Below are 72,089 nucleotides of genomic sequence, written 5' to 3'. Positions count from 1 at the left end.
TGATCAAATTCGGTCAAGATGACACCTCAATTTTTCCCTTTGACAGCATCCGTCGCGCCAAGAATTGACTAGGTGCAAAACGAAACCCACCAAACGAGAAACAAAAATTCTTCCCCCAAATCCCAATCTAGCAGGGAATATCTTTGCCTTTAATTTACATGTATCTTTACAATCACCATACTTGTTCCAATATTTCTCCTCAGAATGGTTCTCTGTTTTGGAATGGCAAGTGCATCTGTATGAACGATTTGTCAACAATTGGATTGGAATAGGCAAGCCCATCCTGGTAGTTCATTATGAAAACATCAAAGAGGACGCTGTTCGTGAATTACGGCGTGTGGTGAAGTTCCTGAATTTGACAGTCGATAACGAGAGACTGGAATGTGTGCGGGGGAATATAGAGGGGAACTACCATCGCAAATACAGTGACAAATCGCAGCTTTACAGGGATGTTCTTCGCCGCCTATCAAACGTTACGCACAGATGGTCATGGAAAGAGTTTCTGACTTCCTGGTCGAACATGGACAAGATCCAGTACCCTGGCAGAATATACCTACTGGTATTTTACCAAATACCTGAAAGACGTTTTGATATAAAATCACTGAGACAGTTCCATGTTTTGTGGTCTTTCCATTACCCAGGGTTCAAAGTGTTCCTTCAAGAGAATGGTGAATCTTAAACTCACAAATCTATCTTGCCAGTCACGATCCCTTATAATCCGTGTTTATGATTCAATGATGTCATGTTCGTATCATATATTACAGCCAAGACAAGGGACTATGTGCCTAAGGGACGTGACGTTGCTTGACGTCAGGAGGGCAAATGGTCGCTTGCCCCTGAGATACATGGTTCGACGTTTGGGCAATAATGTTTTATTCAATGCCTATCTTACACAGTTTTCACTCCAAATGTTTGGTTTATTTGCAAATGACACTCATATGCTATATTTTCATGTAAGTCGAAAATCCATATAAAATAGATCGATTTTCATCGTCGAATGGCGCATTCATACATGTAAATAAATGTATGCGGTTTATCGGTTTTTCATGCACAGTTTTCTAAAAATTGGATTTCCTATGTAAACTTGTAACTTGATCATTTTTAAATCCCAAGGTTGTCAAGTTGAAAATAGTTCCGGTTCACTTTCAGTCAAACAATGATATGCGGCCTGTGACGTCATCGATGAGTTGCCATAACGTTCGTTATACGAGGCATGTAATAAATTTATTTACAAACGCGCCAAACACTCATTTTATGGCGCTATTCGCCAGAACAACGTACGGATTAATGTAACAGCATAGACACAATGTTGTATTCAAGTTGCCACATCTTTTTTGTGCGGCAAAAGTGGCACCACTGTGGCTGCTTTGGACAACTCGCACATTAAAGCGTATATGAGCATATTGAGCGTTAAAAGTGTTCTTTATTTGGTTATACCATCCACGTTGTCCCTGTAGGCCAAGTTTTCGCCCACAGAGTTAACACAGGGGATGACGGCCATTTTGAATTTCAAATATCGGTGTCTGGTAATTTGTTTCTCTAGTACAAAACTTTGTACGGAGACCCCTGAATTTTTTTTTTTGATATGATAAGGAAAAGCTTAAAGTTTCATTTTAGGAAAGTTTAAACAATATCATTTACGGTAGTTCGCGCCTCGAAAGCAAAACCTTATACTTTCCAACCATTCTCTTGCAAAATAAAAATAAAAATCGGGTGTCACCGTGCAAATTTTGGTAATAGAGAAACAAATAACTCAAGATTAACCGATATTCGAAAGTCAAAATGGCCGCCATTCCTGTGATAACTCTTTGGAGAAAAATAAATTTTCGAATTTCGAAAAACTAAGCCGTGAAAAGTTTTCTTTCACCAAGAGCTTTAAAATGACCCCAAACAAGTGATAGATTAGAAGAGAATTGTAAAAGTTTGAGAGTCCGAATATCTGTCCCCGGGGCGCATTCTACCTTAAAGCGGCGGTCGAGGATCACTGGTTGTCCGATTAGTGACTACTCCGGCTAATCAAACACGGCTATGTTCCAGTGTTTTATTTGCTTTGCCGTTGTCTACACAAATTTATTCCAACTGTGCAGCACCTTTGGTGTACGTGAAGACATCGGACACTGCATACCAAACCTTGGGTATCGAATTTCCGGAATCCGTGAGCGCGGCCCTGGAACGCTTTCAATCTCGAGAAAGTACAAACAGCATGCGTCCTGACAAACATCTATGGGAACCATTGCACAGAGGTTCAAAATAAAAAAATCCCGTACATTACCTTAGCCAACTTGACTAGAGATGTTTTAAACATTCATTTGCTGGTCGTTAGGTAGTATGCGCCTCGAAAGTCAAAGACTTAAACTTTTGCTCAAACTTTCCTCAATACACTTTCAACCGTTCTCTTTCAAAATAAAGAACAAAAAATCGCAGGTCACCGTGCAAATTTGATACTAGAGCAATAAATGACCAAAGATTTGCCGATATTTGAAATTAAAATGACCGCCATCCCTGTGTTAACTCTATGGGAAAAACAGAATTTTCGAAAAACGAAGACCGTGAAAAGTTTCTTACACCAAGAGCTTAAAAATGAACCCAAACAAGTGGTATATCAGAAAGGAATTGGAAAAGTTTAAGAGTCCGAATATCTGTCCCGAGGCGCGTTCTACCTCTACGATAATGAACTATATAAGACACAATTATCAAGTAATAGTTCACCAGAAGTATCTTTAGAAAGACCGCAATCAAATTCAACACTGTCCACTTGAAGACGTTCTGTTATCGGTATTAGCAGCCCGTCTGCTATTCACCAGACAAGACCTGGCGATCATAAATAATATCCAGAGCTAAGTCTCTATGCGCAAAGTTCATAACATTATCAACAAAGCAAGACTAACAAGGTTGCTTTAAAAGCAGGAACCTTGCAACAATTATGCTTACTATTTTGAAATAGGAATCATGAAGAGCTTTGAGGAAGTTCGCTTATTGGAACGTCGCAACTTATTGTGCGTACGAGACATTAAGTAAACCCCATTGCTAAAATTTTACACTTGCCAAGAACATCAGTAAAGTATTTTCACATGCTATCTCGACAAGTAAAGAGACAGCAAATTATTTTCAATTTATGCTGAAATATTTCAGTTTGTAATTGATAGGGTTGTTGTTTTTTATAAATGACCAACTTTTAATGCTGTAATGAGAAACCCCCCGCTCTCTCTCTCTCTCTCTCTCTCTCTCTCTCTCTCTCTCTCTCTCTCTCTCTCTCTCTCTCTCTCTCTCTCTCTCTCTCTCTCTCTCTCTCTCTCTCTCTCTATATATATATATATATATAATATATATATATATATATATATATATATATATATATATATTCGTTCCCCAGTACAAACTTGTTTCGTATAGTTATCAAAGGCTGGCTACACTCGTCGGGTGGTCCAAGGTTATGCATAATTTATGTATCTTCCCTCTTCGTACAACATTAAGGTAGATAACTTTTGGGTGTGGTTGTCGTGTCTGCGCATGTTATCACGACTTACGAGAGAGTCAATCGGAGTATGTCGGAGGAACGCACATGTCGTACTGTTACTTCATTTCAGTGGCGGAACTTTGGTGGTTGAAATTATGTTAAAGCTGAGAGTACACCCTCTTCCCACACCTGAAACTCAACATGCCGGGCGGGGGGGGGGGGGGTGGCAATATGCATGATCAGTTTTTTTAATCAATTGTGTGGCATGCTTACATTATTTTCAGTCTGAATAACGTTTATTCTCCAGTTGCCAAGGTGCATGTCATAGTATGGTATCTGTTAAAACATAATTGGGAAAATCTTGACCCTCGTGTAGCTGTAAGTCCCAAGTGCATTCGCGCAGTTTAAGTTCTGCCCAAGTTATTTTAATTCAATGACTTAAGCTGGATAAATGCTAATATCCTGTCTCCGTAAGTGAACAGATGACTTAGAAATTTGCAAAAGTGCAGTCCCACAATTGCTTGCTCACCCTTAAACTCTGACAGAAGGCGGACAAGATCTTGAAATACTGAACTCAGATGACTAAGACTTCCGTAAACTTTTTTCGGTCACTCACCTACAACTCATTGATTCCCCCGGCGTGCGTCAATCAGTCCGTCAGTCGAACCATCGAGGCAGCCATCCATCGATAGATACACAGACAGACAGACATGCAGAAACTGAGACAGACAGATCGATAGATAGGAGACGCATATAAAGGTGACAGACAACATATAGACATACAGACAGACAAACACATACATAAACAAACACACATACCCACACACATATATTGCAGCGCCCTCAACCTACATCCACACATTAAATCTCTTGCCAGCTAGTTGAGTCTGGCTACACGGCGGGACGCAGGCTGATCTCAAAAGGCTGAAATTCATATTCCGCTGTTGTTAGTCAGCTTTACAGTACAGGAAATATTCGTAATTACAGTCGAGAATCTGACAGATTTACATCATAATGTTCATAGAGCATAATTCACACGATCGACAGTGAGTTTACATTTCTGCTTCAGTGAATACTAAATTATATATTGGCGACATTTAAACTTACATGATTAAGAGTTGAAGTGGACATAAATGATATCAGAAAAAATTTTATAATAGGCACTCGAGTTCGGGGATATACCATTTGACCATAGTTTTCCCACCCAGTATTTAACATTTTCAAGCGGAGGTGGACTTAACAAACTACGCAATATTCAACGGTTTGGGCAGTGAACATTTTTTTTCAAAATTAAAACGTGAATTTCTTTCACATTTTACTAAAACAGTATGTTAATTTAACCACCCTTCAAGGTAATACACGCATCGTAAGTGAAAGACTAAAATATTGCTCACACTATCATCGATGAAGCTTACAACCATTCTCTCATCAAAACAAGAGTAAATAACAAGGGTCACCACGCACAGTTTTATACTAGAAAAACAAATAAGCTAACGTTTATCGATATTTGGAATTCAAAATGGCCGCCGACCCTGTGTTAAGTCGATGGAGAAAAGTAAACTTTTCGATTTTGAAAAAAAACTAAGGCGTTTTGAAGTTTTCTTACTCCAAGAGCTTTAAAAAGGAGCCCCACAAGTGGTATATCAGAAAAGAATTGTAAAAATTTGAGGGTCCAAATATTTGTCCTCCAGGCGCCACCAAGGCCAGTGACACATGTGCAAATGAACGCATGAATGCTTCGTGCAAGATCTGATTAGATAAAATATTGATTAATTATCTTTCATAGCCAGACTACTTATACATGTACACTTTATTAAACCGATGATAAGTTGTCCGGTGATACAAAATATAGTTTTATTGTGATCCATGATACCAAATTTAAATATGCAAATATTGTGGATTTTACCAACTTGAAATTAATAATAACACAAATTAAAATCTTACAAAACTATTTCCAGAGTCCGCTAAAAGTAACCTGTACGATGATTACATTTCATAGTACAATCTGTATGCAGTGTGAGATACGAGGGCTGGCGATCCGTGATCCTTTTGTCGAGATAACGGAAATCCGTAGGTAATGTGTCAAGTTGATCAGACGAAGGCATGTGATAAAGATCCTGACATTATATACATCGCAATGTGCAAAGCTGCCGTTTTCAAGCCCTTGTATAGAGAGATGTACCATGTCAGAAGACGGAGTTAGACATCCAGGCCTTGGGAAGTAATGATCAAAATAACATAAAGCGGAGCTACAGAGTCACATTTTTGTACCTTTCCGCCTTTCAAGAAATAAACTCTATTCATGTGACTTGAAACTGGAAAAAAAAAACGATATATTTTTGAAAATAAGGTATGTGAACTCTTCTTGTTCCATCGAACATATTTAATCTATGGAGAAGGAAAAGAACATATTTTCATCCTGACCACCCTACAATATATCTAACACGTACGGGTTTTACGTCATCAGTTAATGGCCGCACGCTTGTGATTCAGAAGGAAACGCATTCATTTCTACTTGACATGCTCGAAAATATCTACCGAATCCACTTGAAAAAAGAATATTGATGTTGAGATGGAATGTGCTTTACCGCACAATATTTTACCCCGCAATGATTGCAATCCTTCGCTGGCATGCTTCTATTGTGGACTCGGTTTTTAGGATCAAAAAGTCAGTGAATTTTAAACGGACCATGATGTGAAAATTGAATATTGATATTTCCTCAAAGGGTTAAAAATTATCTTTGAAAATTAAATAGTGGGTTTATAGTTTCCGCAAGGAAAGTTGTAACAGACGTTTGAAACTTCCAACTGAGTGACGCATATTCGTTTGGTGAGGAAGCTCTTAGTGGGTTCAGAATCAGGAGCAAAAAGGACCAAGTTTGGGATGAAAGGCATCATTTTACAAGTGGTATAGCCACAAAGTGATGACGTCAAATCGCCGCATGTAACAAAGACGCCTTGTATTTACGGCACTGTGTATTGTGTACGGCGTTTTGACGTCATCAGTTTGTGGCTATACCAATTGTAGAATGGGGCCGGATTAAATTCAAAATGGCCGCTACATTCCTGGGCCGACTTGCAGCGATTTGGAAGCTGTTATCCGATTAGTTGGCAGAATCTTACCATTACAATTAAATAATGCAAATAAACTCCTAAGTTCCCGTGAATAATGACAATCGACCAATCAGATATAACCTTGCAAACACGCTGCAAGTCAGCCGACATTCTTTGCTAAATGTATCAGGCAAGTGCATTTTCTATTGAAAGGAAAGTAAATGGTTAGACCCTCATTCACGCTACAGGCCGCGTAAAGTCAACAACATAGCAGAGACAAAAAAAGGTATTGTAAAACTCCAGACTGAACATAAATACAAACTATCTTTTCAGAAGTGTCGAATTTTAACAAGCGAAAGTAATTTCAGCAGTAAAACGCATGCCAATCGTTGTTTGGATATTGTGGAATGTAGTCGTCATAAAATGAAACGAAATGTTCGCGAAATAACTGCAATTAATTAACCGTTTTAATGAAACGACCGTAACTAATAGTTTGACGGATAACGTCATGGGGTTTGATACATTTTGTAAACTATGGATATGTCAACGAGGCGAATTTCTGTAGAGTAAATACACATTTGAAAGACATAAATAAATGAAAGTGACCAATTTGCGCAGAACGTAACACTTCGCCGAACGAACGCTCCTCCGAAACCTGTAGCGGATTTTGTTGTGAAAGATGGCGTTTCGCACGATTGCAAGATACCAAGTTTTGGGCTTCTTTCTCGGTCTGTGTTTCTCACAACGCGCTGCTTCGCAGAGGAAGGCAACACGGAAAGAGGTAAGCATGCAATGACTTGTCAAACACAAACCTTTCACATTCATCCAGGACTCTCACTTTATAGAAACTACACAATATGTCGTTTATCTTCGGGCATTTTCGCCAGGATGTGTTGTTTTATATTGTAGTTGTGCTGACATTTTGCAACAAACTTTACTTCACCAAGATTTTCGGAGAAATTTGTCTTTTTTGAAAATGCTGTATACTTTCTTTCTGTGGCCTTACCAATACAGGTGTAGTGACTATACAGGCAATAAGTGTTTGATCTGAGTTCACAGAAAGTCAGACATACGATAGAATTATGCACTTGGATCACACCGTCATAATCACTTGTGAGAATGACCGATACTGTTGAATTTTTTCAGGTTCCCAACCGCCCATTTTCATGGCACTCTGAGTTCATCTTCATGTAACACTGACGTACATTCCACCATTCCAGCCGTGACTAGCTTAACCAGTTCCAATCGGTTTGAACCAGTATCAACTGGTTTCATGTGAATCACCCACCCCTTTAGGCGCTGGTACACCGTACGTTAAAAACAACTACAAAAACTGTGTAACGTTAACAGCTGTAAAGGGCTTCCCACCACAGCTACATTTTGATATGAATATTCCATCTGCCGGGAAAATATGACTATTTCCCGTGCCAAGGGTCAACTTAAATACCCAATATTCATGCAGGTGACGGAGCTCATTACCATTATTCACCATTATGAAGAACACCAATGATCAGTCTTTTGAAAACGTTGGATTTCTCTTACTCTATGAAGAAACCAAGATTATTGTAATACAAAATAACACCGCACAGCCTTTGTCCGGGCTTTGCTTTACTGTAACAATGTGATCGTTTGTCTTTCTTAATCTGCACCGCACTAGATGGGTGTAAAAAGCCAAAAATATCGCAGTGTGTTTTAGAAACTTTGATATATTCTTTTCACCAAACAGCACTGCTACCTTTGCACATGTCGTGAAATATATTACATCAAATTTCCTCCTACAGAAGGTCCACCAGTCATATGAATGAGATCCCATTTCTTATTACTGTCAGAGGGGCATAATAGAATGTAAAGTTGGGTTTGTCATAAAGACAGAGGGGCCAACAGCTCCATCAGCGTCCCTTTACACTGCGTTAGTGGCTGCGTAAGGTTCAAGATCGTCATCCGGCACTTTTAGTTCCCTCTCATCAATCTGCATGATGTCAAATGTCAAATCTCTCTCTAGTCCCCGTGCATGAAGTTCGGGGTACTTACAGTATGGTTGCGTGCGTGCGTGCATCTAGGCGTGCGTCCATGCATGCGCTCACAAGGATATTCAATCAATTTCTTTGAAACTTCGTGAAAGGATCATACATCATGGCATACATATGCTTGAGACGCGTTCTACCTTAATATTAAGCACGGTCCCGCTACAAATGTGGAGGGACCGTGCATTAAGCTTTATTCACAGACGAGAAAAACAGATCTAGTATTTACTCACAGGCTATTGTACACTAGATTGAAACTTTTTTCATCATTCCTCGAATTTTTCGCTGCAATGACACCTTTTGGGTTCTTCAAACCACTCAGTCATAGGTTACTTTCGTTCCGCGTATGTAGTGCGCACCAGATGAAGGGATGGGGAATTGTGTGAAACCAATTGGAACCACTTAAACTACTTGGACCCCCAAGAATGTTGTGCAACCTATGTTAGTGTTACACGAAAAATTACGTAAAAATAGGGGGAACCTGGAAATATTACTCATGTTGTTTGGTCTAGTTAGCGGGCGCCGTCAAATGGAACAGTTTTAGAAGAAGGAAAAGTCCGTTCCAGGATAAGGCCATTTTAATCGTCCGTTATCTTCAATTCGGAATGGCTAAAAGTGTCTTTGCTCTTTCTTTCTGTTAGGTTGGTCGCAAGTATCCTATAATTTAACCCCAAGGAAGTTTTTTGTTTTTATATTACCTATAAGTGATTATTTTATAGGTTACATGTCGTTCCTACGAAAGTAAACATACATGGTAAAATATCTATGGTTTCAGTCACGACAAATCGGTCAGTTTTGTTGATTTAGTGACTGACAACGGGGCTACAGTCACATCAACGGTAATTCACATTTGGCAAATTAGTATCTTTATGTTAAATTTTGCTTCAATTTCACAAGATGAACAACTGGAAGGAACGGTCGGTACGAAGAACATTTTGCAGTTTGGAGTCATGATATTGTGCGCAACATTGCGAAACCCATTGGATTACAACAACTATGGCTGTTACTGCGGCAAAGGCGGAAGTGGGAGGGCAGTCGATGGAGTGGACAGGTAATCGCGAAGAAAAGTCAATTTGAGAAGACACATGGTTAAACTTGGTTCAAATCGGTGAATTTTTAAAAAATATAATCGTTTGCAACAGTTTATCTTGTGTATCTTCTAATTCTTACAAACCTTTTTAAAATTTGGCAGCCCAGATCAAGTTTTCCTAGCGATCGAACGCGTTTACCTTTGAGTCTGCGCAGTGGTTTCTGCCAGATTCGGGGTAAAGTCCCCTGTATCGGGTATACCCATTCTTGGCGTTCACCCCACTCTCACGTTTCATATGAAAACAGAACATAAATCATGGCGTTTACCCCACTCGAACAGTAACAAATCTCAGACTTGAACCAAGTCTAACACATGGTCTGCAGTGTTCAGTTAAAAAACAACACACACGCACTCTTCCGAATCAGAGCCCCATCACTGCTCCATAAAAACTACCGTTTTGATTGTCAAGTTGTACTCCTGCCAACGTGTATTGTTGTCGCGCCATTAAGTAACCAATTTAGTTGTTTAGGACGTAATAAAACCAACGGAGGCAACCTCAAAATCTTTCATGGTGTTTCAAAATTTTATGACGGACATGAGAATATGGTCATATGGGAACGGAATCCTCTACATAATCAGTAATCGGCAGTTTAACTCCGAGGGATAGTATACCCCTTTCGTTCCAGAAAATACACCATCTAGTCACTGTTTTTATTAAGGCAGTAAAGTAATAAGATTATTAAAAGTATACTTTGGATTTGGTATTTTGAAACAGAAATGAACGCGTGATGATCGAGAAACACGGGCAAAATCTAAACCTATATAGTAGTCTGTATGTATATATTTTCTGATTCTGTTTTTGAAAAGGTGCTGTGAGGCACATGATGAGTGTTACAGAAATGCCATCAGGAACTCTGGATGTCCGTCGTGGTACCCATACATTGCTACTTACAAAGCCGTGTGTACTGCTTGCCGTAAGTAACGTATTTGCCCAGACCTTTATGTGAACGTGATCGTATTGTTTGACATATTTGTGTTTCGTATGATCCTTGTAGATATAATTCTTTCTTTCTTTCTTACGACCCACAAAAGACAGGGAGGGATGGATCCTCATGTGTGCTTATAACGTTCAATTAATGTTTTGTTTCCTTACGTATCAACAAGTATGCATGGTGTGAAATGACAGCCCAATTTAGAATATGAGATACTGCAATGTGAACATACTATTCTGCTGTTTCAAAAAGGAAGAAAATGCAATATATACGAATCAAATTTACTGTTTGACGGTCCGATGAAGAAAAACATGCATAAACACCACTGAGATGTTTGTAGCGTAAACTATACTATCTATGCTTCAATTCTATACTTCAGTTCTAGAATGTTATTATCATACATATTCACATGATAGTATACTGCAATGCAGGTTCATAGTTTAGCCGTTCGAAGCTAAAATAACGATACACTACAACATTTAAAGTCATATCCATCTATCAGTTGAACCAATAGTCTGATGATCTTTAAAAGAATATATATATATATATATTATATATATATATATATATATATATTATATATATATATATATATATATATATGTATATATATATACACTTAGATATTGATTACAGTTTGTTACCGTTAATACGTCTAATATATATATATATATATATATATATATATATATATTTATATATATACTTAGATATGATTACAGTTTGTTACTGTTAACACGTCCAATATATATATATATATATATGATATATATATATATAATATATATATATACACTTAGATATTGATTACAGTTTGTTACCGTTAATACGTCTAATAAATATATATATATATATATATATATATATATCTATATATATATATCTGTGTATCTATTTATATGTAAACACACACTTAGATATTGATTACAGTTTGTTACCGTTAATACGTCTAGTACTTTTTGACCATTGCATGGAGGTAATCAACGCATTTATTTTTCCACAGAACTTTTTTTGCGACAAAAGGGTCGGTAAATCTCAACAGTAATCTTTTCTGTGCAACGCCTTACCCATTAAATTTCTAATTTAATAAGTTTACGTACAGCAAATACCCAAAAAAGTTAAAATTGCGTCGAGCGCTTGAGATATACCGTCACTACCAATTTCTTACGTTTTCTCTTTGTCTACGATACAGTTCCTCGTTGGAGTTACCTGTTCGATTCTATGGGGAAATGCAAGCACGCCGTCTGCCTGTGTGACTCCGTCGCTGCTAGGTGCTTTGCACGCAACACCTTCTACAGCAGATACAAAGGCTACGATAAGAGCAAATGTTAAAACCCGAAATACAAAACGCCTAGGCTGTTGCTGCATTACGTCGCAGCATTGACTTCCATATTACAGCAACTAATAATACAGAATGCCAGTATGACTATCTGATTTTATTAGGGAAACCTAAATTATTAGTTTTAGTGTTTTATCCATGTAATCATCGACATCATTGTGCTTTATTCTGACGCACGAATAATAAAAATGGATACGCGGTAGCAATAACTACAACGTGTCTGAGCAATTAAAATGTAAAACTTCATCTTTGTGTGTTGAACTCATTTATCATCTTTGCATCGTCCGAAGCTTGAGTCATCAGCGCGTGAAATGTTTAAGTTGTATGTCATGGTATGGTATGACTGTTTGTACTCTTGACTACGGAATAAGGAGAGAGAGAGAGAGAGAGAGAGAGAGAGAGAGAGAGAGAGAGAGGGAGAGAGAGAGATTTTCTGATTGACACTGAATATTATCTGATCAGAAACTTCGCATGCATTCTAACCTACGATGTCGAAAGATTTCCCTCCTATCCCCCTCCTCTCAACTCAACAAAACCTTCCCGCTTTCGTTCAAACTACCTTCTCAACAGTACAAAGCTCTCCTGCTGATTTTTATGTGCCCTAGGAAATGCATGCCCCTTAGAAATCTTTTTTTCCATGCCTTCCCCTGGATGGATGACTTCCATGTTACAAGGAAAACATACAGAAAATGTATGCCCTACAACAATGCCGGACAACAACTAGAAGACGAAACAACATTTTTGCACAAATATACACGATATACACTAAGAGAACCCAACGTGACAAACCCAGCCCCATGTTACACCATGAATAGATCCAGGGCTAGTCCAGCTGAACAAAAGATGGTTCGGTAAACTTTCTTGTCAAGAAAACCCTGTTTTGTAAAATTCTTATACTCGGCTGGTCCTGTTGTAAAACTGGTTTAGCAAGCTTTGTATGAGTTGACAGCGACCTGTCGAGTTAGTTCCTGGTAAGGTTTGAGAGAAGGAGTTCTGTTTGGCTATAATTTTCCAAAAACCTTCAAACAGTAAGGTTTATACAGGGAAAATTCTGTATATTGACCTGCTTACGGTTCCAAGACAAGAAATTGACCTTTTTAAGCTAACAATTCTCTAGTGGTTAATAAGCTCAGAACCCCCATATATTATATATTTTGGGAAAACCTAGATATAGGGAAACTTTTGGCTACCATAGTGTCACCACTGTTTACATAACTATCATGTGACAGGTAATTTGCATAACCTTTCAAAATCTGTTTGGCTCTGGGGCTCATTTTGAAGCTCTTTGTACAGTGAAGGTTCGCTACCAGTAACTGCAAATAAACCGTTTGTATATTCTAATGTTAGCGGTACCAGAAATTCTCAAACCGTGCATTATCAACTTCCCATATACGTAATTAGCAATCATCAGCCCCCTACCTCACACTGCATACAAGATTATGTTAAAATATGGAATCATCATTCATGTTTCATTTTAGCTGACTCTGAAAATAATACAGTAAGATTGTATTTTTGTTTGCTGTGACCTCCAGAGAGCTGTGAATTTGGTGAAATCTACACGGTTTTTTTTTCCAAAGTGCGAAGAAAAGAAGAGTATTGGCGGATTTAAATTTGGTATCATGGATCACAACATAGGCATATTTTGTATCACGAACAAGTCATGATAATTGCATTGTTTGCACCGTCTGCCTACTCCAGATGGGTATGTTTCATACTGGATGAGGGAACATGAAGAGAATCTTCCTCTGACCACACTTCCGAAAGTCAAATTGCTCATCCCTCATTCGAATAGTGTACGACGTACAGTATTATGATATTATATTAGAGAGATTGTTTATATGTAAGATGTACATATAAACAGTCCTTCTAATACAATTTAAGTTAACTGCAATACTCCATATCATAACCGTCGACAATAGCATACAGAATTCATGGGGAGCAGAAATGTAAACTCAATGTCGGCTTATTATTCGAATCATGTGTAAATGTCAGGGTGTAAATCTGTCAGAATCTCACAGCAATTATTGCAAAGAATTGCTGGTACTGCAAAGTTGAGTAAACAACACCGAAAATAAATTTCAGCGTGTCCAGATCAAGCTGAGTTCCCGCCGCGTAGCCAGACTGAACCGGTCGACTAGAGATTACGTGGTGTAGGATGAGGGCTCTGCAATATCTTGTTCTTTGCGTATGTGTGTGCGAGTGTGTGTGTCTGTCCGTCTGTGTACGTGGTCTGAGAGAGAGAGAGAGAGAGAGAGAGAGAGAGAGAGAGAGAGAGAGAGAGAGAGAGAGAGAGAGCAATCTTCTACGATCACCAAGTGTCAAATCGATGGAAGTTGAGAACAGGTATGGCTTATGTGTTTCATATGATAAGGAAGGAAAGGCCAAATAAATGTTACTCTCATGTGTCATAAAAACACTAGTGTAGGCATGAGAAGATGGTCGGTATAAACGGTTCGACTATATAATTATGCCAAACCAACAAGTTGATTTTTGCAATTATGGTTACTGGGAGAATTAATAAATTCAACCATTTTGCTTGCCAACATTACTGGGAAAATTGGTTCTCGAGTCATGGGCATATTTTGGATATTGTTGGTCGTCAAGTTGAGGGCATGTTTTGGATATTTGGGTCAGATTTCATTCTAGAATCGTTGCACGAAAAGAAATGGCCCTCCAAAAATGCTTGCACAAATTGTAGAAGCCCTCCCCTGAACATTTGTATGAACATAGTGACCCTAACCTTAATTGCGCAGCGCCCTCTCACTCTGTTCATTCTGTCCGGGCTATAACGTATCTGCAGAGGCTTCTGATTTTAGCGACCGAGCGCGATCGCAGCTGTGTTACACGCCAATCGCTTTTGGAATAGTCTGAAATGTAATCGTCATCAAATAAAGCGAAATATTAGTGAAATATCTGAAGTTAATTCACCGTGTTAACGAAACAAACGTCATTAATCACTGACGGATATCTCATGGGGTTTCATAAGCTATGGATATGCCGACGTGGCAAATTTCTCGTGAGTAATTCTACACTTTGGATTATATAAATACAGTACATGGAAGTGAAGCTACTTGCGCAGAACCTACCATTTCGTCGAGATATACACTGTCACAAACGAAGCTCTACAGATACCACAGCCTCGTCCACGAGTTTGTTTTGAAAGATGGCGTTTCGCACGGTTGCAAGACACCAAGTTCTGGGTTTTCTATTCGGTCTGTGCTTTCTCACAACGCACTGCTTCGCTGAAGAAGACAACACGGAGCTAGGTAAGCGTGCATGCATGCAATGACTGGTTAAACACAAACATTTCACATCCAGCCTCTTTATTTCATATCTACGCTGTATCCTATTTGTCGTGGAGTACTTTTTGCAGGGACGTGTAACAGTTTTTTAATTATATAGAAGTTGTCTTGAAATTTGACGACTTATGTTACTTGACCAAAATTTTCTGAAAAATCATTATTTTTTAGCACCTTGTAACTTTTTGGACTTGGCTTTACCACACCTAGATGGTGAATATTCAGACAAACTGGTGTATAATCTGTGTCTGCAGCAAGTAAGATATACGATGATTATTTAGTGAATACTAGGATCACATAGTCATACTCATATGTATGCGCCTCGAAAGTGAAAGACTTAAACTTTTGCTCAAACTTTCCTAAATGGAACTTTCAACTATTATCTGACCAAATCAACAATAAAAATCAGGGGTCACTGAGCAAAGTTTGGAACTAGCGAAACAAATTACTCAACATTTTGTGAGATTTGAATCTCAAAATGGCCGCCAACCCTGTGTTAACTCTATGGGATAAAAAGTAACTTTTGGATTTTCGAAAAACTAAGACGGTGAAGCTTTCTCTTACTTTAAAAGCTGTAGAGTGGGCCCCACAAGTGGTAGATCAGAAAAGAATTGTAGAAATTTGAGAGTCCGAATAATGTCACTGAGGCGCGTCCTACCTTAACGGGCGCATAGCATTAGCGTCACGCTGAACAATTTCATGACAGGAAGATCCTGTCAGTTTTAACCAGTCGTCACCGTCGATTCGGAATGAAAACATATCTTCATCTCGAATGAGTCATTTCTACCTATCGAGTTTGTTATTAAATAGTTGTAAGTAACCTGTAATAATATTGCAAGGAGGGTTTTGTTTGTTTTGTGTATTACGTGAAGTCTGCCTATTTCATTAATTTGATTGTCGACATTGGGGCTACGATCAAATCAACTCTAATTTACTTTTCTCACACTTGCATCTTGAATCCTCTTATCTTGCTTTTTATTTCAAAAGATGAAGTGGCGGAAGAAACGGTCGGTGCGCAGAACCTATTGCAGTTCGGAGGCATGATATTGTGCACAACAAGGCGAAACCCGTTGGATTATAACAACTATGGCTGTTACTGCGGCAAGGGCGGAAGCGGGAGAGCAGTCGATGGAGTTGACAGGTAATCGGAGAGAAAAGTCTTCAACCCGTCACATAAATATTACATTTATTTGCAGCCTTCTATTTGGATAAGGCAGGCGGTCTGGATTGCTAAAATAACCCCCCCCCCCAAAAAAAAAACAACAACAAACAAACCCAAAACAAACAAACAAAACAACAACGAACAACAAACAAACAAACAAACAAACAAACAAACCCATAAAACCATCACACGTACTCTGGCGAATCAGAAAAGAACAGTGTCTTGCTGTCGCTGCATTTGAAGGAACTAGTTTGGTGGTCTAAGACGTAATAAAACGAAAGAACGGACCCTAGTTCAAAATCTCTCATGATGTTTCAAATATTGCCTGATAGTTTATAACGAACACGACCGTACGGTACCACGACAGCACAAGCCACTATATCTTAGCTACGAGTCGTCGGCCCATTCGAACATTAATTTCGAGAGATTTGTCCGTTTCATTTCTGGAAAATGGGTACTCTGTTAACAAGTTCATCATGACAGTGAGTAAAGTGAGATTTGATATTTGTTTTTTTCTTCGTAGCTTCTGGCAACTTTTGAATTGTTTTGCAAGAGAGGCATTGTAATCGAGAAACATTTGGGTCAAATAACAGGATGTCTGTACTTTTCTTTTATTTCGCACTCCAAGGTGCTGCGAGACACACGACAGATGCTACAGCAATGCTATCAAGAATCATGGATGTGCATCTTGGTACGTGTACTTCGCTACGTACAGGGCCACTGCCTGTACTAGATGCTGTAAGTAGCGCCTTTCCAATTCCCATATCGTTGCCGTTGGTGATGGGAGAACAGGATTGTGTCAATGACAGTATTTGTTCGACATTTTGTTCAGAGTCACAGACAAGTGCGAATGCAACGTGAAGAATCGAATAATAGTCTATCTGTACGTTTATATTGTGTTATAGTATGCTTATTAAGGAAACGTGGATACATGTGACTGTTTACAGCAAAAACTGTACGGTAATCATATTCCCGTACAATCAGCATTTCAGATCACTCACAGATATGCTTAATTTGTACTTGCAGTAATTTAACGTTGTTTTTAGCAACCAGCAATGTAATTATATATATATATATATATATATATATATATATATATATATATATATATATATATATATATATATATACATACATACATACATACATACCACCGACAGACAGACAGACAGACAGACAGACAGACAGACAGACAGACAGACAGACATACATACATACATACATACATACATACATACATACATACATACATACATACATACATACATACATACATACATACATAGATACAGACAGACAGACAGACAGACAGACAGACAGACAGACAGACAGACAGACATAGTCCAGTTAGTTGTTTTACTTTAAACATGATCAGAACTTTTCTTAGTACATCGTGTTCTTTTATATATGCTGGAAAATTATAAGGAGGTCTTTATATCTTTAAAATAACATTTTTTACTGCTATGTCATTTCTTCACTAACACCAATACAACAACCTAACGCACAGTTTATATCGCGTTTAACTTTTGAAAGACTCAACCTAAACGTTTCCTGTTTGCCAACTTCGCAGCATCCCGCCGGAGCTATGGGTTCTTTGATTTCCTCGCAAAATGCAAGATCGCCGTCTGCGAGTGTGACTCCGCTGCTGCAAAGTGTTTTGCTCGCAACACCTACAACAGGAGTTACAAAGGCTACGATAAGAAGAAAAATTGTTAAAATCCAACATACAAATGCCCTTGCTTTCCTACGCCTTGGCCAAGAATATCACAAGATACCAGCCTGAGATTCTGATTGGTGTCAACCCACTCCACTCCTTAACTTTGATGTCGTTTTTGTGTAACTCTCAACATTACAGTCTTAATTCTCAAGCAAGAATAATAAAATGTTTACATGGGTGATCGCTTACTGCATTATATGGCGAGCAATAAAATGTAACGCGATAAAACGTTTCGTGAGTTGCGTTCATTCTGTAATCGTCAGAGAGGCTATGTGATTAAGGCGTGTTGTGAAGTGTTGTGTCTGAGTACAAAGTGTGTGTGTACATGTGTGTGTATTTGAGAGAGACAGAGAGAGACTGAGAGAGACACAGAGCTTGAGAGCTTTCGATACAGATATTGGTGAAATAGACGCTGTGCATTGTATGATCTTTAAATTGAAAGTCTATCTATTCAGCGGATTAATTTATCTTTTAGGCTCATTTATCGGCCAAGGATATTGTCCCCGGGGCAAACACACATTTTACAGTGAATGGATAGGTTTTATCTCGTTAGTTGCATGGATGCTGTCACGACATACATGTGTTTCAATTATAAAGGAACAGGTTAATTTGCGTCAACCAAAGCTCTGTGCCGCAACACAACAGGTCTACTCAACGGTCATAAAAGTTGTTTACCTCATCTCACTGGCAATAAATGCTGACTGTATTGGAAGGCTGTTTCTATGCTATTCTGAAATGTGCTCTCTAGGATTTCGGTGTGAGTCTGCTTTGAAATTTGTTTAAATAATTTCATGGTACCAGGCTCTGAACCCCTGTAGCTATTTTTAACCAATATCCAAATGCATAACATCCTTGATATAACATTCTGGTGCTGCTATGTTTCCTTTCAGATTTTTATCTGACCTCATTTCTGGAATATTAATTATATCACAGTCTGTTCAGTGAACTGTTTTGCCACCAGTAATTGATGTCGATGTGTATTGTAGTGTGATAGGAACCAGAAATCAAAACGTGTGTACTGCGGCATTTTGTAATACGACGCATTTTGTAACAACTTACGCAAATGTAATAAGGGTATCAGCATTTGTAATAAAATGGTCTACGCATTTTGTAATAAGGGTATCAGCATTTTGTAATAAATTATTGTTTACGCGATTTGTAATAAGGGTATCAGCGTTTTGTAATAAAACGCGTTTTGTAACATTAGTTAACGCATTTTGTAATAATTATAAACATCCGCTGATATTGTATGTATTTTAAAATGCTTTGTGGTTTCTGAATACGTAAAAATGTGATAGCATATAATGATATCGAGATTATATCTCACTACCGGTGCTAGGTTATCATATTAACGCCATATAAGGGGGTCTGAGTTGACATTCAAAATGCAATTGAAGACAGAATGAGATTATGCGATTTATAATTGAGAAAACAAACTGAGAAAGTTTTTGTTGGTTTTACATACAGTACTGTACTTTGAAAAGACAATATACTGCAGACCTTTCTGCATTTTTTTATTCAATATTACTGTTGGTGGATGGAAAGAGGAAGGCTTGAAGATGACATGCAGAGCTCAGAATATGATAAAAGACAGCGACATCATCAACATTGACAGTGTTGTATACTACGACCTAATTTTATTATACTAATGATGTACATGCAACAACACCTCCTTATCCAGAAATGGTTCCCTTGTGACATTTTGAGGGTTTCGGTCTGATTTTAGGGCGTTGCTACATTATTTTTATTTTTTTTACAAAAGAAAAACAATAAATATTGTTTTTGGTTACAATAAAATTGTGTATCTTATGTTTTTGCATGTATATTGGATGAAGTTTGCAAAACTCGAATAATCAAATTCTGAGTTTTGCAAAATGATTGTAATATTAGTGTACACAGTGATTTGAACAAAGCTTTTATTGGGTTCATAAAAATGATGTTACAAACCTCCGTCCCTCCACCCACCAGTCTGGAAACGCGACACGTGCGCTATTGTTTAATTAAAGGTGTTAATTGCTCTACCGTAGGTACGAAGCGCGTTGCGGATGTAAATGCTTGCTTGGGGACGCCATCAGTAGCGTTTGGCAACATCTTGCGGTGCGGAGTATTTTTATTTATTGTCATGTCTTTGCTCCTCAGGTAACTTTGTTACCATAGCCAGGATTTCTGCTACAACTGAGAAACTGTGTTTATTGAGAGTAATTTCTTTTTAGATTTTCGTCTATGATTTTTCCGTCGAATTTTCGCCCACCAATTTGACCTCGCTAGGTAGGAAGAGGCACCTTATAGTACGAAAGTTCCCCCCCCCCCTTTCACTTGTAGAAATAAGAATAAATCGAAACGAATTTGGCGTGATCAATCAGCGATGGGGATTTTAAAATTGGTAGTATGCGTTTTTTTTTGTCGTTTACTCTGTTCTGTTGCAGAAAACGCCCGAGTTTTCGACGATGCATTTGTTGTTAAAAATCAAGATGGCGGCCACCATACGTCGGCCACGCGTTTTTTGAACAACGAAAATTGCCAATCAACCCGTAAAATTCCCCGTGAATTTTGACTTGCGAGGTGTATACCTTCCTAAAAGTTTATTTTCTAGAATCGATTTTCATTCTAACATTACTCGAAATTTATGCTTTCGATGTTTCGGAATGCTGTTGAGTTTGTCGCGACGCCATTTTGAAACTTTGATCGCGCACGTTGGTTCTTCGGTCACGAAGTTTTTTTCTTCCCTTCCATGTTTGAATCTAATTCAACTCGCACATTTCAGTCTTTGAACATTAAATATACGATATTTTACGAATGGTTAGACACTTATTTTGATGTTTTTTCGTCCGAAACGATGATTTTTGGATAGTGATTTTGTTTGTGTCTTTGTTTATCCGTTTTAAGACTTAGAGGTACGGTCGCGTACAGTTGTCTAGCGGCGATTCCGTGCAAGCTCAATCTGTTTTGGAGGCCAAAAGAGTACGCAAAAGCATTGAAAAGAAATGAATTTGTATGAATAAAAATGTGAAAGAACCTTGAGGCTCCCACCTCAATATCGAAACGTTTGTGTTACAATATCGACAAGTTTATTCAGCAAAATCGCTGTAGGGTGGAGGGACGGTGTACAAACATTTTCCTGGAACCATCAGCTGTAGACAACGGAATCTAATATACATTTAGACATAATTGAGAAATAGGAAGGATAAATTCTTTAGAATGTCGTCAGAAGGAGAAGCAATATGTGAAAATCATTGTAAATTTAGAATACTAGGGGCTATTTTGAATATTTAATGAGGTCATGTGACCAGTATTTGCATATTTTTGGGCAATTGTAATACTACAATTCCAAAAATATCTTGTAATTGTGGACAAAGTTTGATAAATTCAATAGTCAGATCATATTCAGGGCGCTGTGTGTAATTCTTCACTTATGAGTGAAGACAAGAAAATTTGTGTAAGTTTTATCAAATCTGTGTAAAGTTTTTCATAATATATAAAGTTTACATCAAAGTCCATGGTCATGGCACTATAAATAGTGATTAAGCATTGGGATATGATACAATATCGATTATCTTTTACTGGAAAATTGGAAAACATGTAAAAATAATGATAAATTTATATTGTTGGCGGCCATTTTGAATACTTAATCAGGTCACATGACCATTAGTAGCATATTTTGGGACAAGTGTGTCATTGTCATTCAAATATACATACTTACTGTGGGAAATATTTCATAATATTAGTTGCTGGATGTTAGTTACGTTATGCTTTGACCGACCTAACACTTAATATACAGAGCCTTTGTTTACATTACACTTAGCAGGTCAAAATGATACAAAATATCAGTGTTTTTTCAAAATTTTTGTCACAATGTCATATCAGTCCATGCTGACGTGATAGAAAACAGGTTTCGTGATGAAAAATTATGAATAAATGAGGAATTCCTATGAAAATAAAGAAATATACTAAAAAAAATACAATATTTTATATATTGGCGGTCATTTTGAATACTTAATTAGGTCACGTGACCATAATGTGCATATTTTTTTGGACAAGTATTTTATTGTGATTCAAAAATTATAATGGTATGGTGGACAGTCTCTGTTAATTTAAGAAGTCAGACGTCATGCTAGATGGTACTTCCAAATGTCAACTCCACCACAGGGCCTTGGTGTGCAAAGGGTTAAAGTGGAAAATAACGTACGAAAGATTGCAGTATTCTAAGCAACTTCTATACGTATGATATGTGATTCTCTAAAGTTGATTGTCGATAATTTACGGTAATAAGATGGGAGGGGCACGTTAATATGTCAATGCTGACAGCTGATATTTTTCAAAATATACTGATAAACACTGACGTGAAGCAGTCAATTAAAATACTGAATGATCATTTATTTTAATCATCCCATAAACAAGTACAAAATAAAGCTCTATCGACAGACCAGCCACTTTTCCTTGTATGTAAAAGGTGACAATTCATATCTACTGAGCCATGGTTTTGTTTTCATAGATCTATTTCTTTCCCGTTGTCTTCATCCTTTGAATCTACGCTATCGCCCTATGGTAAAATTTGTCTAGCCAACGAGCTAGGATAAGCTGCCCTGCGATACTAAGATTAAGCTAAATTTGATTCGCTATCCTACTGGTTATACCTGCCATCTGCCATTATCATTAAATGATAACAGCCATAGAAAGATAGATAGACAGACAGACAGACAGACAGACAGACAGACAGACAGACAGATAGATAGATACATAGATACATAGATAGACAGGCATACTCAGGCACTCTTTCCTCTCTCCCTCCCTTCCTCCCTCCCTACCCACGTAGATGCATACATACATACATACATACATACATACATACATACATACATACATACATACATACATAACATACATACATACATACATACATACATACATACATACATACATACATACATACATACATACATACATACATACATACATACATACATACACACTCAACAGGTCAAATATACTTCCGCTTTAGTAGCTAAACAAGTCATCGTTGATTACACAGCCTCCGCTTGTCCATTTTATTGTAATCTTTGGTGTCTAGGTAGCTGTGGTCTACGTAGCTGTGGAATGATATTAAATTGATGCGGGGTGACTTGCATAATAAAGTAATCTGAGGAACGTTCAATAAAATTGACCCCTCTCTGCCGGTAATGACCATTGAAGGAACTTTTGATTATATCACACATAACGATGCCCTCACTGCCTCTAGTGTCATGATGGCACATAATATATATACACATGTTTTGGAGGAATTTTAGAAATGGTATGGGATCGGGTATGCTGTTTTAATTAGCCATTTCGGATCACATAATGAAACAAATTAATGTGCACAAGAATGCAGCCATATCACGTTTAAACAAAATCAGTCCATCGAAGGACAGTGACCTATGTTTATGTTTTAAAGACATAAAAAATCACACCAAAATTGAAATCAAATGGCTGTCTATTGACCATATGGATCATAGCACAAAATTAGTAGACATGCATATGTATGCCATAGTACTTTATCTTTGTACCAAGTCTCAACAACATTGGATAAGGAATATTTGCATATGATTAAGCCTCAAGACATGAAGAAATCCAAAAATGACCATCTAGCAGCGATATTGGGGAAAAATGACAATCTGGCAACCATATTGGAACATGTCACGAAGTACATTGACATGTACATGTATGCCATAGTGCATGATCTTTGTGCCAAGTTTGGACAAAATCGGTGTAATGACCTTTGAATTAAGCTTCAAAGACATGCAAAATTCCAACAAAATGGCAGTTCTGCAGCCATATTGGCTCCTATCGCAAGGTTAATTGATACATGCATATGTATGCCATAGTGCTTTGCCTTTGTGCAATGTTTGAACAAATTCGGTTCAAGGATGTTTGAGTTATGGTTCAAAGACATGAAAAAATCGCAACAAAATAGCCGCCTCACGCCCATATTGGATCGTATCGCAATATAATTCTACATGCATATGTAGGCTATAGTGTTATGCCTTTGTGCCAAGTTTGAACAGAATCGGTTCAAGGATGTTTGTGTTAATTGTTCAAAGACACGAAAAATCGCAAACAAAATGGCCGTCTCACGCCCATTTTGGATCGTATCGCACTATAATTCTACATGCATATGTAGGCCAGTGTTATGCCTTTGTGCCAAGTTTGAATAGAATCGGTTCAAGGATGTTTGAGTTATGGCTCAAAGACATGAAAAATCGCAAAAATATGGCCACCTTGCGGCCATATTGAATCGTATCGAAAAATAAATCGGTGTGTATCTGTAGGTCATAGTGCTATGCCTTTGTGCCAAGTTTGAATAGAATCGGTTCAAGGATGTTTGAGTTATGGCTCAAAGTCATGAAAAATCGCAAAAATATGGCACCTTGCGGCCATTTTGAATCGTATCGAAAAATAAATGGTGTGCATCTGTAGGTCATAGTGTTATGCCTTTGTGCCAAGTTTGAACAAAATTTGTTCAGCAGTGTCTGAGAAACGGCTGCGGACGAACGGACGCCGACGCACGGACGCACAGACGGACGGGACCCAATCTGTGAGTCCCCGCCGGACTTCGTCCGCAGGGACTAACAAGTCAAATCACTAAAACATCAGATTATTCTGACTATTTAGTTTAGTTTAGTTTAGTTTAGTTTAGTTTTAATTTTGTTTACTTTAGATTACTTCAGTATAGTTAAGGTTATTATGAAAATAACGCAAAGAATGTATAACGACACATAGATTTAGTCATTAGCGCGCGTTTAGCGCGTCAGGCGATGCGTTGCACTAATGTCTTAATGCTTACTTTGCGGTATTTTCGCAATAGTTATTATTATATTACCATGCCCTGCCCGTCGCATTTTGATTGGTCGAGCTAAACCACGTGACTGACCAAAAATACACAGTAATGGTTTGATACATGACCCGCGAATATTAATAATAAGATTAACGACTCAAAGTATCGTAATTTTACAGCTCAAACGTAATTCATAATCAATCACAAAATAAAATGGAGCACTTGTAGGTCAAGTTAAAATACTTTTTTCTGAAAACATCTCCGGCTTTGCCAATTTTTGACAGCGCGCGTGACAGTGCGTCGCGTATTGCTCAGTTTCTGGGGCCCAGTTGTCGTTTGCTCCTGAAATTTTCGGAAATTTTGACGGTTTCCTTGCTTTCGATGATAATATAATGGAAATAACAGACCCCGATCTGACCATTAACGTTTATTTGTGGGCGTGGACTCGAGGAAAGCCAAATTAACGGGCTCGGCAAGCCTCGCCGTTAATTTTTGGCTTTCCTCTCGCCCTTGCCCACAAAAAAACGTCAATGGTCAGCGCGTTGCCCGGTATTTCTATATCATACATCTCCTTTTTTTATCAAGAATATATGCACCCGTCGTTTCCGATGCATTATTCCATACACTTTAAAGGCATATTCTGCGAGCAGGTTAAGGGTAAGTGCCATCTTTGTTTACATCGCGCGCTCATCCAACATCGGATGTACGAGCCGAGCAGCGATGTCGTGCCAGATTTGTACAGTGCCGTCTTGGTGAACTGTCGTTATTACTTCATAATATTTTTCACCTGCAAACAGTCGTAATACATTTACTTCTGTTTCTTTTATCAGAAGTTATTTTCAAAGTACAGTATGGAGTTTCAGTATGGAGCTATTACAAAATGCTGATACCCCTTATTACATTTTGCGTAAGTTATTACAAAATGCGTCAGTATTACAAAATGCCGCAGTACAACGTGCATGGCCATAGCCTGCTGAGGGGGGGGGGGGGGGGGATCAGGTTATCCAGCTTTTTATGTCATTTCACTGTGCAATTGTCCTTGTGTGTTCCGGGGCAAAAATGGCAACATAGGAGAATAGTCAATACAGATGACATTTCACACTAACAACTAGTGACCTTGGGAATCATCAAGTTTTGAATAGAGTAAAAGCTATAGGTCCATAAGAAGACCATGTAATTCATACATCCAAACGTTTGTATCCACAAGGCCAATAAAAACAAAATTCGGCATATCACGTTTACAAAGGGAAGTCAACTCAGCGCAATCTGTCATTCTACTGAAATGCTAATGTGCATCATTTAGAAGGTAACCGTTGTTTGTTGACTATTTGGGAACGCTGTACTGTGGTGAGGATTTGTCCAAGGCAAAGGAGGAAAAATGTGACAGGCTTGTCTCAAATTGATGCAGGTGGATCACAAGAGATATAAATCTAATTTTATTTGCCTAATCTTCACACAAGTCAAACATACTTTCACCTTAATCAGAGTGGACATGCAAACTTTAGTGGGGCGCAAGGGATAATTCGAAAGTCTTCATCTCTTGCTTGTAGACATGAGGAAAGATGCCCCAATGACACGATTATGATATACACCAGTAATTATGTCATCAGCATATTAACATATTATTAAATTCAACATGTTTCAGTAGGCAGAACAACTTAAATAACTCCTCACATAAACAACAATAAACAAAATGATTTGAAAAGGCAGTATTTTTCCCCTCTAAAGTAGATTATCGACAGTCCCTTGTACCTGTTCTGTCTCTCTTTGGTATAGTCTTTCGCAAATACGACGTAGGGGAATCGTAAGCAAAAGTATACATTGAAACAAGGGACTTTTTCTCTGTCACAAGACTTGGGTTGTATTAATTCTTATGAGATATGACGTCGAGAACAGGGCGGAGGCAAGGAAATTTGCATAGTGTTCATAAGGGGTGACCAATTTGATATCTGGGGGATGGGCAGGGGGAATTTCGAAAAAAAAAAATGTTGCCGGCCAAATGCTGGGGGGAAAATTTGTCTGTGCAGAAGGAAAGGAAAACAAATTGCTTCTAGGAAGGCTGTGAAATAATTTGCTGTGATACACCCTTGTGTGGTAGACCAGCATTCAGTAGTCTCTGGAGCTGCTGCCTATGGCGGCATTTTTGAATGGGTATCTATAGAAGCAGAAACCTCTTCTCAGCAGCATGAATCACGGTCACTCTGTGTGGAGTGACCGTGCATACAGAGTGACCGATCATGAATGTGTACTTGTATTCTGCTGCTGCACTACCCGACTGCACTGTGTTATAAATGCAAAGCTGCCAGTGTTAGAATAAACGTGAGAATGTTTGTCACGTTTACAAAAGAGATTGAACAAATAAATCTCATTATAAAGCGGTAATACTTTATTAATAGATATATCTATTAAAGTTTAACATTTTGTCTCAAATTTTACTAGAAAACAAAGCAACTGGTGAATTTCAACGTCATGTTGTATACCATCTGATCGGATATTTCATGATGAAGAAAAGAGTATTGATTTGCCATTCATATTTGGGTAAACATGTACGATTAACACGATTGGAACTAATTTGGGATAATTGGATTTTCATATTTTTCAAATTTCTCAAAAATGTTAGGTGCCGTATTGCTGAATGTTGCAATATAGAAAATTACTCATAAAAACAAGTGTGTAATGTGAAAAGGAAAGCAGATGAGATTACATTTGTAGATTAAATCGACACTACTTTGCAGCAGAGCACAGACCCTTCAGCAACTTCTGGATTTTTTTACAAGTCATGTGCTTTACATCAGACACTAACATTGGAAAGGTTGCAGAAGTTGGATATGTGTTCAGTGATGTGAACGTGTGAAGACATGGATATTTCCACATAATTAAGTGTGAAAGACGGCTCGATTTTACAAGATTGTGATTGAATGATTTTGTGTTTTAAAAAAAATGCTTTGACTCTACTAGTAAAAAAATTTCTTTAAAGCAACCCCTGGACAAAAATTGCTGCCAGGGGGAGGGGGGTTAAAAACATTGTCGCCATACCCATTTCCTCCAGCTCCCCCTCCCCCGAAATCAAATTGGCCACCCCTAGGTGCAAGTGAGATCATAGAGTGTGTCGACTTGTCTTGAGTCTGAGAACAGCGTCTGTATTACAGATGCGCGCTGTATCCACTAATATACGTATGGTCAGTAACAACTTGAACATTTCCCGCCTGATTTTGTTTGAACGTCCTCTTAGCTTCTTTCAGACCGTCACAACGCAAGATGGCGCAGGTCCGACCCCACGCTTATCTTACTAGCATCGACAGTAATTAAGACATAGTTCCGGCATGCAGCATAACCGTCAATGTAGACGATAATTTCATACAATCTATTGAAAACCAATATCACCACACATTCAAGAAATATTTGCAAACGACGGTGGCAAATGAAAGTTGTCAATCTGTTAACAGGCGTCAATGACATATTTTTAACGTCCTCTGCCTTGTTACTGTCAGCAACCCCTCAGTGAATAACTACAAGAAACCAAGCGAAAAAAGGAACATAATATATTTGTATTAATAATATTTACTTTATGATACATTTTTGTATAATCACATCAGAAGACTAAACTGCAATATCAACAGTGAAAATGGATCTCAAATTGGTAAGTGACAATGTCTTTACATAAAAAATTTCAAACATGTTAGTTTGACACAAATAGTCAATACGAGGCCTTAAAATGAAGTATCACGTAAAGATTTTCCTTATCTGTGAGGAAAACACTGCATAATTAACATTATTATATACCTGCGTCTGTAATCTATGGAGTTTCGTCGTACAGTAAGTTTCGGTATCAGAAGACACGGAGTCCCATAACTTTAGGTGTTATTGGACGCTATTTGACCTTTGACCTCAAAACACCTTTACGTCAACACGGAGAAAAAGAAGAGAAAATTTTACATTTTTTTACAAAAACATGTACTTCTTAGCATTCAGTCTTCCCAAGTAAAATCGTGGTCAGTCCAAAATCTGTGAATTCGAGTGAAATTATGCTGCTGACGTACAATTTCGACCATGTGCACTGCGCAGCGCGGGTGGAAATTTCGTTCTGTGCGCTCAGCGGAAGCGCTAAACGCGTTCCCAGTCTGCTCGCTATCACAGTGCGCGACGAGCATCCAAAAGACGCCTTAATTTCGATGTTTTTGCTGTAAAGTTGGACCAAAAAGGTGTATAATAATAAGGTTATTTTCCAAAATACCAGGATTTACTTCCGAGTACATCGTGCAGCGGAGGTATTGTGCGAGACGCGTAGCGGTAACACTTTATTGATAGATATATCTATTAAAGTTTATCATTTTGTCTCAAATTTTACTAGAAAACAAAGCACCTGGTGAATATCAATGTCATATTGCATGCTATCTCATCAGATATTTCATGATGAAGAAAAGGGTATTACTTTGCCATTCACATCTCGGTAAACATGTACTATTTGTAATATTCATGGGGTGTTTAATTGAGTTAACTCAAGCTTTTAGTCGCAATTTGTTGAAATTGCCTTGATGACTGGAAATGTAAATGATTAAGCAATAACCCACGCCGCAGGAGGGTATACACGAGATTTTGGTACAATGCGCGACATATAGCACGAGCCGATAGGCGAGTGCTATATGGAGCGAATTGTACCAAAATCGAGTGTATACCCGACTGCGAAGGGGGTTATTGCTATTATATTATATCAACTTGTGTGTCTTTGTTGTCTTGTTTGAGTATTTTCGTCACTTTAAGCCCCAAATGCAGAAAATGGACGTGTGAGACATGTGAGAGATCGATCGTTGGAAATTCTGCGCCCGAGACCGAGCATTTTTATGTTGGGATTACGTACACGCACACAGTATCGTACGATAAATACGCATACGTTCATCAACATTTCATTTTATTCGCAGACTATCATTAAAATACCTGCTGCAGACACAGAAAACAGGTGAAGAGTTCAAATGAAAAGAAAAAGTAACAATTTTTTCGTAAATTTACATATGAACAATAGTCCTGTTTTTTTGGCATACTAAAAATAGATTTGTCTCATTCTGTACCGCTTTAATACGCGTATACGGTATACGTCGACCGTCGCGACATTCAGAGGTGGTACAGTGAAGTTAAAGGATGTAATAGTATTTTTGATGGATAATTCGGACGTACCAGAAAACATGCAGTTTTGAAATAATCCAGACGTACGATGACTGCAATTGTGATGAACAGTTGTACAGTGTCTGTTGCCCGATGCAGCGACAGCTGGACGCTGATATTGTTCGAAGATTCTTATAGGCGAGCGGCGAATCCACAAAAAGGGCCTTATTTTAGGAGTTTAATGTACCCACCTTACATACGGCCACATCATACGTCATTTGAAAGCTTATTATCTCTACTTTAAGAAAATTGACGATGTGGAGCTGCCAAGTAGGGCCATAACCTCCTAATTTGCATAATTAACAAGGGCACCCAATTTGCATAAATGCGATATAATATTTGAAATTTATTGTTAACTTCTCTGACGATACGTTTAAACTATCGAGTGATATATCAAATGAAAGGTCTTTCCATGTAAAATACAAAATGGATATTCAAAGAGATATTGAAATTGATTATACTGGAATATTTTCATGTTTATATGGAAAACAATATTTTCCCCTATTGAATAACAATATTTTAAAAATTTTAACACATACAGCAACAACACACAGCCACACCATACGTCATTTGAAAGCTTATTATCTCTACTTCACGAAAATTGACAATTTGGAGCTACCAAATCGGGCCATAACCCCTAATTTGCATAATAAACACGCATACCCAATTTGCATAAATGCGATATAGTATTATAAATTTATAGTTAACTTTTCTAAACATACGTTTAAACTATCGAGTGATATATCAAATGAAAGGTAGTTACATGTAGAATACAAAATGAATATTCAAAGAGATATTGAAATGGATTTCAATGAAATATTTTCATATTTATATGGAAAAAGAATTTTCCCCTTTAGAATAACAGTATTTTAAAAATGTTAACACATAGAGAACTATCATACAGCCACATCATACGTCATTCGAAAGCTTATTATATCTACTTGAAGAAAATTGACAATGTGGAGCTATCAAGGAAGGCCGTACCCCTTTATGTCCATAAATTACACTGGTAAGCAATATGCAGAAATGAGATATGAAATTAGAAAATTCATTGTTAACTATTCTAAACACACTTTTACAATATCGAGTGATATATGGTCTGTGGTGATGGTATTTGCATGTAAAACACAAAATTGGTATCAAAAGTGATATTCAAATTAATTTACGGAAATATTTTCATATTTCTGTCGAAATAAATATTTCCTCTTTTTAATAATGGTATTTAAAAAAATTAATTTAAGTATCAATGCAACAAAAAGATCCACACGAAAGACACTATTGTAGTTGTTGAAATGTAGCTTTGTAGCTGAAACAATGTGTCAGAGTAAGCTACAGTCAAAGTAATGGCATGATTCATGATCCAAATCATTCATGTCATTTCCCGTAAATCTAGTAATTGTAGGAATCCATCATCCTCTTCTTCACCAGCATTGTCATGAGTAAAAGGGTTGCCACAGTTATCGCTGCCTTGGCAGGAACAAAGGTCTGTGCAGGGAAGATTAATTCGACAGCAGACACAATTGGTGACATGTAATAAGAGAAAGCAGCTCCGCAAATCGTTCATATCTTAGTTGTTTGAATTTTGTGTACGGTTTGTAAGTGTATATTATGTTATGTTTGGCCGTTTTATGTATAGTGTTGATTTGCCATGGCGAGACGCAACCCTAATCTACGTGTTCTGCCCTATGGGGTAGCAAGACTAATGTGACACTGCGATCCTTTGATGCTACCTTTTGAGAGTACTGAGTTGTCTTCATCAGCCCTTCATTTTCTTTTGGTGGAACATGTGCACTGATTGAATGATTGTAGGTGTTACCAATCGAGTTGTTCCAGTGAAAGTTCAGTTTGTTCAAGTACGGAAGCTAGGATGTCTACTGTTCGTTCAGGCTATATTTGTGTACGCTCATTTGAATCCGAGATCGGACTGTTGTAGGTTTTGTGAAGTTTGGCATCATCGTAACGCTTATATTTCCGTTTCTTATGTATGTGATTAGGCTACGCTCACAAATAACGGTAAGAGGCAGAGGAATTCGGGTTGGATTCGAAAATTTTGGGAGATTGTAGAGGGGTACTTGGAGATTTTGATCAGCATATAGGGGACCTGAAAATGTTTTGGTTCCCTTTTACTATTTACGATTCCAAGGAAATTTGAAATTAATTTAATGAAAATTTAATAACATTTAAATGTCATCCGATTGTCCAAAGTTAGTAATAATTTAACAAGATTTAGAATCGTTTGGTCGCATTTCATTACTTTTATCTCGAAAATATCTTGTATTCTCTATTGCCTTGTTGTTGCATGATTGTTCTAATGTATCGTTATGTTTCGCGTTTAACAAGGCCCTTGAATGTTGCTGTTTGTTTCGTGAACCGCAATGTATCTGTTGGTTTTGTGTGTGTGTTTGCAGTCGAGAATGTCCTCTTTGTTCCACTGATGACCTTTATAGATAATGAGGTCTAACGATATGATTTCTTGAGAAGAGTCTTCGAAAATTTGAAAGTATGATGCATTTTTTCATGTTTGATATGAATTCATTAAGCTCGTGTTGAGTTCCAATGAGAATCATACATCGTTTCTGAATCTCAGTCAGAGCGATATTTGTTCAGTGTGTTGCTGAATTATTCTCATTTTGTCTTGTGAAATGTAATGTCGGGAATTTCTGGTAAAACTGGAGATCTCGTATCGCACCCAAATACATGACGGTAAAATTCACTGTTGACTTGAAAGTGTTGTTTTCAAGATTATTTTCAGCATAGCTATCATGTATTTGTTGTTGGTTGTTTGATTATGTAATCGTTTGATAATCTTTCTTGGTTCACATAATGCTCTGTCGACTGATTCCATTGCTTCATTGTGCGTTGTATTAGTGTACATTGAATTACGAGACAATGTCTTGTGTTACCAATGTTGCATTGGCCGGAACTTTTATTGTCTCAATTTTCCGTGTAAAATCTGTCGTATCTTTGATGTATGTTGTTTATTTCTTCACGATTTATTTGCGAAAATAGTCAATGAATTTTGATCTGTGAAAGGTTGGACTGCATCATCCACTTATAATTGGGCGGCCAACGAACTTTCCTCGTGGGCGTCATTTTGTTCACTTGTATTTTAGCATAAGGTACCAACTTGTAAGTGGTGCTAGTGTTTTACTCTTAACTAGAATAATCGCCATGGCTAATTAACACTTTATATAAAACAGCCAAACATAATATACACTGACAATATACACAATATCATACACAAAATGCAAACAACGAAGATATGAACGGTGTGTTGAGTTGCTTTTCCTTCATTACATGACAATAAATACGATAAATGGAATATGGTGCCTTCCGTCTACATATTCCCATATTCCACATAACTGAACTGAAAATACAGATGTAACACAGATGTAGTAACCAATGATGTCTCCATCAAACAAGATTTCTAGAGAAATTGAAACAAAAATGACATCAATAATACAAAAGGGTCATTCAACACACAGCTATTTATAACAAGATTGGAACTAATTTGGGATAATTGGATGGTGAAGTAATGTCGGTTTAATTTGCAAATTTAAGCTCATCTGCTTTTCTTTTTACTTGTAATGTTTTTAAGAGTAACTTGTTATATTTCACACTCAACTATAGAGCACAAAACACGCTTTCGAAAATTTGCAAAATATGAAGACCCAATTATCCCAAATTAGTTCCAATTGGTTTTATGTATTCTTGTTGTTCAGTTATAAGGGAATTAGACAGGAAAATATTCTAGTTTTCGTATCCTTAATAAACAAAAAATCAATTGCAAAACAAATTCAGATATTTATCCCAAAACTTTAGCATTATTCGTTATTAGTACACAATATTTGAATATTATAAACTAGTCAAAACGTTTACGATTTAATTGAAAATATTCAATAAGAATATTTTGAATACACGTTTGGAGTTCATGATTCTATTCTACATGCAAATACCTATCATTTGATATATCACTTGATAGTTGAAAAGTAAGTTTAGAGTACTTTACAATAATTGATTTTTGTAATTTTATATTGTATTCATGAAAATTAGGTACCCGTTTGCATTATGCAAATTAAATCATTACAGCCCTATTTGTCAGCTGCATATCGTCTTTTTCATGAGGCAGAGATAATAGGCTTTCAAATAACGTTTGATGTGGTTGTGTGATGTGTGGTTGTGTGATGCGGTTCTATGTGTTAAAATTATTATAATATCGTTATAAAAAGGGGAAAGTATATTGTTCTACATTAGTACGAAAATGTTAGTAAATCATTTTAATATCTCTTTGGATATCCATTTTGTATTCTCCGTGCAAATACCTTTCATTTGATATATCACTCGATAGTTTAAAGTATGTTTATAGTAGTTAATAAATTTCTAATTTTATATCGCATTTATGCAGATAGGGTACCCATGTAAATTATGCAAATTAAGGGCCACGTCCTTACTGACAGCTCCACATTGTCAATTTTCTTGAAGTAGAGATAGTAAGCTTTTAAATAACGTATGATGATGCTGTAAGATTTGACTTTTTGTATTAAATTTTTTTTAAATATTGTTATTGAAAAGGGGAAAATATTTTTTTCAATATAAATATGACAATATTTCAGTAAAATGAATTTAAATATATTTTTGGATGTCTTTTTAGTATTCTACATGCAAATACCTTTCATTTGATATATCACTCGATAGTTTAAAAGTATTTTTCGAGTAGTGAATAATAAATATCTAATATTAATCGCATTTATGCAAATTGGGTACCCGTGGGACTTATGCAAATTAGGGGCTACGGCCGTACTTGACAACTAAATGTTGTCTATTTTCTTCAAGTAGAGATAGTAAGCTTTCAAATGATGTATAATGTGGCTGTATGATGTGGCTGTATGTGTTCAAATTTTTAAGATATTGTTATTCAAAAGGGTTAAATATTTTTTTCAGTATTAATATGAAAATATTTCAGTAAAACCATTTTAAATATCTTTTTGGATATCAATTTTGTATTCTACATGCAAATACCTTTCATTTGATATATCACTCAATAGTTTAAAAGTATGTTTAGAGTAGTTAACAATGAATTTCCTAATTTTATATCACATTTATGCAAATTGGGTACCCATGTGAATTATGCAAATTAGGGGGTTATGGCCCTACTTGGCAGCTCCACATCGTCAATTTTCTTGAACTAGAGATAATAAGCTTTCAAATGATGTATGATGTGGCCGTATGTAAGGTGGGTACATTAAGTGTGAAAAATGGGTGTGTCTGCCGCTCGCCTAGTAGCTTTGATGTCAAATTTTGTCGCAGTCGCCAGGAGTCGTCCCATTGTTATTTTGAACTTCTTGGTCTACATCGTTAGGACACCCTGGTCTGTTGCAGCCCAAACTTTGGTAAAGAATATCTGACATACCGTTACTGTGTCAATTTATTAGTGTGTGAACGAATACTAGCTTCATTTTAAAGAGCGGTAGGATATATCACGTCTCGATTCCCGCAATATCAAGAAAAGTGCAAGGTGCGCTGTCGCCTCAATGCAATAATTCGTCTACATCACACTCAAATGTGCTGCTTCAGAGATGTATTTTATCATCGATCCCAACTTATTTTCACCAAGAGGTGAGTTACAGACCCACACTTTATCTGTGTATTAAAATTCGGTATTCTTTCTTTGAAACAAAGCGGACTGTTTCGGTTTTTCGCGAGGGTCTATGGTACGTTCAAATGCAGCGAGTGGGAAATTTTCGAAAATGCTGATTTAGGGGCCCGTTTTACCACTGCTATCAGTGCTAAAACAGTATTTTAGCATCGGTGGAATGAGCTCTCGTCCAATCAGAATGGCGCATGGTAGCATGATATAATATAATAAGGTTTGTAAACTTCCTGATAGGATCAAAATAAACAATATTATTGTATGTATATTAATCATTCGTCAAAAAGTATCAAGAATAAATGAACAATTAACTGTGTTATACTCAAAACAATTTTACAAACGTTTTAACTGAAAGTGTTTAACTGCTTTTAAAAAAAGAAAAATGAAAGGTTGCATAAGCTGGATATGTGTTCAGTGACGTGCATGTGTGAAGACATGGATATTTTCACGTAGTTAAACGTTAAAAATGGCTAGATTTTACAAGATTGTGAGTGGATGTTTTTATATTTTGAAAAAAAGAAAATTGAGTCTACTAGTCATAACAAATTTGCTTTGAAGCAACCTCTGTGAAACAAAATTGCTGCCAGGGTGGGTAAAAACATTGCGGCCATACCCATTTCCTCCAGTCCCCCCCCCCCCCCACTCCCGAAATCAAATAGACTGGCCCTAAGTGCAAGTGAGATCACACGGTATAATACTTGTCTTGAGTCTAAGAACAGCGTCTGTATTACAGATGCGCGCTGTATCCACGAACATATGCATGGTCAGTAAAAACTTGAACATTTCCTGCCTGATTTTGTTTGAACGTCCTCTCAGCATCTTCCAGACAAACAAAACGCAAATCGCACAGGTCCGATCCCACGCTTATCTTACTAGCATAGACAGTAATTCAGACATAGTTGCTGCATGCAGCATATATGTGGACGATATGGACGATAATTTCATACAACTGCAAATACCCTATTAAAAATCAATATCACCACACACTCAAGCAATATTTGCAAACGAGACCTCCAGTTTCCATCAGTTGCAGTGCTCAGTCATATCAGTTTCTTCCAGTTTCGGCAGTTATTTCAAGATGGTGGCAAATAAAGTTGTCTATGTTGATACCAATCTGTTTACAGGCGTCAATGACATATCTTTAACGTCCTCTGCCTTGTTACTGTCAGAAACCCTCAGTGAATAACTAGAAGAAACCGAGAGAAAAAAGGAACATAATATATTTCGATTAATAATATTTACTTTATGATACATTTTTGTATAATCACATTAGAAGACTAAACTGCAATATCAATAGTGAAAATGGATCTCAAATTGGTAAGTGACAATGTCTTTACATAAACATTTTCAAACATGTTAGTTTCATACAAATAGTCAATACGAGGCCTTGAAATTAAGTATCACACGAAGCTTTTCCTCATCTGCGAGGAGAACACTGCATAATTAACATTATTGTATTAAGGGAATATTACTTGTAGAGTACCCTTTGACCAATTTTCTGTTCGTTTTCTTCTTTGTTTCTTGTTCTACTCCAAAAGGCATGCTAGAAATTAAAAAGGGATTCTGTTCGGAAAAATACTCTGTATATGTGTACAGATCGTAATTATTGTTGTTAATGACAAATGCATTCTGGTCCGGATTTGAATTCAATTTTGAACGATAGAAATGCTGACTGTACACATATGGCTGTGCTAGACTTTTCACCACGCTTCAGGGAGTTGGACAAGAAACTCCAGTAAATACACCACACAAAACCACGAGACTTTTCAGCACGCTTGAGGGAGTAGAACAAGAAACTGCAGTAGATACACCACACAAAACCACAACAAAATCAACCCAAAGTTACAGCTCCTCTTGGAGTAAAGTCACACTCAGGTCATATTGCCAATCCTCACCCATAAATCTGAGTTATTATTCAAAGGCTAGATTGTGTATGCTGTTCCATTTGTGTGCTATTAAAGGTGACCCATTGAGTCTTCCACTGTTGCAGTACCAATGTATGGAAAGGGGTCTCACAAGTTGCTTTCTGTGCGGTTTTCATTTATATATTTACGGCGGTCATATTTGAATTGCAAAGCAGACATTATTTAGTTGTTAAAATCGAAGTTGTGCGTTTGAAACCAAATTCAAAATGTTCTGTGATCACGCTTCAGTAAGGTTTTTTAATAGGTTAGGCTTACACTTCATCCCAAACTATCTTATCGAAAAATATGCAAAGAGATACAACTATACGTAATGGGGCTTTAACTATGTGTTCATAATTTGTACGAGCTCAAATGTGTACAACTGTCATAACATAAAGGAAAGAAGCTGGATCTGACGACGAGTGCTGATGTATAACTGGAACTTATTTATTGAATACGGAACCATGACTACGCCTAGCGGCGGAGTCAACGATACATGAATCTGCCTGTGTGCCAGTCGGACCAAGTTAGTTTGTCCATAGACAGTGGAGGGGGGAACCCTCCACTGTCTATGGTTTGTCCTCTGTTGAGTCTTGGTCACTCCACAGAGGAGGAGTGACCGTTGTCCAAGTTCTCCAGTTTCTGAGTGAATGTCCTGTCTCGGTCACTCCACAAGAGAGTGACCGTGGTTATCGGTCCTCGAGTTCTCCCCTTTCCTCTGAGTTAGTGTGTCTATTTATACAGTATCTTGGCTATGTCGGATGCCGACGCCATAAAGAATATAATAAGACAATACTTTGATTTACCGACATTAGAAAAGATTACAACAGTAGAAATTATCACATGCCCGTGCGTGGCTTGCTACAATTCTTTTGTTTCAAACCCACGCCATGAATAAATTAAAATGATAACAACGGCTCAATATTACGATTGGTTGAAACACAATAGAACATGGGGGTAGTACGCAGAATACCTCCATGAGAAAAATAAGTTACTGGGTATTCTTTTAAATGTGTAAATGAGCGAGATCATGTCGTCGATACTGTGCTGGTATTGGCGCCAGCATTGTTAGAGTCCAAACAAAGAAACGTCAGCTTGATCACTTGCGTCCCAGAACGCTAATGTATTTTGAGCGTGAAATATTACTATTCTGTGCGCCAATTTGGAAGATTATGACACAACAGTGCAGCATTTTGCTAGTATGAAAAATTATTTAGTGGCTTCCAATGTTATCCATAGTTTCCAAAGAACTGATCTAGCTTGTACATAACCATTCCTATGTAGTTTAATTCTGAAATGGAAACTTTACGTTTATTTGAGAGATACGTATGACTTGACAACTCTGAACTCTATCAGTGGTATGGTTGCAAACGTCATCAACTTTCATGACATCGTCGACCGGTGCACTATGAGGATTGTTGGCGAAGTAAACAGTTTAATAGCAACATCAACGTTTTCTTCATCATACTACGTATACAGTCAGTGACAGGGTAAAGCGGATCCACTTGTTTAAGCATAAAAGGGCAAAGTTTCCAATTAAAGGAAAAAATTACATGCTATTTGCTATTTGAAATTCAAAATGGCTGCTACACCCCTGTTAACACTTTGGAAAAAAATACAAAAATAATGCAAAATTTGATAAAATAAGATAAAACCGAGATGATGAAACCCACATGAGTTTACATTAGCAGAAGACCAGAAACTAGGAATTGTGCAACTGTATGTCCGGAAAAACTGTCCCGAGCTGTTGGTTTCCTTATTGCTGGGGTTCGCGTTCGAACACTCGTCCGGAATTGTAAGTAAGGCATGCTAATCGTTTTTGGGAGATGCTGGAATTTAGTTGACATAAATAGAAACGAAACGTTTGCGAAATTACTGAAGTTACGTCACCGTGTTAATTGAAAGAATATACTAATTAAACATTGACATTGTTTTGTGGTATTTTCGTAATAACCTTATTATTATACATCTTACATTCGTGACTGGGGCATCAAATTGTCAGAGTAGTGACCGTTTTCGTGCAATGTTAACAATTTTTCTTCCGATCTGTAGCGCAAGTGTGGAACGCTATCTCGGACGCGCTTCTGCAAGTTCTGGATAGTGTGTACAGAGCGCGCGCGACACATGTTCTGGCACTCGTCCAACAAGTCCCTTGAAACCGTTCAACAGTGAACGTGCAGATACAGCCGCAGGGGATGGGGCGCCTTGAAACCGTACGTGTTACGGGCGTTCCGTACGGCTTTTTTGGTACACGCAAAATTCTATTGTTCTCGATGGTAGATGTATAATAATTTACAGTAAGGGCGACCTTTATAAAATTGAATTGAAGCAACCAGCGCAGAGCCTAACATTTCGTCAAAGTTGCCGGACTGTTCTGAACGAAGTCTTCGGGGAATCCCAACCAGTTTCCTTCTGTAAAGATGACGCTTCACATGGTTACAAGATACCGTCCTCTGGGTTTCCTGTTTTGTGTGTGTTTTCTCATAGCGCGCTCCTTCGCTGAGGAAGACAGTCCGGAACCAGGTATGCATAAGGTTTGAAACTCCAAAGTTTCACACACAGAGTACCTAATTAATGAGTATACAATAATTATTTGCCAAAACGATGGACTATTGTCAGTGTGGTAGTTGTGCTGAGCTTCGTTTAAAAAAGTTACATGCTCGAAAATCCGTCCGGGGGGGGGGGGGGGGGACTGCATGCGTATCACCAAAACTTCAGGAAAACCTGTTCTTTTTTGACACGGGGCCACGTTACGAAGTTTGACCTAACCATATGTGTGTGTGTAAGGTGGGGGTCCTTGGTTTGTGCGTATACATGTACAATAAGATAAATTTGGGTAATACTTGTAATGTGATCACAGAGTCATCTTAATGGACCTTATCATATACCCATGACCGTATCCGTGTCTCCTCTGACGCGTCGTGACGTGGAACGTAAAATATCAGTCTGATACGGCACGTTATACGTCATCAATTGTTGTTATTTCCGATTTTGATGTTATGATGTTCATCTTGCATTCAATCAAAATTTACCGATATAAAACGAAATATATTACTTAGTACATATGAATTTAACGTTCCTTTATTTCAGATCTAAAGAGAGTTAAAGGACAGGTTGTTGTAGAAAATTAAAAGTTGATGTTTACAATCTGTTGTATTTCGCGCTACTTCGTCGTTCCTGTTCACGTCAGCCATGTTTCAGCAAGAGTTATTAAAGTGAATTCAAACTTACAATATTGTCCGTGTAATAATTATCCACCAGAACACCGGGACGGTGACCAGAATTAGTAAATTGGCTCCATTCCTTTTCTGAACTGCGGTAAATTGCGCTGAAATAATCCTGTTTAGAACGTATACACTCGACACGATGCGATCGGCGACTTGATCAGCTGTTGTAAACAAACATGTATCAATGCGCTCAGACCAGCGGAAGAATATAAAAACATAGTCCCTTCGAAAGACTGACAAAAACTAATAAAATTTCTTTATTTTTAATTACCTTTTACATAAATATACGGTCATGGGCATATGATAAATCGGTTATCCCACGATATCAGCGCTTGGTTGGGACGTATTGCCACTCGTGAGGGTGCGCGCCGCATCACACTCGTCTTCGACTCGTGTGATGCGGCTCGCACCCTCACTCGTGGCAATACGTCCCAACCAAGCGCTGATATCGTGGGATAACCTCATAGTGTTGTGCAATTATATAGGCAGTCACTTCATAAAGTCCTTAAAAAACGCAGGAAAGACATTGCTGGAGATATCCATATGGATTTTTTTGTATATGTATGTGTATGCGTTCTTTTTGAAACAGATTATTTGTTAACTAGCGATCTGTACTGCTTTCTATTGAAGTTTGTACATCTTGGTTGAAGGCCATTAGTTCTTAATAAACAAAATATATATATCTATCATAAATCCCTTAACATCAGGCTGTCGATGCTTAAATAGTCGAAAACATTACATAATTCTTCTCCAAGAGTAAATGAGTCAATATTTTTGCACTTTGTTGGTCATAGAAGAATACGGGATTTACATCAAATATATTAATGATAATCAGGATACCAACATATAAGATATGATAGCGTGAACTATGCCATTAATATTTTTATTAATATTTGTTCGATTTTGAAAGCTGGATCAAGTGAAGGAACGGTTGGTACGTCAAACGTCCTGCACTTTGGAGCTATGATATTCTGTGCAACAGGAAGAAACCCATTGGATTACAATGGCTATGGCTGTTACTGCGGCTTTGGTGGAGGTGGCAAGGCAGTGGATGCTGTAGACAGGTAAGCGTACAAAAAGTCTTAACCGTGCAAGTTACATTTGGAGAACTAGGCTTGTCTGTACTGATGTGAAAACCCTGCACTCTTCCGCGATCAAGAAGTTCATTGTCGTATCCAGAGAGTTCCTGAAATTTCATGTACGGAGAGCTGACAGATATTTGGATTCCCAAATCGCTACACTGCTCTTTGTATTGGCCTGCTACTTGTGTGAACTCTCTCGGAAGCGTGTTGAGCGAATGAAGTTGTCACTGTTTTTTGCTTTTTAAAATTCAATTTTTCTCGATAGATAATTTATCGTGGCCATTTTGTATTTCAAATGTCAGTAGCTTTCAGATAATTTTTCCCTTGAGTGAAAAATTAGCACTAGGAACCCTGATATCTAGCCCACATTGTTAATAATGAATCGTTAATTGTTTCCTTGCTATTTTGGGTTAAAGTAAAAACCTTTTAGTTTTGAGGGTCGTAGTACCTGAATACCACGCAACTGTGCCGCAAATAGGTTCGGCTTGGTGGTTTATGACGACAAAAGAAAACACACCATGCAAACTCAAATGCTCTTATACTGTTTTCCACGTAATAAAAATTTAAATGATTTAAATGATGGACACGGGTTTAAGATTATATGGCAACTTGTTTCTTAAATTACATTATCAGTCGCATGCCTTACGTCCTGTGCAGGGTAATTGACAGTCTGTTCACTTTTTATCATTATACCAAAGTAAAGCGATTTTCGAAAGATGTTCTTTGTTTCGTAGCAGTTTTGCCATTTTGAAATATAAACACGATTGGAACTCCTTTCGGAGAATAGGATCTTTTGATTGCTCAAATTCAACAGAAGTGTTAGGTGAATTATAGCTGAAAATTGCCATATTACAAATTACCAAAACACAAGTGAATTGCAAAAAAGTAGATGAGCTCAAATTTGCTGATTAAACCAACATTACTACAATATCCTGTACTCCCAAATTAGTTCATATTGTGTTTATAACATTATCAGAAAGTCAGAAGGCAAAGCAAAAGAAAGTCACCTTGACGTTTTTGTTTTCGATACTTCTAAAGTTGCTGTGAGGTGCACGACAACTGCTACGGCGATGCCATCAAAGAATCAGGATGTCCGTCATGGTATCCCTACGTTGCTTCATACAATGCCGTGTGTGTTGCTTGCTGTAAGTAAACATATGTTACTCCAGTCCTTTCCTTGTGTGAGCACTTAGAAATACCAACCCTCAGACCATTTGAGATTCGGACACTAAAGATTCCTGCATCCAACACTTTTTAAAAGGGTTAGTGATAGGGTCAGAACATATGTGCGACGGGTAAATAATCTAATGATTCAATTTCTTTTGACGCATTAGAACACAATTCTATAACTTTAAATCATTTGTTTGACATCTTTTTTATCGTATCTTGGTGGATATCTTGGTGACTGTCAGGTCAAAGGTGTCGTTCACAAGGCCAAAGTGTCAACGGGAGTCAACAAGGAGAAGGTTTACATCGGCCTCACTGATAACACCTTTAAGACGCGCTTCGCTAATCACATGCAATCGTTCCGTAACAAATAGTATGAGAACAGCACTGAACTATCAAAATTTATTTGGTATCTTAAAGGCATGGTCAGATTGTCTTGCCAGGAAATTTACTTACTAGATTACAATTTCAATGGAAATCAAAAGGCTATGACACCCTCATAATGTTCGTACAGACAAGAACAAACTCGATCCCTGGGATTGACCAAGTCGTTAACGTGTCATAGTCAACTATTCATAAAAGCATAGAGTTACTCTAACATAAGCCAGCGATGTAATCTTTGTATATCAGAAAAAACTGCGCATTATCAATGCTGACAAATATACGCTGTTAAACAAACGCTCTGATTTGGTTTCAAAATTTCGCCACCAAAACAAATGTTATTTATCTAATTTCAACGCCACCTATGAAAAGTCCCAACCATATAAAAGGGAGTGTTGGTCTATGGGCTGACGACATTTTAGTTTTCTCTGAAGATTGCAGGATGCATGAAACTTAAGTAATAGATATTATTATATCATCACTTTGTACTTGAAGTAATTTGTGTTGTTATATGGTTATTACCAACTCGTTTAAAATAAAATCATGGTCGACACGATCTGAAATGTTTCTGGTGAAAGTAATAAACACTATTTTACTTTAAGTTTGATGGAAAACAATGTTGGTTTTATCCTTTTAAATATCGGTGTCTTTTTCAGTCCAAAAGGTGAATGAATCAAGAATTTTGTACACAAAAATTTGTTCAATAATAAATTCACTGACGGCACCCCATTTACGAGTTACCTTTCGCGTTTTTGTTCTCCTCAAACTCGAATATCATGTTTTCCGTCCTTAAATTATCAAAAAAGTTAAAAATTGCGTTAAACGATTGCGACCCGACTCAAATGTTCAACCTCTAACGTTTTTCCTCTTTGTCAACGACACAGTGCCCAGTTGGAGTTACGGTTTCCACCCTCTAAGAGAATGCAAGCACGCCATCTGCAAGTGTGATTCCGCTGCCGCGAAGTGCTTTGCTGGGAACACTTACAACAAGAGTTACAAAGACTACGATAAGAAGAAAAACTGTTAAAATCCAACATACAAATGCCCATGCTTTGAAATTCCTATGCCGTTACTAATTAATAATGCGGGATTCCAGCGTGGCGTTCTGAATTGATTTCAGCAATCTTTTGATGCCTTTCCTGTGTAACTCTCAAACTTATGGCCTTAATTCTCAAGCAACAATAATAAAATGTTTGCAAATTAGCTTGCTACATTATTTGCGAGCAATAAAAATGTTTTGTGTGTTGCGTTCATTCATTAATCGTCAGAGAGGCTGTGTGCCTAGCTACAATGTGTGTACATGTGTGTACATGTGTGTGGGAGAGAGAGAGAGAGAGAGAGAGAGAGAGAGAGAGAGAGAGAGAGAGAGAGAGAGAGAGAGATTTTGATACAGGGGAAAATAGATAGGTATTGTATGATCTTTAGATTGAAAGTCTATCTATTCAGCGGATTAAATTTATCCTTTAGGCTTGTTTATCGGGCAAGGATATTGTCTCCCGGGGCAAACACACATTTTAAAGTGAATGGATAGGTTTTTTCTCGTTTGTTTAATGGCTTTGAAAGGATTACGCTGTCACGGCATACGCGTGTTCCATTTACTATGCAGCAGTTTAATTTGTCGTCAACGAAAAGTCTCTGCCGCTGCACAACAGGTCAGACGATAATAAAAGTTGTTCACCCGTATCATCTGCAACTAATGCTGGTGGATTGGAAGGATGTTGTTATGCTATTCTGAAATGTGCTCTGTAGGATTTCGGTGTGAGTCTGCTTTGAAATTTGTTTAAATAATTTCATGGTACCAGGCTCTCAACTCCTGCAGCTAATTTTAACCAATATTCAAAATATTTATTTATTTCTGTTGCTGCTATGTTTCCTTTCAGATTTTTATCTGGCCTCATTTCTGGAATATTAATCATATCACAGTTTGTTCAGTGAGTGGTTTTGCTACCGGTAATTGATGTCGGCGTCTTTATTGTAGTGTGAGAGATACCAGAAATCAAAACGTGCAAGGCCAAAGCCTGCTTGTTGGGGGGTGGGGGGGGGGGGGTGGAATCAGGTTATCCATCTTTTTATGTCATTTCACTGTGCAATCGTCCTGGTGTATTCTGGGGGGGAAATGGCAACACAGGAGAAATAGTCAATACAGATGACACTTCACACTAGCAACTAGTGACTTGGGAGTCAATCGAGTTTTGAAAAGAGTAAAGCTATAGGTCCATGAGAAGACCATGTAGTGTCATACAAACGTTTGTATCCACTAGGCCAATAAAATAATTTGTTTCCTGTCCTTGATATTTGGCACAAATTAAGCAGGTTCCTTTTTTGTCAAAATAAATCCATATCAGACACTGCAACAGGTACTGCTTCTTTGATTCTTACACTGCCCACCCGCCCACTCGTAAAATTTTTCGGCATATCACGTGTACAAAGGGAAGTCAACTCAGCGCAGTCTGTCATTCTACTGAAATGCTAATGTGCATCATTTAGAAGGTTGTTTGTTGACTGTTTGTGAACACTGTGCTGTGGTGGGGATTTGTCCAAGGCAAAATAGGAAAAAATATGACAGGCTTGTCTCAAACTGATGCAGGTGGATCACAAGAGATATAAATCTAATTTTATTGTCTAATCTTCACACAAGTCTGACAAATTTTCACCTCAAGCACAGTGGATATGCAAACTTAAGTGGGATGCGAGGGACAAAGTCACCATCTCTTGGTCACCGAAAAATGCTAAACTGTCAGTCTCCCTCCTTGCTTGTTGACATGAGGAATGGTGCCCCAATGACATGGTCGTGATATACACCAGTAATTATGTCATCAGCATATTACATATTGATAAATTCAACATGTTTCAGTACGCAGAACAACATCAATAACTCCTCACATATTAAAACAACAATGAACAAAATGATTGAAAAGGCAGCAATATTTCCCTCTGAAGTAGACTTTCGACAGTCCCTTGCGTACCTGTTCTGTCTCTCTTTGGTATAGTCTTTCGCAAATACGACGTAGGGGAATCGTAAGCAAAAGTATACATTGAAACAAGGGACTTTTCTCTTCTCTGTTAGGAGTGGACCATTTGATATTCTGGGGGGCTTGGAAGATTTGGGGGAAAAAAAGATGCCAGGTGGAGTTGCTCGAAAAAAAATCTGGCTTTAAGTGGCTGATGGAAAAACAATTATGGACCATTGCGACTCGGAAAAAAATCTTGGCAATTGTTCGATGCACACTGCAGCATCAATAAAAATCAAGCAGTAGCTCTGGAGTTTTATAAAGCATAAACCATTTCAAGCTTGAGGAACAATAACTTAGAATTTATTAAACGAGGAACTGAAATAAATACACAAACAAAAACACTGAAAAATTGTCAAAAGTTACAGCTACTATCACTGTAGCTTTCAGCAACTGAAAACAAGAACTCGTCTGGAACAAAACCAATAAATATTTGTCAAAAAATAAAGCAAACACCAAAACTTTAATGAAGTCTCAAGGACACTGTGCTCTTTTGGTTTGAATTGGTAATAGTACATACAAGTTCTAATACTGATTGATTTAGCAGACATCTGGTCAGCCAGGGAGCAATATGTCATATGGAAAAGTTCAATCATCAGTATTTTGTATGAAGTCACACAATCATTGTTCCTTTTCAACTATAGTGTCAACAATGTCATTCAATATTTCTTTTGCAATCATCTCTTCTGATGACACCAGTGATGTTCTCAGAAAAGTTTTCACTGTAAGTTTGTTAATGCTTAATGTAGAACTCAGTAATCAGGTTGTTTGATTTGTATTTTCAGTGTGTTACCCATGGTATAAATAAGATCTATAAACTGATATTTTTGTAAAGTGAATCAAAAATGTACATGTATTTACATATCTTTATTTAGTTTCTTGAATATAGTCTGTGTGCGATAGAACAGCATCTTGTTACTGGGTGTGAAAAACCAAGCAAACAAACATTGCACCGAAATTTGGTAAAAAATATATATATCTCGAAGAAGGAAAGTGAAAAAAAAAGTTGCCAGTATATGCCCTGTAGAAAAAAAATAATTCATGGTGAAGCAGGTGGGAAAAAAAATATGGCTCTCCACCAATCTTCCAAGCCCCCCCCCCAGGATATCAAATGGTCCACCCCTTACAAGACTTTGGTTGTATTAAGGTAATATGCACCTCGAAAGTGAAAGACTTAAACTTTTGCTCTAACTTTCCTCAAGGGATCTTTCAATCATTCTCTTTCAAAATCAAGAATAAAAATAGGGGTCACCGTGCAAATTTGGTACTAGAGAAACAAATTACCCAAGATTTACCGATGTTAGAAATTCAAAATGGCCGCCATCCCTGTGTTAGCTCTATGGAGAAAAATAAAAAATTTTCGATTTCGAAAAAACTAAGCCGCTGAAAAGTTTTCTTTCACCAAGAGCTTTAAAATGAACCCCCACATGTGGTATATCAGAAGAGAATTGTAAAAGTTGAGAGTCCGAATGTCTGTCCCCGAGGTGCGTTCTACCTTAATTATTATGATATATGACGTCGAGAACAGAGTGACAGAGTGAGAACAGAGTGACTGATCATGAATGTGTACTTGTATTCTGCTGCTGCACTAACCGACTGCACTGTGTTATATATGCAATGCTACCAGTGTCAGAATAACCTGAGAATATTTTTTATTTTATTTTTTATTTTATTTGATACACAGATCAACGGGCAAACCCACTAACAGATCTGCGAAACAAAAAAGTCACACAATCACAAGACAAATGTACAAGACAACCATAAAAGTAGCACGATACATTAAATTGAAAAAAAAAAAACATACACGAATCAAAAAGGAGAACTGTTAAAATGACTGGATAAAATAGTTTTAAAACTACACAGCGTAGAAAAAATATCTATATTACATTTAAAAGAGATATCATTAAAAACAGACATGCATCTGGGCACTGTCGAGAATTTTCTGCAATTAACAGAACACAAGTCTGGTTTAAAAAGGGGTTTCCTGCGTAAATTTCTACTGGGGGCATAAAAGCAGATTTGATTTAGAATATCTGGAGCATCATAATGTGAATGAATTATTTTGTACAAAAAGCACATGTCAAGTCTACAAAAGAGATTGAAATCAACAAACAAATAAATCTCATTATAAAGCGGTAACACTGTATTAATAGATATATGTCTATTTAAGTTTTTACATTTTGTCTCAAATTTTACTACAAAACAAAGCAACTGGTAAGGCCAAAGTAATTAAATTCTTTTTTTGCGTCCACTCAAAATGGAAAAGGTACACGTCTAAGCGGCTGAAAAACACACACAAGAAAATGAACACAATGTAATTTGATTGCAGCAAATAAAAAAATTGTAACAAAATTTTAGTTCAGAAAAGCTAAGCGGTCATGTCCTAAAATTTCCTATTCAAATACATTGTGTGTGTTTTTCATGAAACCTTAAAAACCTACGCGGGTGGGGGCGCAAAACAAAGAATTTAATTACTTTGGCCTAAATGTCAAAGTCATATTACGTATAATAACTGATTCTCAGTACAGGGTGTAGAAAACGATATCGTCAAACTCCATTCCCACATCGCATTGGTTCGATGTAGGGCACACAAGCACTGGAAACTTAGTTAGGGAGCGTTCATCTACAATAAAGAGGACCGGAATTTTGACAGGATCATACTCAGAAAACCTGGCGAGGAGTCAAATTTGTAAATGAATTGTTTAGGTGAACACAAATGCTCAATATCCAAGTTCACCGGTTAAAAAAGGGACAGGAATACGACGACTGAAATAAGAGCTACCAATGAAATATAACCATTTAATACGGCTTAGAACTTTATTTTCAAAAATATTACTTGAAGTTGTTGGTACTCTTTTGTCTTAAAACTACGTGCTTCAAAGGAATAATTACATATGATAAAGTTTAGTGGGAAATGGCATTAAAGATTAAAAACATTCTGTGAAAGGTCATACAAATGAGATATTATTGATATGGACTGTGAACAGCCTGTGAAAGATCACTGTTTTTTGTGCATGACAATTTGAGAGAATTGCTAATTTTATTGCAAACACTTTTGAAAGTCCCTACATACTAAATGCCAACAGTGAAGATCAGAGAGGTCAGAGAAGCAGTGCCTTTGGTAAAGCGTTCCCAACGGATGTTTCAATATTGCAGGTACTGGTATGTGTGGCGTGTTTGAAGCTACAAGAAATGGACAATGTAATATCAACATCGTATATCAATGTTTTAAGATTACCAATACCTCAATTAGGGTCTAACCTGGTGTTCACAGGGCAGTGTATATCAGCCTTTACTTTTCCCCCGCACCTAGATTATTTCCAAATATAGTAAATCGTAATCTAATATATCATGGTAGAGACGCCACATGTCGCACTTTCGCACTTTTGTGTTTGTTTTAAGGGGGTTTTGTTAAAATAGGCGGGGTTTCCTGCAATCGCGCACTCTTGATATGACACTGCTATATGAAAAGTAATTGTACGTATTTGTTGACAATTGAATATAAAGACATAGTTTCCATACCATAGAGATTCATTTCCTACTCCCTAAAGGGAATAGTTAGTGTTCACTTCCAGTATCAACACAAACTGTATATGAATATAAACAATCATGAATTGCAGTACAGACTAGTACTGACTGTATGTAATACAGATTTTTGACAAGCCGAAAAGTACTTGATTTTACTGCGTGTAATGCAAATATGAAAATCTTTTAGATGTATGACGATTTTTTCTAAAAATGATGTTGAAATTCAACGCAGCCTGATTATAATTATGCGGGGTTCTTGAACAATTTTGATTAAATAGAGGAGGATTTGAAATTTTTTTGAAATTTTTTTAAGGTTTTGAGAATTGATTAAAAATTAAAATCTCAATCGCTATTGCTCTAGATGGCAGGGCTGTGTGTTACCGGCGTTATACGGCCGTGTGGTGGGAGGCCGTATAACGCCGGTAACACACAGCCCTGCTACGCAGAGCTAGCCCATCCCCCACTGGCCCCATGTATTTCTAAAATACATCCTTACGGTTTGCTGAGTATGCAGTGATGTGAAACATATTGCCTTTATCCAAAGCGCCCCCAACGGATGTTTCAAAGTTCAGTTGAAAGGTCAAAAGTAATATGTAAAGCGTAGTGAGTCAGAACTAGTGAATCGAATATTTCTCGTACTCGACACAGCTGGAGCCGCGGTTTTTCTGGAATGACTGTGGTTTTTACGGAATCTCAGATTTGAATTGTACGTCCTTGTGATTTTTACAGCTACATTCGTACTCTAAAGATAAAATCGGCGGAAATAATGAACAAGGACTGTCCTCTTTCGGATATGGAGCCCTGTGAAAGATCGAACTGCAATGGCGGCGGTGGCACTGGAAGTGCATTCAACAACAACTGTGGCGTTCCACAAGCCTGTCAAGGTATGATCCATGTAAAGCGGAGGGGAAACACCCGTATATACGGTATAGTACACAGTCGCTCGTGGTCGATACACAGTGGACGGCGCCTCTGACCATAGACCCTCTACTGTCTATGCTCTGACCCAATAAAGGGTTTTGTTTCAGGGTCACCGTCAAAGGGTTCTGTTTGCTGTGTAGCTGCAAAATTGTAGCGCTACGGTGAGGCGGTCGGTGATTTTTGGTTTTTGCGACTTCGCTCACCAGTAGCGCTACAAGGCCGATGGCCCTGGGGAGTATCATACAAGCGCACCCTCGCTGCAAAATTGTAGCGCTACGGTGAGGCGGTCGGTGAATTTTGGTTTTTGCGACCTCGCTCACCAGTAGACTGGTTTCAAAAACCAAAACTCACCGACCGCCTCACCGTAGAGCTACAATTTTGCAAGCTAAAGCGCACCCCACTATACCAGGCGTGTTGATGTGGAATGCAACATATTTTAATACTGCATTTGGGCGTACCGATTTATCATTCCTGAAGACTAAACAGTATACTGCACTAACTTTGTCATTTATGGGGTTTGAAATTTGTTCACACGACGATCGCGTTCCGAAACATTTCTGGGAGCCGTCATTACCAACTTCCGGTAATGGCGGTCCCACAAACACCGACGCCCCACGCTCAATGTTTTCAGGGAAGAGAATGTATATGATAGTGTAAAGACGTAGTCGTTAGTTTTGGCAATGTCTGTTTTCCAGAGTTAAGACTTACCAAGATTTCAAAGTTAGCTTCAGATAAGATGAATAGTTATCTTCTCTACTTTCCGTGTATGCATGAGCTCGTTTTTCATACACTATCACATACACAATCCATTTACATGTATTAGAATAGGACGTCCTAATAGCCTGTTCAATTCGAAAACGGGAACGGAGATTTCTCTGCAAGTTTTGTAAAATCGGGGCAGAAACTTTACAGAAGTATAATCGAACCTGAACCTCACTGAACGCAGCATCTTACACAACACAACTTGCTGATTTTTTTGTCGAAAACAGGGTAAATATTTACGGCAGCTACCACTGCTTTTGCTGTCAGCCATCTTGTTTTATGCCCTCAACATCAAAATATGTTCAAAGCTATCGTTTTAGATGACCGAACTTACGGATTCCATTCCAGCAACTATCGTTTCCCTAGCCAAGCTATCCTTCACGGTGTCAAAGATATCATTTTCATTCAATAGCTACACTTTCTTAGGTACCCCTGACTATGTTAAAAAGTTTTAATGTTTATAGGGATGTAATGAAAAAGGTGTGCCTAAAGTGCGATGATATTGTTAACATTTACTTAACAGAAAATTCCTTAACTAATCCAATAAAATCCATGAAAATGTTCAAGTTTTGTACAATATTACATTAAGTCATCAGTAACATCAAAAGCCTATCTCTCTCTGTCCCAAGAGTGCTTTATGGAGCCTTGTTCTTACTACCATACGCTACTGAACTGTTTTATATTCATCTTTCTACTAACAGATGCATCAATAATTGTACAGAGCATTATGCAAAACTGCTGTATAACATTGGAATACGGTTCCATGTCCAACCGAGAGAACAGCAATGAAGACCTGAATCCATGGCATGAGGGCAATCATATTGAACACCAATCTACATTACACAAAGATTCCTTCCATTTGATGCAGTGCCATTCTCATAATGGGGACAGCTATGATGGTGAAATCAGCACTGAGTGTGGTGAAAATTATGTGAGAAACAGCAATGATGGAGCGCATTGCTTGAACAACTCTGGGGCACAAGAAATTGAATGTGAAAAAAGTGTTGAGACCTACAAACACAACAAGGGGCTTGCAGTGAACCATCCTGATCTCACACCATTCCAACACAGTGAGTGCAGTGAAACATTAATTCAGAATGACAATCGTGAGACACATGTGTTGACCAACTCAAATATCAGACAGGAGTGTGGTAAAACATTCACAGACAAGAGCGGTCTCAAAAGTCATTGCTGAGCCATTCAGAGATGAGACCCCATCAATGTAGAGAGTGTGGTAAATCATTCAAAAGGAAGGCCCATGTACTCAACCATATGGTGATCCATTCTGGTGTCAGACCACATGAATGTACAGAGTGTGGTAAAACATTCACATGGAAGGGCTGTCTTATAAGGCACATGTTGACCCATACTGGTACAGAAAGCATGAATGTACAGAGTGTGGTCAAACATTCACGCAAAAGTTTAATCTTAATAGTCATATGTTAATTCATTCTGGTGTCAGACCACATGAATGTGCAGAGTGTGGTAAAACATTCACACAGAAGGGCAATCTTAAAATCCATATGTTAACCCATGCTGATATCAGACAGCATGAATGTACAAAGTGTGGTCAAACATTCACAGAAAGGGGCAGTCTTAAAACATATGTTGAGCCATTCTGGTGTCAGACCACATGAATGTGCAGAGTGTGGTAAAACATTCACAGATAAGTACAATCTTAAAAGGCACTTGCTGACTCATTCAGAGATCAGACCTCATAAATGTGGAGAGTGTGGTAAAACATTTAAAAGGAAGGATGAGGTACTCAACCATATGTTAATCCATTCTAGTGTCAGACCACATGAATGTAAAGATTGTGGTAAAACATTCACACTGAAGAGCAGTCTTAAAAAGCATATGTTGATCCATTCTGGTGTCTGACAGCATGAATGTGAAGAGTGTGGTCAAACGTTCATAAAGAAGGGCAGTCTTAGAAGGCACATGCAGACCCATTCATAGATCAGAACCCCTAAATGCAGGGAGTGAGGTTAAAAACATGTAAAAAAGAAAGAAAATGTATTCAACCATACATTATTCCATTCGGGTGTCAGACCATGTGAATGTACAGAGTGTGGTAAAACTTTCACACAGAATCATTGACCTGGAATGCATATGTTGACCCGTACTGGTACCAGCTAGCGTTATATATAAAGAGTGGTCAAACATTCACAGACAAGGGCAATCTTAAAAGTCATATGCTGATCGAGTCAGAGATCAGACTCCGTAAATACAGAGATTGTTGTAAAACATTTAAAAGGAAGGACGGTGTACTCAACCATATGTCTAACATATATCCATTCTGTTGTCAGACATATTCAGAGTGTGGTAAAACAATCACACACAAGGGCCATCTTAAAAGCCATATGCTGATCCATTCAGATGTCAGACAACATGAGTGTAAAAAAGTGTGGTCAAATATTCACATAGTTTTATTTTTAAAGGGCATGTGTTAACCCACTCAAAAATCGCATGAACACAGCAGCTCAAATATCTGATTGTATCAACACAAACAGCATGGTGAAAATTTACCTAAAATAGATTCTATTGGACATACCGGTATATTGATCAAATATAGTATCAGATCATACCATTGCAACAAGTGTCATACACCATTCAAACATGAGGGCAGTCTTAAGATACAAATGTTGACCATGCAAATGTAAGACCTCATGAATGCAAAGAATGGTGTACGTGTAAGACATGCATACAAAAGTTTCACATGTAAAAGTATCAATGTATTAAAACAGGTAAAAACAAAAATTATCAGAGAACAATCTTAGGGAGCATTCAGTTATTACGGCCGGGGACGGGTCGGCAAAATCCAGGGGGGGGGGGGTCACCTTATATTTGAAAACTGCAAAGGGGGTCATGTATTTTTCAAACAGCTCAGAGGGGGGTCACTTAATTTTCATAAGTATCCGTCCCGTCAAAAAGCAGTTTCAGTGTTCAGAAATATTTTGAGAGATGAAAATGATTCGCTGCATGATTTCATTCTCTGAAGTCATTAAACTGTAAATCTGAACAAAAGTATAATTATCTGTCACATGAACATCTTGACTAGGCAACTCTTAGGCTTGTCTTATGGTAAATTGAGCTCACTGAGGGCAATGAACAATTAATATTACTTACATATTTATAGAGATATTGCAAGTTTTGTCAGGCAAATTATTTAACACTTACCTGTGGACTACTAGTAACATGAAAAGTGAAATTATACTTTACGGTGAAATTACAATATCTCTTGTCAACATCTGAACTGTCAAATACCCTATTTGAATCAAGTACATTTGTATCAATTAACAAACATCTATAAAAGCACAAATTAATTTAGTCTAGCATTGTAAAAAAATTATTCATAGTTTTCTCATAGACTCCGATATATAGTGAATCAACTTTTTTGTGACATTCGAAAATCCAATTTCTTGCACACATATCCATTTGTAACCACCCTAGTCTAATCAAGTACATTAATATTAATATTCGAGAGTACATAAATACACAGATTACCTATTTTTGTAATTGAAAAAAAAGTATTCATAGTTTCCTCATAGACTCCCATGTATAGTGGACGGACATTTTCAGTGAAATTCCAAAATCAGATTTCTTGTACACATAATATGCATCTTTAACCATCATATTCTAATCAAGTACAATTATGTTAATTATTCAATGTCTGTATATGTACAAATATAGCAAGTTTTTCAATGAAAAAAAAATATTCACAATTTTATCATAGACTCCCATATATAGTGGATGAGCATTTTTGGTGAAATTCTAAAGTCAAATTTTCATGTCCACATACCAGTTGTAACAACCCTACTCCAATTAAGTACTTTTATGTCAATTATCAAATATCTATATATGAAGAGATATAGTTTTGTATTGAAAAAGTATTACATAGCTTTCTCATACATTACCATGTATAGTGAATCAACATCATCAACAGCTGATTATCAATTAAATCCAAATATCAAAATTGTGTACACAACACGCGTAAAAATATTGCGATCCACCTGTAATTTCTGTCCAATCCCTTTGAGGGGTAATTGCAAAATTATAGCAAGTCAGAAGGGGAAATTTGAACATTAAAAACACCTTGTGAGTTTGTAAGGAGGGTCATTTGATAAAATCTGAGAATCCTTAGGGGGGATTCTATCGCCCCCCCCCCCAAGAGTGGGGGACTGAGGAGAGATAAGCTGCCTTAAGATACACATGTTCATCTTGTTAAATATTAGGCTCTGCTTATAAAGGGTATGGGGAAATAATCCCAACAGTTAAACCATCGTGATATACTAGTACCTACTAGTAGATACACGCATTTGAATATCTCACCTCATGAAAAGAATTAGAACATATTAACTTAGGCAAACAATATCTAGATTGTTTCCAATGTGTTCCTGTCTTTGTTTCATGGTGTTACACATAAAAATAACGTAAGACGTCATTTTGTTCACAAATACTATCATAGGTGTTTTTATAGAATATGGCTGACAATATCTTCATCTTGGTGAAATAACACCAAAGCATTATAATAAATTGGCTCCACTGTATTCTTTGACAACACTGCAATGAAGAAGATTTTGTATGCTTGTGTCAGTTTTACCAATAAAATAACAGTAGCCCTTATGGGGCGCTGTTACAATAAATTGTTTGAAAAACATTTTGCCTAGTATTTCCATGTGACCGGTCGGTCATCGTCTGTTGATGTGTCAGCACTGAGAGGGGTAATTTTACTGACTGTATCTGCTAAAGTGCGGGTTGCGGGCTGCGGGTTTTAGAATTATGGCTAGATTTCTAATATATGTAATATGGCATTTAGTATATAAGAAATAAAACCTTTAGAAGGTGTCTATTATCAATAATCATGATCAGGTCTATCGTCGTATACAGTATCCCTTTTCCTGCCAAGTCCATATTTCAACATCAGGTCAAGATGGTTAAAATTAATGAAACACAACATATTCCATATTGTGTATTTTAACATAATACTGTACATTTGAAGGCTGTTGAAAACATATATGCTGTAAAATTGATTTTTTGGACTAAAGATGCTATAACAGACCATACCAAGTGGGTGAAAATACGTCATGTTTCTGAAAAAAAATCAAAATCTGCTAAACTAAAAGCGGCGATTCCGAGGACCAATTATTTGTTCCGAGCTGCCTGGCCATCACAAATAATTTGGGATCTGAAATCACTTTTCTTTCTTGCCATGGATGTGAGTGAGAAATAATACCAGACTGACAAAAAAATTCGCGCCTCGGAAATGTCGCCACTTATCGCGGAATGAAAATTGTTACATTTCTAGTATCAGGCCATTGGAAGTAAATTCTTTGTAATGCATCTATTCACAATTCGGTTCTAGGGCAACACATACAGAAAATTAAACAATGCCTACTTAAATGCAATGTGTAAGGAAAGATTTGACTTCAAAAAGCGTAGAAGTGTTGTGTATTTAAATGCCGTGTATTTTTCATGAAATCTTTAAAAAGAAAAAGACGTACAACAATGGACTTAGCTTACTTGCCGTTTCGGTTCAACCGAGGTCACGACCACAGAGAACGACATTCCGCTAACATTTTACGCGAGAATTTCAGCGGGAAAAACACGTCGGTGCGTTGACTTATTTTCAGGAATCGATCTAATAGGAATATTTTTGGATGAGTTTGTGTTCTGCAGCTCTCAATAAGTGTGTATCTCCTAATATCATGAACATATTCTATGACTTGCACCTGCAGCATGATAGTCGCTCCATATGCATTTGATCCAGCGTGACTATGAAAAGTTTCCTAGGACTATTATCGTGTTCACCACAATAAAATAATTTTAAACGGCATTGAAAACGATTCTGAAAATTGTGCTTTTATCGGCGGTTGAACTAATCTGAAGTGTGAGAAGGGCATGGCATTCTATGAAAAAGTAACAAATTATTAGGCGTGTCGAGTTTCAACGAACTGAAGTTCATCGCCCAGTTCATCTGTGCTGTCAACGATCCGAAACTTACTTTTAAACTATCCGTCCTAATCATTACATAAAAGTTAATATAGCGAGTTGTTGTGAAATCTGTCTTGTGTTCATATTATTACTCATCCGTGTTCAGTCATATCATTTCGAAAGCTTCGATCGGCAGTGCGCTGTGCAACGGCGAATGTTGGATGGGAAATGGACTATTCTGACGTTGGTGGTGCTTTACCAGATGTAAGCTAAAATAACGGCATTATTCAAGAAGTTCACGGCTTTTATTCCATAAACAAATATATCTAGATACTATTTTAGCATTTATTCTATCTACTAGCGAAAATGATACCAAAAATCACACATTTTTTCATGCCCGCAACCCGAAGCCCGCAACCCGCAGCCCGCAGCCGCATCCGCAAAATAGCGCATCCGTAATTTTACTGACTATAACCAGTCCATGTTGATATGTGTATATTCAAATCTTTAAAATATGTTTTTCAGGTTATCTTTCAAACCTTATGTGAAAATAAGACCCTCGAGAAAAACGTTTTTCTCGAGGGTCTATAGTGAAATCGAGGTCAAAGATCAGAATTACAGTCAACTCGCACATTTTTCAACCCGCCCGGAACCAACTCGCCCGATTCAAACTCGCCCGATACCAAATCGCCCGTTGTTTTGAGATAGGGTGTTGTAGATTCCATGTACGCCAACCCGATGGCCCGAGGCCAGCTATTTTCTGTCATGCCAGGCCAGTAACTCGTGAAAGACGGCCCTGCTGTTCCTAAAGAAGTGAGCCAGTACGCAGTAACTATCCCTATACGTAAAGAAGCCGAACGATTTGCAAAACGTGAAATTCGCAAATAAAAAGTTTTCCGTGTTGGCACATATTTCAAGCCGCACCTGTAGTTCTCTATGTTAGAAATATTTGTTTAGAAATAAAACGTTTTATGCGTACCAGTTGCTGCGAAAACGAGCCCTGCCACTCCTTGACATGTTCTGCCACTCCAATGACCAAGCTAACCGAGTGGCAAAGGGTACGGATTCGCAGCAAGCGTACCAGTAGCTCTGCATGGCAGGGCTATGTGTTTACCGGCGTTATACGGCCTCCGTATACCGGTAAACACACAGCCCTGCCATGCAGAGCTAGCGTACCAGGTACTCATAAAATTGCAAAATAATATCGGGCGAGTTGGTATCGGGCGAGTTGGAATCGGGCGAGTTGGTTCTGGGCGGGTTGGAAAAAGTGCGAGTTGACTGGTACCCCAAAGAGAATCCTTGTCACATGACATTTTGTTGAAAAGATTTGCTCCCATAACATTTTATCATATACCTACATTCACGTGCCTATGTAAAGCTATCGGGGAAATCGCATCCGTGCATTTTTTACGTATCACGCCCTGACCCGGTGGCCATATAACTACTTCGATTCTAGTTCCACGCGCGTTGCTATCCACAAACGTTCCATACAAGCCAGCGCGGAGAAAACGTCTGCTCGCTCAGATCGTAGTAGCACGTGCTCGACGGTGATATCGGCTAATTATTTCTAAATTCTACTGAAGTCCTGTGTATGCTTAATGCGTGCTTGTTCAGTAAAAATTACAATAAATTGACATCACGCTTTTGTCCTTACACCTCGATTTCAGCCTAGATCTTTGTTCGTCACGTACTGGTAAGCTTACATGGGTACGCATGTTGCTTTCTGCGTTTTAGAATTCTGCAGGTAAACAAAAGACGTCATTGTGAATGTCAATCGGCGACGGGAAGCGGTTATGAAAAATTGACACAAATGGCGAGGAGTGTTTGATATCGCACGGATTTTTATCTCCTAAAATGTTGAATATTATGTAAACTACGTATTTATCATTCCATATTAAAGGTATATGATAAAACCTTTACGGCCCTGATTCGGCTGTTGCGACCCTTGGCTGTACGGCGTATGGGCCCTCGCACGCTCGGGCCCTTCCACCCGGCCATACGACGACAGGCCGCAAAAGCTGTATCAGGGCCATAAAGATTATAAATAACATTTTCATGTCATCCAATTGTTCTAATGTTAGTGATAAATAAACAAATTCTAAAACCATTTGCTCACATTTCATGACTTTTATCTCGAAAAAATTAAACGTATGATTTTCCGCAAAAAAACCAAATAAGTGGGCCTAGGAACGGGCCAGAAGCTGAAGCTGTTGATAATTTTTTCAATATTTCTGTGCAACACATCAAATACAGTTTCTTGATGTCTCCCTAGAGTATCCTAAAACACAAATTATTCAGTTTGACGACGAAGCATGCATATATTTGCATATATATATATATATATATATATATATATATATATATATATATATATATATATATATATATATATATATATATATATATATATATATATATATATATATATATATATATATAATTGATTTAGAGTCCAGACTGAAAGTCATTCATGAATGATACAATGATACAAATGTTCGTGTACATATTCACAGGCTGTGTTGGCAAGATGTATACTGGAAAGTTCAACATGCTGTATAAGGAGTAACACAAGCAGTTGTATAAACTGGACAAATATATTGTTAAAGTATTCAAAGCTAACACAGCTGATGCCTTGCTACTCCAGTGTCACTGTCACTGCAGATTGCTACTGCAGTGTCACTGTCACTGCAGATTGCTACTGCAGTGTCACTGTCCCTGCAGATTGCTACTCCAGTGTCACTGTCACTGCAGATTGCTACTGCAGTGTCACTGTCCCTGCAGATCAGCAGTGATAGAGATTGCTCTGACTCTGATACACAAATGATAAAAAATGGATACGCTGTAGCTCTATAAAACATTTTTGAGCAATCTAAATGTAAAACTTGATCTTTGTGTGCTGCGCTCATTAATTAACTCATCGCTTTTGCATTGCCCGAAAGGTTGAGTGATCAGAGGGTAAAAATATTTAAGATTTGTGTATGTTATGGTATGACTGTTGGTACTCCTTGCTACAGAGTAAGTTGGAAGAACAGAGTAAGGTGTTGTTTGTGTGTGTGTGTTGTCTCTTCCAGGGAAGGAGAATGCATTTTGACACGTTTTCTCTTTCAGGAAAACTTCGTTTTGTATTGTGTACTTACCGTAATTATTGTTGTTGATGACAAATTCATTCTAGTCCGGATTTGAATTCAATTTTGAACAATAATAATGCTGACTGTACACATATGGCTGCGCTAGACTTTTCACCACACGTCAGGGAGCAGAACAAGAAACTGCATTATATTGCCATGCCATGTCCGTCTCTTTTTGATTGGTTGAGCTGAACCATGTGACTGACAACAAAATACACAGTTATGGTCTGTTGATGTGCCCGTGAATATGAATAATATCGTGAACATCGCAGTTCAATGTCATCCAGTTGATGTCATCCAGTTGATGTCTATGGATGTGAGAAAGTACCTGTATATTTGTTTATGCATTCTTAGCTATAAATACACAGCAGAGAATGTGTTTTCCCGTCTAATTAATTTCTCGAGACTTTTTATGTTTCTCTACCGTCTATGAGACAATCAAACGAATAATTCATATCAATCAGGGACAGTTTCGTTTCAGGTTCGCTCTTTAAGTTTCCAAATTCCTTCCATTGCCCGAACATACACTAAATATTTTCAAAATCTCCATGGCCTTATTTATTTAACGACAGAAGGAACCCATTTTACATTGTGGTTACAAAACGGTATTCATAGAGACATCGGCATTTTGATGGCTAGTTGAGCGAGGTTTGGCAAACGATTTTATAATCCCCATGTCACTTATCCGCCCCTTTCCAAAGATTCTTATGAACACAGCCTGTAAGTTTTGATTTTTTCAAAAATATAGTTTTAATGTCGACTACATTACATTTTCTTCTCTCTAGAAGGTAATGTGATCGATATTATTAAACTTGTCATCTCACCCTGTACATGTGAAGACTGCATCACTACTGCTGATGAGTGAAATCTGTTCAAACGTTAACAATAACAATGCATTCGGCATGTAGGCCTATAGAGTTACTTTGTAAAGAAGCTATATATACTTTCAATATGTTTGGGGAAATAGAACAAGAGATTACGGTTGAAATATAATGAATGATTCTCAGTACAAAGTGTGGAAAACGATATCGTCAAACTCTTCTCCCACATCGCAGTAGTTCAACGTTGGGCACACAAGCACTGGAAACTTAGTTGCAGGTACAAGTACAAGTATGTATGTCATGTTTAAAGCTACAGGATAACCATAATGGACAATGGAATATCGACATCGTATATCAATGTTTTAAGATTAACAACAACCTTTGAAGTCAATTGGGGTCTAATCTTGTGTTCACATGACATCTTATATCAGCCTTTACTTTTTCACCGCACCTAAATTATCTCCGAACATAGTAAATCATAATCTAATATCTCATGGTAGAGAGCTGGGCCACATGTTGCACTGTTGCGTTTTTTAAGGGAATTTGTTAAAATATGCGGGGTTTATTGCAAATCGCGCATCCTGGATATAACACTGCTATACAGAAACTAATTCTGTGTATTTGTTGACAATGGAAAATACAGACATATCTTCTATACCAGAGATTATTGTTAAAGGCAATACTGTACTCAGTATTCACTTCCAGTATCAACACAAATTGTATTTGAATATATAAACAACTGAATTGCAGTACAGACTAGTACTAGCTGTGTATGATATAGATTTTTGACAAGCCGGAAAATACTTGATTTACTGGCTTAGGGACCGTTCAGTTTTTACAGCCGGGGCGGGGGCGGCAAAATCCAGGGGGGTCATCGTAATTTTGGAATCCTCGAAGGGGGGTCATCGCTTTTTCACTGGTAGGAAAGGGGGGTCACCACATTTTCAAAAACATAATACCTACAATAAAGTTCACTTTACAGATTTTATGCCATGGCCACGATTGACCCTCTTTACCGGCGGGCCACCTTCGGCAGCCCACTACAATAAATATACTTTATGTATTACCCATGACCCTCGTAACCGGCAGATGCCTTTAGCGGCCCACTCCAATTAGGTTTACTTCATGCTATGGCCATGATCGACCCTCTTTACCGGCGGGCAACCTTTTATGGTCCACTAAATTAAAGTTGACTTTACATAATGGACCATGACCCTCTTAACCAGAGGGCTGCCTTTGGCGAACCACTCCAATAAAGTTTACTTTATACAATGTCTATGGAAATGAAGTTAAAATTGCCTTACAGTCGTCCTAATTAACAGACGTTTGCATGGATGTGGCTGAGAAGTTTGTGCACTGGCATCTCTGCTACACGAATAGCGTGTGTTGTGTAATGAGTTCAAATCCAACCATGCGGGCAAATTTGACATATGGGTTTTGGTTATTTTTCGGCGGGGGGTCATAAAATTTTATCAGGGTGGGGGGGTCATCTTTTTTTCACAAAAAATGTAGGGGGGTCTATATTATTTTGAACATCGGCGACAAGATTTTGCCCCCCCCCCCCAAGACCGTAAAAACTGAACGGTCCCTTATAATGCAAATATGAAAATCTTTTAGATGTATGATGATTTATTTTTCGCAGCCTGGTGCGGGGTTCTTGATCAAGTTTGATCAAATAGAGGGGGATGTGATGTTTTTCAGGTTTTGAAGATTGATTATAAATTTAAAATCTCAATCGTGATTGCTCAAGCCCATCCTCCTAGTGTTTGTAAATGCAGCCTTGCGGTATGCCGCGGTATACAGCGGTGTGAAACACAAATTGCCTTTGTACAAAGCGCCCCCAACGGATGTTTCAAAGTTCAGTTGTTGAGAGGCGTGGTTGAGAGGTCAAAAGTTCATACCAAAGCTCGGTGGAATCGTACTCAACACAGCTGCTAACTGTAGATGTAGCCGCTTGCCCCGGCATTTCTGGAATAACTGTGGTTTTACGGAATCTCAGATTTGAATTTTACGTCCCTCTGAAATATTTTTTCGCAGCAACATTCGTACTCTAAAGATGGAAATAATGAACAAGGACTGTCCTCTTTCGGATTTTGAGCCCTGTGAAAGATCGAACTGCAATGGCGGCAGTGGCACTGGAAGTGCACTCAATAACAACTGTGGCGTTCCACAAGCCTGTCAAGGTATGATCTATGTGAAGCGAATGTGAAACACCCGTATATACGGTATAGTACACAGTCGCTTTCGGTCAGGTACACGGTGGACGGCCCCGTGACCCAGTAAGAGGTTTTGTTTCAGGGTCACCGCGTTAGCCCTGCGTACAGGTCTTGTGTTCCCGGAGTTTATACGGCGTGGAGGCCATATAACGCCGGGAACCGAAGACCTGTACGCAGGCCTAGGTCAAATATAGACGCGCCGTATAAACACATACTTTCTGCAGATCCGTAATTAATTCCCGACGGACGCCACCTCAGGTGATACGGGGCAAATCACAGGAGCTCCTTAGCTGGATAGTCTGCTTAGAACTGTATTTAGGTTGTAGCACTTGGCGGGCATAGCGACTACGGGATCGATAGATCGAGTCGAAAATCGATCTACTTAGCAGACTATGGACGCCTGTGGGGCAAATGTGGGGTGGTGGGGGTGGGGCTAGACCGTGTTTACCGTGAAACTATGGGTTGGGTAATTGCCTCATAATCCCCTCTCCCCCCCCCCCCCCCAGTCACTGACATGACTAAGCGCAGAATTTAGGAATGTATTGTCCCACACATTTGGGCAGGGAAATGAGGGGGCTTTACTTGATTTAGGTTGGGATTTTCCAGATTATCTTGCCCAAGGGGGTGGGGCATTTGACAAATTTTGTAAGACATTCCCAAATCCCCCACTATTCCCCGAGGTTGGGGTGGGGAGTTACATTGACTACTGCATAAACGGCCACTCCCTGACTGTTTCTATTGATTCCCAAAAACAAACGGTCAGGGAGTGGCACTGGCTCTGCATGCTGAAGGCAAAAGATGGCAGAGAGACCCTAGACTAGGCTGTGTAATTCTGTTTAGGACTCTAACCACGTGAGGCCATACTGTAGCTCGAAGTTTTGCTTGGGTATTTTTGGTGGACGGTAATACATCACTTCAGCTATTGAGGCCACAGCCCCGGCATGCAGGGCTTCATTGATACACTGAGACATAATGCAGGACTAAAGAATGGTGGACACACCACCTGATAGGGATTGGTTGAGTGGCCTTCATAAGTTACTAACAATATTAAAACATGATTGTGTTGTGTCCTCTAATTTCCAGTCTTGCCCTTACATGATACAGCGAAAGTATTTAGTTGTCCATGTTATCAATTAAAAATTGGACAGTGTCACTATAGTTTTATTAAATAGTGCAGTATTTTTGTATTGGTCAGTCATTGAATAAGTTACAAAACTATGTTTAAAAAGTTTTAATGTTTACAGGGATGTGATGAAAGAGTGTGCCCAAAGTGCGTTGATACTGTAATCACATTGACTTTACTGAACATTGTTGAAATTTGTTGAAACGCATTTGAGCTGGAGCACGTTGTTATGGTGTGTATAATTTCATGATTGTGACTTTATCTGCAGTGTTCTCCCCAGGCCATTTTAGCGTAGCGGTGCCGCTACGCTTTCGCCTCTCCCCGCTACGCTTTGATTCTCCCCGCTACGCTTTAAAATATTCCCGCCATCCTTTAGTTCACACGCTAGCGTTCTGCGTAGCTACCAGCTGTTGCATGCATTGTCTACACATTAGCGCTCACTGCAACTTTCAACTTGGTGAAAGAGTGGAAGGTGTGAAGTATGGTATGCGTCCGATAACTTGTCCTTAAGTGTTGAGAGGAACGTTAAAACAATAGAAGAATCGGCTGGGTTGTTCACAAGTTTTCATTCTACAACGACTATTACGACCAACAAAGACCTTTTAGTCGGTATACATCGAGGACAAGTCCCGGGGACAAGTACTCACAGAGTTAGGCGGTGTAGCCACAGGCGCTCCTTAGCTTGGTAGTCTGCTAAGTAGATCGATTTTCGGATCGATCTATTGATCCCGTAGTCGATATGCCCGCCACTGCAACCTAAATACTCACAAGGTGTGCAACACAATCACTCAAAAAACACACCACCCGATTTGTCAACTGGCCGTGCGCTCGCACAAAACATTCAGAACTACACTCTCTATACCTAGTTGGATCACAAATTTAACCATCTCGTCAAAAATCATGCCGATGAATGTGTTACTCGCGTCATCTTGAAGAAATCGGCCGTGTTTTGAGACCAAGCGAGTTGAAATGCTGCCTGCAGAACGATTCTACCATATGACGTCATTTTTTCCACTGCTGATTGGTTCAACTATACTATACCAGTGACATGTTGCCATGACCTTTGTTTTGGCCGTTGATTAGCCAATCAGTATTGGAATAAATTACATCATATGGTAGAATCGTTCTGCAGGCCATATTTCACTGCACTTGGTCTCAAAACACGGCCGATTTCTTCAAGATGACGCGAGTAACACATTCATCTGCGTGATTTTTGAGGAGATGGTTAAATTTGTGATCCAACTAGGTATATGAGAGTGCAGTTCTGAATGTTTTGTGCGAGCGCACGGCCAGTTTACAAATCGGGTGGTGTGTTTTTGAGTGACTGTGTTGCACACCTTGTGAGTATTTAGGTTGCAGTGGCGGGCATATCGACTACGGGATCAATAGATCGATCCGAAAATCGATCTACTTAGCAGACTACCCAGCTAAGGAGCGCCTGTGGGTGTAGCACTAGCGGGGCCTGTGATCACATTCCCATGCTTTGATCAACGAAATGGACCGCAAAAGAAACAAAAGAAGCAGTTGACTAGTGAGGTTGATTATGATTTTACAACGATAATCTTTTTTTTTGTCCGAGTACGATCACGATCGCGATCGAGTTCACATTGCATAAATTCCAATATGGCGGCGGCCATGTTGGCCGACGTGTTTATAACGTGTTGACATTGATCCTGGCGTCGCGTGTGGTTCCACTCCGACACGTTCTCTGAAAGATTTTACACCTGATTTTCGAGTGATTCTAGTCGTACTTAGTTCATGTCTTGTGATCATCTTGGTGGTATTTTTAAAATCAAGAATCGAACGACGATGTTCAGTGGCACTGGTAGTTACGCGGGGGGGGGGGGGGGGGGGGGGGGGGGGGGGGGGGGGGGGGGGGGGGGGGGGGGGGGGGGGGGGGGGGGGGGGCTGTTGGTTGAAATTGATCCCCGCGATGAAACATTATTCGCGGTGTTTGTCGTTCAAAAATGATATAAAACTCAATTACATTTCTTGTGTAAAGCTTAAACTTATGAATTTTCCTCTTTGTTGGCAATTTTTGACAATTTTATTAGCAATATATGTATTAATGAAACTCCAATCAGAGTCCGACGAACCATTTCTTGCTTCAATCTGAACTTGCTGTTACTGTTTGAATCTTCGATTTTATTTGCAATTGTACTATACTGTGATGATTTATTTAAGTGTAATAAAGAGTTTCCATGATGTTCAAATTGCATACTTGTATGTTACCATTGCATTTTGTTGTGAGTGTACATGAATCCCGGGACATGAATGCGTGGGTGCATGTGCAAGCTTACATCCATATGCAAATATAAATTAATGATATGCAAATGATTATGCAAATTAGCCGCTACGCTTTTGCTTGATCCTGGGGAGAACACTGTCTGACTATTTTTCTTGTTTCAGTCAAGGAATATCATAGATTGGCTGTTAATGTTAATCTATGGCTTCTTAACTCTAACATAGAAACATTTTGTATTTCTTTCAGAGTGTTGTTCAATTTTCAAATCTCTAAAACGTTTCGACAAAATGCATGAGCTTGTGAAACCATTAGAGACACTGACTGAAAAGCTGTATCAAGAATATCAAGACGATACATTATCAATGAAAGGTAAGGTTCTGTTACACAGGGCAGATGTCAAGTTTTGTTTGGTATGGTATGTATGAGTGTGTGTGTGTGTATGTGAGTGTGGATCTGGCACTAATGTGCCACATGGCAAACATGTCTACATCATGTTGTTTTTCAACCCAATCTTATAATATGGCTGACATTTTGTTATGCTATGATCTGCTGCATCTACATAATTCATAGATATTACTGCAACTTGACTATGATTGTAACAGTGTTTTGGGGTAAATGTGAATATGTCTGGTGTCAAATGAATTACTTAAGAAAGGATTCGCTAAATCCTAACAAAGTACAGCTGAACTGTTGTCTTACCTAAATTTCATGCGTTAATGAAAATACAAATATTTGTGTGTGCGTTGGCACACTACTTATTTTGCTCAAGCTGTCATTAAGTTTTAACCTTTTTGCTTAGGACGAGGCTAATAATAACCAGCCCCTTGTAGAAATTTGCTGACTTTGCACTCTTTTAAGTTGGTGTTGTGTATTTAGAACTGTTTAAGGCAAAATGTACCCAGAAATGCATGTGATTGCCACCATTGTATGAAGTATGAATGCCAGAATTGATTTATGTAATTTATTAAAGTCTAGAAACAGCTTTGGGTGGTTGGTCAGCTAGGTGTGCAATGTCAAAGTGACTGTCAGACATGTTCATGACTTTTGCACAGTTTAACTTTTCATGGATCTCTGTGGATCACCCATGGTTTTAATAGCAATGCTTTCATATATGCTTATATTGTACTGTACTGTACAGCTTCATGACTTTGACTTTATTACATTTGTACCTGAACTTTGTTGATAGTCATGCTGTGCTGTGCTGTCTTTTGTGTGTTCAGTAGCTATGTATGTGCCCTTTGACCTATAATTTTTGGATTAAAGACTGCTATGATGGCTAAGCAGCTGTGCTCTTAACTAATCCAATAAATCCATGAAAAATATCCAGTTTTGTACAATATTACATGAAGTCATTTGTAGTAACATCAAAAGCCTACATCTTTCTGTCCTTAGAGTGCTTTATGGAGCCTTCCTGTTACTGCCTTATAATTATCCTACTGAACTGTTCTATATTCATCTTTCTACTAACAGATGCATCAATAATTGTACAGAGCATTATGCAAAACTGCTGTATAACATTGGAATACAGTTCCATGTCCAACCGAGAGAACAGCAACGAAGACCTGACTCCATGGTATGAGGGCAATCATATTGAACACCGATCTACATTACACAAAGATTCCTTCCATTTGATGCAGTGCCATTCTCATAATGGGGACAGCTATGACGGTGAAATCAGCACTGAGTGTGGTGAAAATTGTGGGGAAAACAGCAATGATGGAGCACATAGCTTGAACTCAAGGGCACAAGAAATTGAATGTGGAGAAAGTGCTGAGTCCTACAGCGACAACATGTATCTCAAGGGGCTTGCAGTGATCCATTCTGATCTCACACCATTCCAACACAGTGAGTGCAGTGAAACATTTATTCAGAATGACAATCATGAGATACATGAGTTGACCAACTCAAATATCAGACCATATAAATGCGAGGAGTGTGATAAAACATTCACAGACAAGAGCGGTCTTAAGAGTCATATGCTGAGCCATTCGGAGATGAGACCCCATCAATGTGGAGAGTGTGGTAAATCATTCAAAAGGAAGCACCATGTACTGAACCATATGTTGATCCATTCTGGTGTCAGACCACACAATGTAGAGAGTGTGGTAAAACATTCACATGGAAGCGCTGTCTTATAAGGCACATGTTGACCCATACTGGTACCAATCAGCATGAATGTACAAAGTGTGGTCGAAAATTCACACAAAAGTGCAGTCTTAAACGACACATGTTAATCCATTCTGGTGTCAGACCACATGAATGTTCAGAGTGTGGTAAGACATTTGCACGGAAGGAGCAATCTTAACAGCCATATGTTGACCCATACCGGTGCCAGACCGCATGAATGTGCAGAGTGTGGTAAAACATTCAAACAGAAGGGCACTCTGAACAGCCATATGTTGACCCATACCGGTACAAGACAGTATGCATGTACAAAGTGTGGTCAAAAGTTCGCACAAAAGGGCAGTCTTACAAGTCATATGTTAATCCATTCGTGCCAGACCACATGAATGTAGAGAGTGTGGTAAAACATTCACATGGAAGGGCACTCTGAACAGCCATATATGACCCATACCGGTGCCAGACCACATGAATGTACAAAGTGTGGTCAAACATTCACAGACAAGTGTAATCTTAGAAGTCATATGTTAATTCATTCTGGTGTCAGACCACATGAATGTGCAGAGTGTGGTAAAACATTCAAACAGAAGGGCACTCTGAACAGCCATATGTTGACCCATACCGGTGCCAGACCACATGAATGTACAAAGTGTGGTCAAACATTCACAGAAAGGGGCAGTCTTAAAAGACATATGTTGATCCATTCTGGTGTCAGACCACATGAATGTGCAGAGTGTGGTAAAACATTCACACAGAAGTACAGTCTTAAAATACATATGTTGATTCATTCTGGTGTCAGACCACATGAATGTGCAGAGTGTGGTAAAACATTCACAGAGAAGTGCAATCTTAAAATGCACTTGCTGACTCATTCAGAGATCAAACCTCATAAATGCGGAGAGTGTGGTGAAACATTTAAAAGGAAGGACCAGGTACTCAACCATATGTTAATCCATTCTGGTGTCAGACCACATGAATGTGCAGAGTGTGGTAAAACATTCACAGAGAAGTGCAATCTTAAAATGCACTTGCTGACTCATTCAGAGATCAAACCTCATAAATGCGGAGAGTGTGGTGAAACATTTAAAAGGAAGGACCAGGTACTCAACCATATGTTAATCCATTCTGGTGTCAGACCACATGAATGTGCAGAGTGTGGTAAAACATTCACAGAGAAGTACAATCTTAAAAGGCACTTGCTGACTCATTCAGAGATCAAACCTCATAAATGCGGAGAGTGTGGTAAAACATTTAAAAGGAAGGACAAGGTACTCAACCATATGTTAATCCATTCTGGTGTCAGACCACATGAATGTAAAGAGTGTGGTAAAACATTCACACGCAAGCACAGTCTTAAAATACATATGTTGATCCATTCTGGTGTCATACCACATGAATGTAAAGTGTGTGGTAAAACATTCACAGAGAAGGGCAGTCTTAAAAGCCATATGTTGACCCATAATGGCACCGGACAGCATGAATGTACACATTGTGGTCAAACATTCACACTAAGGTGCAATTTTACAAGACATATGTTAGTCCATTCCGGTATAAGACCACATGAATGTACAGAGTGTGGTGAAACATTCATACAGAAGTACAGTCTTAGAAAGCATATGTTGATCCATTCTGGTGTCAGACCACATGAATGTGCAGAGTGTGGTAAAACATTCACTCAGAAGTACAATCTTAAAAGGCACTTGCTGACTCATTCAGAGATCAAACCTCATAAATGCGGAGAGTGTGGTAAAACATTTAAAAGGAAGGACAAGGTACTCAACCATATGTTAATCCATTCTGGTGTCAGACCACATGAATGTAAAGAGTGTGGTAAAACATTCACGCAGAAGGGCACTCTTAACAGCCATATGTTGATCCATTCTTGTGTCTGACAGCATGAATGTGAAGAGTGTGGTAAAACATTCATAAAGAAGTTCTGTCTTAGAAGGCACATGCTGACCCATTCATAGATCAGAACCCATAAATGCAGAGTGTGTGTGTAAAACATTTAAAAGAAAGGACGAGGTTCTCAATTATACATTAATAAATTACTGTGTCAGACCACATAAATGTACACAGAAGCACTGACGTTAATAACATTTTAATGTCATCCAATTGTTCTAAGGTTAGAAATAACTAAATAAAATCTAGAATCATTTTGTCTTATTTCATGACTTTTATCTCAAAAAAAATCATACGTATGATTTTTCGTTAAAAAACCCAAACAAGTAGGCCTATTAACGGGTAGCTGTGGGTCCATAGCTGTGGTGTTTTCACACAGCATGAATGACTCATTCATTATGATTTTAACCCCAGGGTTAAAATCAAGTCAAAACCAGCCCGTAAAAGGCAGGAATCCCGTCTGAAAACACCACAGCTGTGGACCCACAGCTAATTAACGGGCAGAAGCTTTAGCTGTTGATAATTTTTTTCAACATTTCTGTGCAATATATAAAGTACAGTTTCTTTCTGTCTCCCTTGAGTAAGCTGAAACACATAAAACACACAATATTCAATTCGTCGACAAATTATCTATCTATATATCTATATCTATCTATCTATCTATCTATCTATCTATCTATCTATCTATCTATCTATCTATCTATATATATATATATATATATATATATATATATATATATATATATATATATATATATATATATATACCGGTGTATATATATAACAAAATTACTTCAAGTACAAAGTAATGGTATCTGTTACTTAAGTTTCATGCATCCTGCAATCATCAGACAGATGAAAGTAATACTAGCTCAACACTCTTATATATGTTACAGTTGTATGAAAAATATGGCCAGTATA

General features: G+C 38.1%; 6 protein-coding genes and 1 long non-coding RNA gene across 8 annotated transcripts in view; all 7 read left to right on the top strand.

The window, feature by feature from the left end:
- Nucleotides 1-1,403, top strand: part of LOC139149845 (sialate:O-sulfotransferase 1-like) — a 6,703-nt gene extending 5,300 nt beyond the window's left edge. Inside the window, exon 4 of the mRNA XM_070721849.1 lies at nt 204-1,403. Within this exon, the coding sequence (XP_070577950.1) occupies nt 204-679 (476 nt within the window). The 3' untranslated portion in view covers nt 680-1,403. The remainder of the gene's footprint in view (nt 1-203) is intronic.
- Nucleotides 1,404-9,436: 8,033 nt separating this feature from the next.
- LOC139147956 (uncharacterized) lies at nt 9,437-12,137 on the top strand. The gene is made up of 3 exons (XR_011555841.1): nt 9,437-9,586; nt 10,433-10,539; nt 11,750-12,137. It is a non-coding gene; the product is annotated as an uncharacterized lncRNA (long non-coding RNA).
- A 3,807-nt stretch (nt 12,138-15,944) lies between these two features.
- Nucleotides 15,945-18,178, top strand: LOC139147950 (uncharacterized). The gene is made up of 3 exons (XM_070719202.1): nt 15,945-16,336; nt 16,986-17,095; nt 17,928-18,178. Exons 1-3 carry the CDS (start codon nt 16,282-16,284, stop codon nt 18,138-18,140), a joined length of 378 nt encoding a protein of 125 aa, XP_070575303.1. The 5' UTR covers nt 15,945-16,281; the 3' UTR covers nt 18,141-18,178.
- A 21,667-nt stretch (nt 18,179-39,845) lies between these two features.
- LOC139119188 (acidic phospholipase A2 PA-3-like) lies at nt 39,846-44,689 on the top strand. The gene is made up of 4 exons (XM_070682865.1): nt 39,846-40,122; nt 41,737-41,890; nt 42,947-43,053; nt 44,341-44,689. Exons 1-4 carry the CDS (start codon nt 40,020-40,022, stop codon nt 44,481-44,483), a joined length of 507 nt encoding a protein of 168 aa, XP_070538966.1. The 5' UTR covers nt 39,846-40,019; the 3' UTR covers nt 44,484-44,689.
- Nucleotides 44,690-50,594: 5,905 nt separating this feature from the next.
- Nucleotides 50,595-56,336, top strand: LOC139119266 (zinc finger protein 562-like). The gene is made up of 2 exons (XM_070682978.1): nt 50,595-50,879; nt 52,380-56,336. The coding sequence occupies exons 1-2, from the start codon at nt 50,762-50,764 to the stop codon at nt 52,871-52,873; spliced, it is 612 nt and encodes a 203-aa protein (XP_070539079.1). The 5' UTR covers nt 50,595-50,761; the 3' UTR covers nt 52,874-56,336.
- Nucleotides 56,337-63,477: 7,141 nt separating this feature from the next.
- LOC139147939 (gastrula zinc finger protein XlCGF7.1-like) lies at nt 63,478-69,283 on the top strand. 2 transcript variants are annotated; one of them, XM_070719178.1, is made up of 3 exons: nt 63,478-63,744; nt 67,392-67,514; nt 68,616-69,283. In XM_070719178.1, the coding sequence occupies exons 1-3, from the start codon at nt 63,618-63,620 to the stop codon at nt 69,281-69,283; spliced, it is 918 nt and encodes a 305-aa protein (XP_070575279.1). In that variant the 5' UTR covers nt 63,478-63,617. The 2 variants fall into 2 exon arrangements, with proteins under 2 accessions (XP_070575279.1, XP_070575289.1); XM_070719188.1 differs by lacking the exon at nt 67,392-67,514.
- Nucleotides 69,284-69,682: 399 nt separating this feature from the next.
- Nucleotides 69,683-71,158, top strand: LOC139149837 (zinc finger protein 84-like). The gene has a single exon (XM_070721838.1). The coding sequence runs from the start codon at nt 69,683-69,685 to the stop codon at nt 71,156-71,158; it is 1,476 nt and encodes a 491-aa protein (XP_070577939.1).
- The last annotated feature ends 931 nt before the right edge of the window (nt 71,159-72,089 follow it).

The sequence above is a fragment of the Ptychodera flava genome, chromosome 2 (genome assembly GCF_041260155.1).
Source record: "Ptychodera flava strain L36383 chromosome 2, AS_Pfla_20210202, whole genome shotgun sequence".
NCBI lineage: Eukaryota > Metazoa > Hemichordata > Enteropneusta > Ptychoderidae > Ptychodera > Ptychodera flava.
This window is presented reverse-complemented; position numbering and strand designations above follow the sequence as displayed.

Coding starts and splice junctions, on each gene's coding strand:
- LOC139147950 (XM_070719202.1), top strand. CDS start 16,282: ATGGCTGTTACTGCGGCAAGGGCGGAAGCGGGAGAGCAGTCGATGGAG. Junction 16,337..16,985: donor GCAGTCGATGGAGTTGACAG/GTAATCGGAGAG, acceptor TCGCACTCCAAG/GTGCTGCGAGACACACGACA. Junction 17,096..17,927: donor CACTGCCTGTACTAGATGCT/GTAAGTAGCGCC, acceptor CCAACTTCGCAG/CATCCCGCCGGAGCTATGGG.
- LOC139119188 (XM_070682865.1), top strand. CDS start 40,020: ATGACGCTTCACATGGTTACAAGATACCGTCCTCTGGGTTTCCTGTTT. Junction 40,123..41,736: donor GGAAGACAGTCCGGAACCAG/GTATGCATAAGG, acceptor CGATTTTGAAAG/CTGGATCAAGTGAAGGAACG. Junction 41,891..42,946: donor GCAGTGGATGCTGTAGACAG/GTAAGCGTACAA, acceptor ATACTTCTAAAG/TTGCTGTGAGGTGCACGACA.
- LOC139119266 (XM_070682978.1), top strand. CDS start 50,762: ATGAACAAGGACTGTCCTCTTTCGGATATGGAGCCCTGTGAAAGATCG. Junction 50,880..52,379: donor CGTTCCACAAGCCTGTCAAG/GTATGATCCATG, acceptor TTCTACTAACAG/ATGCATCAATAATTGTACAG.
- LOC139147939 (XM_070719178.1), top strand. CDS start 63,618: ATGGAAATAATGAACAAGGACTGTCCTCTTTCGGATTTTGAGCCCTGT. Junction 63,745..67,391: donor CGTTCCACAAGCCTGTCAAG/GTATGATCTATG, acceptor TATTTCTTTCAG/AGTGTTGTTCAATTTTCAAA. Junction 67,515..68,615: donor CGATACATTATCAATGAAAG/GTAAGGTTCTGT, acceptor TTCTACTAACAG/ATGCATCAATAATTGTACAG.
- LOC139149837 (XM_070721838.1), top strand. CDS start 69,683: ATGGAAGGGCACTCTGAACAGCCATATATGACCCATACCGGTGCCAGA.